The 72,089-nt window shown below is 32.2% G+C and overlaps 4 protein-coding genes and 1 long non-coding RNA gene across 5 annotated transcripts; 4 read left to right on the top strand and 1 right to left on the bottom strand.

The window, feature by feature from the left end:
• Positions 1-1,645: 1,645 nt before the first annotated feature.
• On the top strand, positions 1,646-7,201 carry LOC123657009. Its single transcript, XM_045592611.1, has 4 exons — positions 1,646-1,976; positions 3,657-3,736; positions 5,079-5,241; positions 6,787-7,201. Exons 1-4 carry the CDS (start codon positions 1,646-1,648, stop codon positions 6,945-6,947), a joined length of 735 nt encoding a protein of 244 aa, XP_045448567.1. The 3' UTR covers positions 6,948-7,201.
• Positions 7,202-7,926: 725 nt separating this feature from the next.
• LOC123657008 (neprilysin-4-like) lies at positions 7,927-16,761 on the bottom strand. The gene is made up of 13 exons (XM_045592610.1): positions 16,334-16,761; positions 15,265-15,351; positions 14,911-15,044; positions 14,435-14,603; positions 13,544-14,370; positions 13,323-13,473; positions 12,880-13,066; positions 12,450-12,568; positions 11,579-11,971; positions 10,416-10,588; positions 9,805-9,989; positions 8,799-8,942; positions 7,927-8,103 (listed from the first exon to the last, which is right to left on the bottom strand). The coding sequence occupies exons 1-13, from the start codon at positions 16,759-16,761 to the stop codon at positions 7,927-7,929; spliced, it is 3,174 nt and encodes a 1,057-aa protein (XP_045448566.1).
• Positions 16,762-17,079: 318 nt separating this feature from the next.
• LOC123657173 lies at positions 17,080-22,925 on the top strand. Its single transcript, XM_045592748.1, has 11 exons — positions 17,080-17,152; positions 17,596-17,797; positions 17,972-18,089; positions 18,206-18,388; positions 18,820-18,915; positions 19,049-19,204; positions 19,535-19,702; positions 20,170-20,343; positions 20,992-21,114; positions 21,339-21,454; positions 22,816-22,925. Exons 1-11 carry the CDS (start codon positions 17,080-17,082, stop codon positions 22,820-22,822), a joined length of 1,416 nt encoding a protein of 471 aa, XP_045448704.1. The 3' UTR covers positions 22,823-22,925.
• A 7,634-nt stretch (positions 22,926-30,559) lies between these two features.
• LOC123657026 lies at positions 30,560-30,915 on the top strand. Its single transcript, XR_006743637.1, has 2 exons — positions 30,560-30,693; positions 30,819-30,915. It is a non-coding gene; the product is annotated as an uncharacterized LOC123657026 (long non-coding RNA).
• A 3,647-nt stretch (positions 30,916-34,562) lies between these two features.
• On the top strand, positions 34,563-48,686 carry LOC123656837 (E3 ubiquitin-protein ligase CHIP). The gene is made up of 7 exons (XM_045592455.1): positions 34,563-34,896; positions 35,166-35,364; positions 40,672-40,813; positions 42,647-42,749; positions 44,465-44,521; positions 47,077-47,193; positions 48,413-48,686. Exons 1-7 carry the CDS (start codon positions 34,777-34,779, stop codon positions 48,536-48,538), a joined length of 864 nt encoding a protein of 287 aa, XP_045448411.1. The 5' UTR covers positions 34,563-34,776; the 3' UTR covers positions 48,539-48,686.
• Positions 48,687-72,089: the final 23,403 nt, after the last annotated feature.

Here is a 72,089-nt window from a genome sequence, read left to right as displayed (position 1 = left end):
TTGTTCTGCACATTTTCAGCGTTTATAATATGAGTAAAGAAAAAAGAGCTGCTCTGAGGAAACACAGACTTTTTATATTTCAAAGTAATATAAAACGTTTAAAAAATTAACAAGAATCATCCAATTTTGAACATGATAATAATTAACTAAAACGAAAATTAAAAAAATAATTATTTTACCTTGAAATCACAAGAACTACTTAGTTATTCGTCAAGACACTGACTACGTATGCCGATAAGTAATATATATCAATTTATATCAAGAAATGAGTAATACGTAAAAGCGTCAATTTGATAAATCCATATGTTTTTTGTCGAGTCATTGTTTTTTATTATTACGATTGAATAATAAGTGACGCCGCGTTGGCGCAACGATTACAGCCATGGATTGTATTGTACCTGTTGCGCTGGCGGTTGCGGGTTCGATCCCCACACATGACAAACATTTGTATTGGCAATACAGGTGTTTGCCATGGTCTAGGTGTTTGTGCAGTTCTTGTGGGTCTCCCCACCGTGCCTCGGAGAGCACGTTACGCCGTCGGTCCTGTTGTTATCGTGTACATACACCAGATAGCGATCGCTACTCATAGTAAGGAATATATCCGCCAACCCGCATTGGAGCAGCGTGGTGGATTAAGTTCTGATCCTTCTCCTACATGGGGAAAGAGGCCTATACCCAGTAGTGGGATATTACAGGCTGAAGCGTTATAAGTGATTATTTTTCTCAATGATACTTCGAAAAGATAACATACCTACTATGAGTTAACCTTTCGTTTCATACCTGACAATGTTTCAGTATTTAGCAGCTGTGATATGTGTTTATTTTAAGCTACAGGGAAGGATCGAAAATTAATATCTTCCAATATTTATACAACTAGTAGTTGTATTAATTGCAAGATATTGATTTTCGATCGATTAGTTCTAAGGTAACATACATAAAAAATACAATTGAATTGAGACCTTCCTCCTTTTTTGAAAGTCGGCTAAAAAGGAGAAGGTTCTCAATTCGATTCAATTTTTTTATGTATGTTACCTCAGAAATTTTGATTAGTTGGACTGATTTTGATGACTTTTTTTAATCGGAAGGTGGTGCGTGTTATGTGGGTCTATTTAAATTTAATTGAGATTTAACAAATAATTTTGGAGTTATATCCAATAATGCGATTTACATCATTATTTATTCGTCAACCTACGTGGTATTAAGCCGCATAACTCTTCACTGGGTGTACCGATTTTGATGATTCTTATTTTAATCGAAAGCTGATGTTTGTCTTTTAGCAGTTTAAGTTTTATCGAGATCTGATCACTATGTTTTGATTAATCTTCGATAACGCGTATTTACTTACCTATTTTTTCGTCTACTTACGTTGTATTACTTGTCGATGTAATTGAAGTCGGTGTTTTTTTCGTTTGCGAGCAAACAATTATTGAATTGTTATTCATACTAATTAAGTAGATTTTAAATAAAAAGGTTTTAGTGTCTTTTTAGTCTGTTTTATTTAAGTTTGACTTCATCGTCTATGAAATAAATTATTGCAACCAAATTACAAGAGTGTCAAAGTTTTATTTTTCACTAGATTTATTAAGAAGCATTGATAAAATTATTTAAAATTATTTCAGTGTGAAATCCATGCATCCAAATTAAGATGGCTACCGGGGATTCTCCAAGTATACCAAAATATATGGCATTTTCGAAATCTGGGGTGCCTATTATAGGTGCTCTCATTGATTATATGGATACAAGCTTAGAGTACTTAAGGTTCAAAACATTTTCAAGAGCTGAGAGACTCAATGTGAAAACATCTAGAGCCAAACTTTCAGCTTCGTTTATGGCAGCTTTGTGTCTTTTACTGGGTTTAATTTGCAACGTTAAATTTGAAGTTGTGACATTCGATGAAGTGCCTTTAGCCAATGATTTGCATTTTGTTTTGATGAGTAAAGACGATAAACTTTATATTGATGACATTGATATTTCGAGTGAGTAACTGTTTACAAGTTTCGGTAATTATGTACATCGCCGGCAAAAAATGTATGGGGTTGGGGTAAAAGGGGAGGTGGGGTGGGAGGGAGTGTGGGTTTTTCACTCCCCCGGACAACTGTTGTCATGTAAAACCCGTTGTTACAGAGACATCGTGGTTGAAGTTTTGAGGTTCAATTTTTAAATCGAAAAAAATTGACCTAAGCATAACGTTTGGCTCCGGCGCTGCGGGAAGTGCAGCCCTTCCGCCCTTGCGTGCGAAAGCACGCTCACTCATGCACCGTTCCGGAGTGGGGGCTGCCCTCCCTCCGCCCCTCCAGCTTAAAAAAAATACTCTAGGGGTAGGGCAGACCAAGACCACGTGGACAGTGGGGTGCTCCGATTCGGTTTTGGGTATTTTTCGAATTTCTATACCTATATTCTTGCACGCAATGTTACTAATTTTATTAGAATATTATTTTTGACGCGTTATTTTGTTTAAAAGTGTTTATTTGTCAGTCGTTAAAGGTCAGTTCGTATCGTATTTTGATCTTGCAGTAAAGATCGTTTTTACGTTAATTTGTTCGAAAATAACGCGTGATAGTCGCAGAACGGAGCATGAGTACACTTCCCGCAGCACCGGAATTAAGGTAGAGTCAGAAATAACAAAAATTTAACCTCCCATAAATTAATCTACCTGTGATGTACATAACAGCCAAAGTTTCATATCATGTTCTAATCGCCATGTTTAATCAATGATATCGCGTCTAAAATATGTCATAACCTATTAATTTCCTAAATACCCCTAATAGTTCAAATACAAAAAAGGTGGACGTTATCACCACGGTGCATTTCTGTGAACTGAGAGATAAATGAGGATTTTTATACCATATTATTATCACCTTCATTTAGACAGGACTTGCCACGAATTTTAAATCTGGAGTTGTCCCATAACCATGGCACTTGGCACGCTTTCGTAACAACACAAATGATATAATTAATTAAATTAAAAATTATTTCGAAAAAATAATTGTATGGGTTACTAGTACCCATATAAAACAATAAAGGTATGGAGGTTTTTTTTTTGTCTGGCTAGCTGGATGTTTGTTTTGGCACGACGCGAAACCAGTTGTTTGAAATCGGACGCGGTTTTGATTCTAGATGAGGTCCTCAGATCAATTCAAAATTACACACAAAGGTGTACTTACAATCTAATCTAGATTTCATTATAATACGTCGCGAAAAATTTGAGTTATTATTCTCCATAAACAATTATAGTAAGTTCGGAACAAAAGTCATTTTAGATATTTGAGACTATTGTTATCGGGTACGATCAATATTATGCATTTATTTGCTATGATCGTTTGACTATTCCAATCAATAGATAATTGTAATTTTAAAAAGTTTTAAGACTATAGAGCGGCTCAATTCATTTTAATTTTGGGTTTTAAGCCCAATTGCTTCTACAACTTTTCTAAAGTACCCCACTGAAATGTGTTCAAATATAGAATTTCGAAATCTTTAAATATATTAATCGATTGATCTGGAATTATGTATATATTATTTCTTTTGAGATTAATTCCCTTTTCTGAGAGCAGTATATTGATGGTGGCATTGGTAAATAAAAATAATATCATCTGAGATATTATTTACTTCCTTTAAATCGATGTTAACTAAATACTTAATTTTGTTTATTCAAGGAGTGATGTGGTGTATCGAAGCATCGGATACTCTTGTTATCCTAATCAGTACGCTACTCATTTGGAATTCGTCTAATGTGGTAATTTTACCTGATATTATTTTTATTGTTGAAATAAAATGTTGTTTATATTACTGTACTTTTGTATTGGAATATTCTATATGTATGTAAATATTCTACCGCCAGGCAAACAGTTAGATTGATGCTTATTTACTATTTGTCTATTACCGTATATAAATATATATGTATGTTCGGGGATAACTTCATTGTTTATGAACCGATTTCGATAATTCTTTTTTTGTTGGAAAGGAAACATCCCAGGTGTGGTACCAAGATAAGAAAACCAGGATCTGATGATGGGATCGTAGAGAAATCGTGGGAAACCCTTGAAAATCCGCACAACTTTTTACTGGGAATACCGATTTTGATGATTTTTAATTTAATCGAAAGCCGATGTTTATCATGTAGTCACATTTAAATTTCATCCAAACCCGATTACAACTTTTTGATTGATCTTTGATAATGCGTATTTACTTGACTATTTTTTCGTCTACCTACGTTGTATTACTTGTCGATATAATTGAAGTTAGTTTTTTTCGTTTGCCTGCAAACACAATTATTATCTTATTAGATAATAGTTTATTATTTAAGGTTCATTAGAACAGTATTCCACTGTGCCCCGTTCCATAGTGCCCCATAAGGCCAACGTTTCAAACGAGTTTTATAAAAACTTAGGTTATTTTTGGAACTTTCCACACAATTGTCTCAAATGATTAAAATTAATAAAAAAAATATCACTTACCTGTTCTTTAAACTTTTTTACTAAAAAGAAAGTACTTTGAAAAGAAATCTCAACTTTTGAACAAGAATAATTGTGTTGCCGATGTTTATCATGTGGTCACATTTAAATTTCATCGAGATCTGATTACAAATTTTTGAGTAATCTTTGATAATGCGTATTTTACTTGACTATTTTTTCGTCAACCTACGTTGTATTACTTGTCGATGTAATTGAAGTCGGTTTTTTTCGTTTGCCAGCAAACACAATTATTTAGTAGCCGCTAGACGCTTGTAACATCAGAGGCATCGTAAGCGCGTTGCTGACCCTACCCTGACCCTCCCCAGGAGCTCTGGTCACCTTACTCACCACAGAAACCCAACACTACCTGAGAGCAGTATTGTTAAGCTGTGATCTTCTGTTAGGTGAGAAATATGTATATTTCAGAGTTTTTCAAAGTCATACATATTTTACAATGTTTACTGTAGCCAAAATTTAATAAGTAGGTATATTACTTGAAACCTGAGATTTCTATCTAACAATATCAGTTATGATTCCACACGTTCTACCCATTGGAAAGTTTTTATAGGCACGTTACACATTTTATTTACTATTTTGTTACTTTTTTTTCATAAAAATTTTTAGCGTTCTCCACTAAGTGAGTACCTGTTCTTACCATGGTTGGGAGCATCTCTTCGTGGACTCTTTTTGCGCCAAGCACCTACAGCTGGAGCATTGATATACACTATGACAGTCGTAAACGGAAATGTAAATTGCTTATTCTTAACGACATTTTTCTTTCTTTTTCGTAAGTATATGAAGAAATCTGTCTTAATGTCGTAATAGTAAACTATTGTGTTTTTAATAGTTTGATGCCGATATGTTAACGATATAATTATTATTCTTTTATTAAGTTGTTAACCTTAGAAACAGACTACGTGTATGCATTTTAAACATAACCTACTGAAAAAATCTATAATATAAAAATGAGTCGCTGAATGTGTTGCTAAGCGCAAAACTCGAGAACGGTTGGACCGATTTAGCTAATTCTTTTTTTTAAATTATTCCTTGAAGTACGAGAATGGCTCTTACGGAGAGCAAAATTCTAAAAAAATTAATAAAATTAAAGAATCGACTGTTATGCGATACGAAGTTCGCCGGGTCAGCTAGTTATAAATAAAAAGCGATGATTTGTATGGGAAGTTATTGTAAACTATTGTGTGTTTTAAACAGGGGTTCTCAAATTTCATATCTGGGCTCTTTGGATTCCTTATAGATCTATCTGGGCTAACTGGATCCAGATATAATTGTGTTTGCTCGCAAACGAAAAAAAAACCGACTTCAATTACATCGACAAGTAATACAACGTAGCTCGACGTAAAAATAGTCAAGTAACTACGCGTTATCAAAGATTACTCAAAAAGTAGTTATCAGATCTCAATAAAATTTATATGTGACCACATGATAAACATCAGCTTTCGATTAAATTAAAAATTATCAAAATCAGTACACCCAATAAAAAGTTATTGCGGATTTTCGAGAGTTTCCCTCGATTTCTCTGGGATCCCATCATCAGATCCTGGTTTCCTTATCATGATACCAAACTAGGGATATTTCCTTTCCAACAAAAAAAGAATTATCAAAATCGGTACATCCAGTAGAAAGTTATGCGGTATAATACAACGTAGGTCGACGAAAAAAGCGTCAAGTAAAAACGCATTATTAGATATAACTCGAAAAGTAGTTGTTAGATCTCAAATAAATTTAAATGGGACCAATTGGCACACACCACCTTTCGATTAAAACAAAATTTGTCGAAATCGGTCCACACGGTCAAAAGTTCTGATGTAACATACATAAAAAAAAAAAAAAAAAAAATACAGTCGAATTGAGAACCTCCTCCTTTTTTGGAAGTCGGTTAAAAAACAGATAAAAATGGTATGAAAATTGTATGTAAATTTTGGAATCCCTGTTTCAAACAGACAATAGCTTACAATAACTTCCCATTCATACTATCGTTTTTTATTTGGAGTTTTGAGCAGGGTTATTATTTATTTTAAGAAATTTTTCAGTTTTTATTCCAATATAACAAACATTTCCTTCTGTGGACAACAGTTATCGAAAATATTTTGAAAAGAAGAATTCTTAGTTCAATTGACTTCTTTTACGCATTAATATTTATTACAGTTTTTGGAATACATTTCGATCTAACATTACTGTGTTCCAATGGGAATATTTATTTTTTAAAAGGAAGTCTTATTTTAATTTGTCAATTTACACAAATATCATTCCACTGCGGTCCGTTATGTATGAGATGTTTAATCGTAAATTATTTCGTATTTATTTCTTTTAGTATTTGAAGCACGACTCTGGTTAGAAGTGGCTCGACTTGTGCGCTTGCGGTTTGAGAGGCGCGAACACGTTGGTTTATCACGCAACTCACAGTACGAAGTGGAGACACTATGGAGCAATGATGACATACAAAGTGTGGAAGTTGGGAACTACGTTTACTGAAAATATCGACCATTTTTATCTAAATTTAAAACTGCCTATATCTGTCTTTTCCACTACTTATTTACTATTTAATTTGTAAAATTGTTAGTTTTTATATGAACTGTTTACCTACTCTGTTTTTTTTTTAATGAAGTGTTTGTTTTTTCTTTCACTTAATAGATTGTAAAAATGAGAATGTTAAATTTAGACAAAAACGGTCCTTTTAAAATAAAAAAATAAAATAAAAACAATATTAATCGTATAAAATTATAAAATTATTTTATTAATTAAATATTTTATTATTAACACAGTTATCGTAGGAAACAACATTTAATTACTTGTATATAATATAATAACACAGTCTGTTTTCTAAAATTAAAACTATTACACCTATAAATAATAACAAATTAATATAAAATACCTACGATGGTTCTAAAAATGAGAGCTGCAGTAAAATCTATTTTATGAACAATCAAATTATTTTACATATTTGAGTATTCGCTTAATACTATTTGTAGTAATAAATCCAAGTTTTTAATTTAGCCTATACTGCAATTACATCTCGATCTGTGCGATTGCATAGCAATTTTGAAACATGGAAAAGAGTACAGAAAGAAGTTTGTTTCGATTATTAACATAAAGTCATATTAAATGCAAACATCTACTGTCAATAAGTGCTGTTATTATTTAATGTAGACTAAAAATAGCTGTTCACGAAGGAACGAAGAATACAAGATAAGGTAATGGTATGTTTATGAATACGTATAAATCTTTAACATAGTAAAAAAGATCAAAAAACTGACACCAAAAAGTCGAAACGAAATATTGAATTGAATGATATTTTTGAGTTATGAATTTATTCTATATATCCACACCATACAAGAGTGTTTTAATCGTGATAGTAATTGACAAATATTACGTTTGGCGTAATATTGATAACAATTTTGCGTATTGATATATTATCGCTATGATAATAGGATTTTTGTTTTACTTCTTATGTTTACCAAACACTACACTTGTGTGTCGGATTCATTGGAGAACCAGGTGGACAACGAAATTCTCTGGCGAAATCTAGGGAATTCGACAGAGTCCCTATAACTCGAAATCTGCCCGGTGAATGAACAGCTGTTTTTAATTTATTGCGCATAGCCTCTGGGCGCATAGCTCCACACCATACCTGGATAATTGACAAGAATTAAAAAATATATGAAAATATTGGAATAATGACGCAAAAAGAATTGAGACGAAATAAATTACATTTTATTAGGTTACAATAAGTCTACTATGCTCACACTATTGCTTATTTTTATGAAAAGTATTACGTAACAGTTAGTCTCTAAATAGTACATGTTCGCTACCAATTATCACCGATACTTTTTATAAGATATACTTAAGAAAAAAAATTGTCAAGAAACATGAAAGTCATCTGACATACCGAGTCATTATGAAGGTAATTTGTAGCTAGTAGGTATAGTTTACTTTTCATATTTGTCAATTTCAGGCCAAATAAGATCCTACATATCTATCTAATCCAAGTATTCAAGTGCCTTCATAGGTACACTATTATACAATATTCAGAATTTTCGTGTACATGTTCGTAAAAAACAGCAAAAAAAAAGTACATCTTTATATTTGTACTATCTTGTAAACGTCACCTTGCTTGTGTTTTATTAGTAGTTACTAGTAATTATCCTCATTCTACAACATCAAGCCTTTTAGTCACCATAAAAGGTAGCCTAAGACATTTTCCTAGGTCTACTTCACCATGGTCACTACCTATGTATCAAATTTCATCCAACAAATCCACAGACATACAGAGTTGTTACTTTCGAATTTATAATTAAAATACGAATTATACGTATAACGGATCACCTGTGCGAAGTTGAGGAAGAACAACTGAGTGTGCGTGTGGTTGAGACCCGGCAACGTCTCGTCTTTGGAATCATGGTGACTAAGCCAGTGCTGATATGCGTGGAATGCTTGCTTCACACCGCCGTTGTCTGCAATGTTTTCACCCTGTAAATTATAGATAGTAGTAGATATATCTAATAGTAGAGTTTAATAATTGATCTAATGCCATCAGATTATTATATCTGTTTGAGCTTTAAGATTTTGTAATATTTACTGAATATAATTTATTAAATATCTTTAAAAAAAAGAGTTGTTAAAATCTGCTGCAGCGCTTCATTTTCAGCAGCCAACCTATCCCTAGAATTCTACACTTTTGATTTTGGTAGTCGACACGATTGATATGTAGATTTACTGCTACAATCATCGATGGGAAAGTTGATAACTTTAAAAGTTTAATATTTTTTTTGCCGGAATAAATTGTATGTAACGAATGTGTTCGACCTAAGAACAATTAGATTTTTCACTCCATCTTAATAATATGTAAAAAAATGTACCTCGACCTTACAGAAGATAACAGCTAAATAATACTGTTTTCAAGCAGTGTTGAGTGCCTGTTGGTGCGTAAGGTGACCAGAGCTCCTAGGGGGATGTGGGGACAGGGTCGGCAAGGCGCTTGGGATGTTTCTGGTGTTGCAGACGTCTATAAGCTACGGTAATCGCTTACGACCAGATGACCCGTACGCTTGTTTGCCAACATAATTGTATAAAAAAAGGTATAAACAAAAAAGGTAGTATGTGTTTGTAATTATGTGTAACCACTAAGTTAGCACGGTGGCGGTGAAAAAAACAGGTAAAACCTACATACAGTGTAATACTTGTTTACTTTCGCTAAAATACAAATAAGGAACATAAAAGGCTTAGATCAATTCTTCTCTAAATATAATAAAATATCTTACAAGAGAAAGAGATAATTTAGGCTGTACCGTACAGTGACCATCAACGTCAGTTATATTCAATTGACACTCACTTGTGTATTGACACCGTCCAGTTTCATACTGACTTCAGGCACAACGTACTGTCCGTACTGATCAATGAGGCACTGCGCACGTTGGTGGAAGGCTTCGATTGCGGAATCCGACCACCAGCGATGGAGATTTCCCTCGCAGTCGAACAGACGACCCTTGTCGTCAAAACCGTGCGTGATTTCGTGTCCTGTGTAGATATTATTTAAAAGAATGATTCGATTTGACCTAATTAAAAAGCGATCTTTTAGCATTTTGAAGACTTGAAATAATAAAACAAGTTGAAGTTTTTGTTAAAAAATATAATTCTATACTAACAGTAATAATTCTATACTGACGACGCTTTAGCGCAACGGTCACAAGACTGCCTTGTGGCTGTTGCGCTGACGGTAACGGGTTCGATTCCTGCACATGATATACACTTGTTTTGGCCATACAGATATTTGTCCTGGCCTGGGCGTTTATGTTTGTGTATTATGTGTATTTCCGGACCCCAGAACACCTTAATAAATCCTAGTGAGTTCAATTCCAAGTTTCGTTGTGTTAGGGGTAATTATTATTATTACTATTACTAGTGATACTTATACGAAATAGAATAAAAAAGTAACAAACACACCAATAACCACACCAATGCCACCGAAATTCAGAGATCTTGGGAAGTGCCTGTGGTAAAATGGCGGCTGTAATATACCAGCGGGAAACATAATCTGATTCTTATTGCGACTGTAGTACGCGTTTACAACAGCTGGTGCTGTGTTCCATAGCGTCTTGTTTACTGGTTGACCGATACTGAAATTTGGAAATACGGATTTATTGATATTTACTAAAGTTTCATATACAAAATATTTCCTTGATAATTAGGTTCCAATGTAAAAAAAAAATATTTTTTAGCTTTACTTATAATAAATGTGTTATGAAAACAACCAAAGGCTATTTGTACCTAGTAAGTTATCCACAAGTAACAAGTTAGAAGCGTTAAAGTTACAAAAAATGAATCGCTAAATTTGTTGTTCAGCACAAAAGTCCAAAACGGCTGGAACGATTTTGCTGATGGGCTTTTTTGAATTGAATGAAAAATTAAAAAAAAATGCGAAATAAATAAGAAAATTTCAGAAAACGTAATATCTTTTAATTAAACATCACGAGTTTAACGCCTGCCCAGCGTGGTGACTACGGGCAAAACACATGAGTTCACGTTATTTTTGGCGTAAACTTGTGGAGGCCTATGTCCAGCAGTGGACTGTATAGGCTGTAATGATGATAATGATGACGAGTTTAACAGTTCGCAAGGCAGGATCGATATCTATTGGGTCAGCTATTGATAGTATAAATGTAAAAATCGAAGCTTAGTTTTTATATCCGAAAATAGTTAAGATTATTATTTTAATTATCTAGATAACCTACTGTTGTTGCTGCTGCTGCTGTGTGGTTACTGCATCAAAGAATACGGTCACCCCCTCTCTTTCCGTGGGTGTCGTAAGAGGCGACTAAGGGATAGCATAGTTCAACTACCACCTTGGAACTTATAAAGCCGACCGATGGCGGGATAACCATCTATCTGGTGGCTTTGAAATACACAGGCCGAAGACGGGCAGCAGCGTCTTAGGTGCGACAAAGCCAGCCCTGCGGTCACCAACCCGCCTGGTGACTATGGGCAACACACGCCATATTTGGCGCGAACTTGTGAAGGCCTATGTCCAGCAGTGGATTGCAATAGGCTGAAATGATGATGATGATGATGATAATGATATCTAGATAATCATTCAAAAATAGAAATACCGGGATTGTTCCATTTTAGTTAAATGTTGCAAAATATTCAATATGTTTTCGAAATATTTATTCGGGTGTATTTTAACTTCCTTGTAACGATCATCCAATTCATTTTTATTCAAAATAAAATCTGGATAGCCTATTCTTAGCATCATGGTGTCCACTTTATGCGCTGCAAGTTTTTTTGTCTCATCGTCTATCCAATTTGTCATATGTAGTATTTCTCTGAAAGCCTGCTGTATTTCCCTTGTCATTTTTAGTGTGTCATTTTTGCTCATTTCGTCGAAGTAATTTTTGACAAACATCGATCCTAACGCCATCCCCATGTTTGAGTTTACTTGGGAGATGCAGTTCTTCCATCTCGGCGGGGCTTGCTCTCGGCCGAATAGTATATAATAGAATCTAAAATTATAACAAAAACACCTTTGTATTTATCAAGTAAACCATCAAAAACTAAATTCAAAGTAAATTTTATTTGAGTTTAAGCAGTCCTTTCACAACAAAAATATAAAAAAAAATTGTGGTAGCTAAAAGTCTTATTACATTTTTGTAACCTCCTCTTCCTAATATAGAACTTTTTAAGCTATGGAACGATGTACCCGCTAGAGCAAAATTTTTGATATGATGAGTTTTATTTTCGGTTTAAGCGAACCGTGGCGCCGTCTATAGTGAGTTCTTTACAGAGACCCGTAACTATTCAAAGTTTCATATTACAATGAAAATCTTTGACAGGAGACGACACCATGCTATTCTTAAAATGTACGATTTTATTTTTGTGTTACCCACACATTAGGAATTCTAAACATTTTTGAATATCATATCGCTTACTATACTTTTTTATTCAATTTAAATAAATAAAACAACGGTTAAAAAGTCGTACTGTTGTTTCGCAGACTGAAAGCGATCGTCCAGGTTGTTCACACGGTGCCTCACGAAACGCCACAGCAGGTAATTTGATAAAGTGTCTGGATCCGTTTTCTCTATCAATTGGACTAAGTGCTGATGACGATGAACGAAATATCATTGACGACAATAATTTTATACATTTACTACTAAGTTATTGGGATTAATAAATTTTAAAATTTATATGTCAATTTTAAACAGCAATTAATGTTAGTTACAAATATAAAATATAATTATCTCATGATTTCATTTTTGGATTTTGTCAGTAACAGAACTAGGTATTCCAAATTACATACAAAACACATAAAAAATGTAGGTAACTTCAAGGCTTTTTATTATAAAATAATTAAATGTATTTTAATAAACATTATTTGAAACGTTTTTTTTTCAGAGTTATAGATACTTACTCGAACATAGTTTAATGCAAACAAAACAACAGTCTCTTGCGAATGTACGGTTCTATTCATTACAATACAAAGGTACTTCCTCCATTTCACTTGAGGCACTAAGCTTTCAAGTTTCGCGAGAGTCATTCGTCGGTATAGTTCTGATACGTTGCGTCTGTCTTCTGGCGCTGAAGTTATTTTAGCTAATCTGGAATTTTATCTAATCAACTTTGAGATGTATTAATTTAACTGATAAGCAAAGATTTCAATTAAAAGAAGTTGGGTTGTTTAATTTTTTGTCTGCAAAGTTCTTCTCAATTACTGCATTAGAAATACTAAATCAGTTTATAAATTATCTTAAAAATATCACACTCAAAGCTTCGTTAATCGAAAATTTTACACCGAAATTATAAAATAAAACCGAAATAGAAAATTTATATGTAATAGTAATAACTGTTACTTACTTTATTTCAAAATCAATTAGCTTTTCGGCAGAGACTTTTACGTGTTCAAGCTCTCCACCAAGTAATAATGAAATTTTAATTAAATATTCTTTGTAAGCATCTAAATAAACCTTATTATTTTCTTGTATAAAATAATCTCTTGTGGGCAAGCCTACAAAAATGAACAAATAGTATTTAATACTTATATACGAAATACATTTGAATATTTTCATCGTAAGTACCTAAGCTAGTTTGATCAAATTGAATTACAAACTCATCAGAATTTTTTATATCTGGTCCGACCCATTCTGATATTAATATGTCGTTGTTGTACAATCTTAACTTTGCCATAAGCTCTAACCAGTCAAAGTTTTTTGCATTCCACTTTAGTTTTAATATCGGCCATCCACCCAGAATATCTAATAGATCTAAAAGGGGCTGATGTCCTCTAGCATGCAAGATATCGTGGTTCATACACGATTTAAAAAGAAATCTGGCTTTTAAAGCAGCATCGCCTTTCGCTGGATCGTCGTCAATTTTCATGTGGGTATTACCATGCATTGAAAATAATTCGTCAATTATCTCTTTTCTTTTAACTCTTTTCAATGGTTTATTTGCTTTGTAGTCATTACAAAAAGTACTGAGTCTAGATTTTTTTTCATACATCCTAGTTTTATTGTATTGATTTGGTCTACCTAAATATTTTTTCTTATGAATATTGAGTTTTTCATAAAGCTTTAATTTAACATTTGATAAAGGTTTCTTCATCTGTTTCGATTTTTCATCTAGATATCTACGGATGCGATTAATTATTTCTGCTTTGCTTTCATGTACTTTATTAATTTCTGCCGATTTCATAATTTCCTTTGAATTGGTTACTATAACGTCAATTTGCATATCATCTGATTTACTTGAACAGATTGACGGCTGAGTAATTGTCAGGAAATTATCATTTAAGTCTAAATGTGAACCGGGATAAATAGTTGGTACTTTCTCATTTTTCTTAAATTCCAAAAGTTCTTTTAGAACTGTGTCTAAATTTTCTCTTAACATTTCAAATGTATCATAACTGTAAAAAAATGTTAATAATTATTCTTTTGTAAGGATTGAGCGCTTACGAAAAGTTTACTCACCCAGCTTTATCGGCTGGTATGGCGTTGAGTGCTGGCCAATTTCCACAAGCATATTGATAAAAATCGTGACAAGGATCTGCATCTTTGTCCATATACTGTTTCATAATGTTTGCTTGAGTACGTCGTATTGTTTCCTTGTCTCCTTGACCTTTCCAAAATGCATGGACACCTGTGTAATACACTTAAAATTGTAATTCTTCAGTTATTTCAGAATACATGCACATTTAGTAAATTCAAGTGATTAGAAGTTGTAAAATGAGTTCATTCATGAACTTGACTTAGTTTTATTTAACACTCAATTGAATAATGCTCATTTGTGGGCTATTATTATTATAGTAGGTGTACAGAGAACCGCGAGTGTAATGTTGGCTATGTGACTTTTCTCTTAGCGCGTTTTATATTATTTATTTTGTAGCTCAGCCTTAGACCAATACTAATAAGTAATGGTAGTAAGAACTTCAAAACGTGGAAATTACCTAAGTGAGAGCGAACTGGCTTGTACATGTGAGCAGCAGAACCCATTTCTGCTTCTTCAAGTTCTGGTTGGCGGCGAACTTGCTCTACATCGTCAAGTGGACCACGGTCCACGTACAGTTCGGGGTGAACAACACTTTCATGTTAACAAAAATAAGTAGCACGAGAATTGTCAATTGATGATAAATATTACATATTCGTGTAACTATTTTATTACTGTTGTTAATACTAACTTGTAACACTAAATATATTTTTAAAGGTAGTTATATTTTATATCTATATAAAAAAAATACCTTTGTAAATTTCCATTCTCATCATATTGTTCACTAGAATTAGTTTCATAATCAATTTCAGACTCTTTTACATTTCCATCGACATCATCTTCCTCATTTCCCTCGTCTTTACTTTTTCTATAAATATAATTTTCATCAGTGTGAAATACTCTCATTACTATTTATTTTAGTTATTATGCTTCATACTTTATTTTAAAACAGTATTTCAGTACTTTAAAGTATTTAATGGAGATTTTAAGAATTAGATTTATTGAAGTGAAACTTCTTTAGGTGCATGAGGGTAAAATTTTTACGGATGAAACGGCAGCGTTTAGTTGAAACGGCAACGTTTTGATGAAACGGCAGCGTTTTGATGAAACGGCAGCGTTTTGATGAAACGGCAACGTTTTGATGAAACGGCAGCGTTTTGATGAAACGGCAACGTTTTGATGAAACGGCAACGTTTTGATGAAACAGCAGCGTTTTGATGAAACGGCAACGTTTTGATGAAACGGCAGCATTTAGATGAAACGGCAACGTTTTGATGAAATGAATGAATGATGATTGTCGATGGCGCGGGAACGGAAATCGAAAGCTTCATCTAAATTACTAAAAATATGCTATGTAACTCATTTTGTAGGTGTTTAGGTTTGGAATGAATACTATGATTATAATTGTGTTTGCAGGCAAACGAAGAAAAACCGACTATATCGACAAGTAATAAACGTAGGTAGACGAAAAAATAGCCAAGTAAATACGTATTATCAAAGATTACTCCAAAAGTTGTAATCAGATCTTGATGAAATTTAAATGTGACCACATGGTAAACATCGGCTTTCGATTAAATTAAAAATCATCAGATCCTGGTTTCCTTATCATGGTACCAAACTACGGATATCTTCTTTCCAAAAAAAAAAAGAATTATCAAAATCGGTTTATAAACGACGGAGTTATCCCCGAACATACATAAAAAAAAAATATATATATATATGGTCGAATTGAGTAACCTCCTCCGTTTTTTGAAGTTGGTTAATAAACGGGACTTAAAAATTAGTTTGCCAAAGAAGTTTCACTTCTGAAACGTGAACTTTGTACGCACGCACTTTTTTAAATAGTACTTTATGAACATATACTTATACTATTTTGAATTTACCCGTAATCTTGAGACGTGAATGTGAAATGACTTCTCCGCTTAACCCTGGTAGGAACATGGCGTTTTCTGGCATCGTTATTCCATATAAATATATCACTCGTCACATTTCCTTCATAACTTTCACGATTTGTATGAGCGTCTCTATGCGAAAGTATTATTTCTTCGGGGGGAAGGAAAGATGTCTGAAACCCTTGAAAAACGTCTCTTTCTTCAGGATCTATGCTCTCTAGCTTAGTATATCTCTTAGGAACGCTTTGAACAATAAATTGATCTGAGGGATCATCTAAAATATCTAAAGGGTTTTTAACAATAAAATACGCGATAGAAAAAAAAGTTGTTACAGCTATCAATAGTATAAATTTACAAAAATTAGCACTTTTTGGTTTTAATTGAATTGCGTGGAGGGAATGCGTGTCAACACGCGCCATGACAATTCCTGACTGCCGGTGTCAGAAATATCCTTAGAGATTCGTAACTGGAACATAGTATATAAACTATGTACGTAACGGCCATTGTAATGTTGACCCTGGAAGCGGAGTACCTACGTATCAGGAAAATTGTAAGCAATCATGTATGTCGTTTGGGTTCAATTATATTAAAATATATCAAATTACTATTGCTGGTTTGGTACTGACCGTTTTTCTGCAAACTTAAAAAGTATATTATGACGGTAAGTCTTATTTAACTTTTTTTGTAAATAAAATAAGATGACAAGCCGTATAACGATGAATTGAATTGTAATTAAAATGACATCATTTGACGATATAATAGCAAAGTTTAATACAATTAAAGATTTAATTTCGACAACAATAGTTCGTGGTAAATATTTTATTATTTTATGTGTATTATTATTTTTAGTTGAATATAAATTTTAACTCAAACGTTTTCGTAATTTGAAGTACTGTACTAGTTTTGGTATAATTATGTTATTATATAATAGGAAAAACTTATTATAGAGTACAATTATAACCAAGATACCAATAATAAAATGCCCTCGAATCGAATCCCTGACCATGGTATGTGATCGTGTCATTGCGCTGTTTACCGTGAAACTCGTTATATTTCAAACCCGGAAACAAGTTTAGTCAACCGTAATTATTAACTGGCATTTTTAAAACATATTATTATATGCTTTTTTCTGTATGCAAGTAACATAATCCGTATGTTTAACGATGTAAGATTCCTTTATATTTCATACATTCCAGATAATTCAATATTGTGTGCAAAATAGATATGTACAATTTTTTGTCTTTCTTTTCAAGATCAGGAACATGCTACATATGCTTTGGAGTTTAGTAAGCATTTGTATGAGATTAAATGCTGTTTTGTACGCATTTCTTGGAAGAATAAAATACGATTTCTGAAAGATTTGATAAACGAAGTTCAAGATATTACGGTGCTATCTTTACTACTGAAATCGATATGGAACTGTCGTCTAAAAGATGCTGTTTTATCTGTGTGTCAGTGAGTTTAATAGTTGTACTTATTTATTATTCGCTATCTCTACTAAAGTAATAAAGAGGAATATTCGTTAGTACTTAACTGACGCAAAACATAAAATCGAACGTCGGTAACGATTTGATTAACTCTATCCAATTTTAGTCATCTTAATTTTTTTTTTAAATGTTTTATTTTTAGAGACAAAGCTTGGAGTAGCTATGATCAAGTTCCAATTGATCATAACAGAACAGTTCTTTCATCTGCCATCAAAGATATGATAGCAAATGAACGGAATTGGTTTCGTTCTCTTCGATCGGTTAGTAAAGTAATATAGGTACATATTACTGAAGTTAATTATGAAATGATTATATACATAATTTATTGATACAATACGTATCTTCTGGTAGCGAAGTTTAGTATTTACTATTACAGGAGCAGCAATGTCTATTGTTTGCGGAATTACTTTCAGTTGCCGGTGGTCCAATAATGTGGGAAATGTTAAAGCATTTACAAAAAATTTATGAAAACAATATGGAACAACAGTCAAAAAATATGATAGAATGTGTTGTGGTCAATGAGCTACTACAGGACAGAAAACCCGTTAATACTGAAATAGTAAAAAATCTTATCTTAATCTTATTCATACATACTAATACTACACTCTCTTTTGCTTAGCAGCTACAGGTAAAATTAACTTGAAGTTTCATGCTAATTAAATTTATTTTTATGCACAGTGCACTTCATTTCGTTTCCTATGAACAAAGATTGTCTGGAAGAAATTGTTGTTTTGGCGATAAGAACGCCTTTGACCATATCTTATTGAATAATTACTGTGTTGTTTATAATAATCATAATATTTATTTATTTCAAATATTTGGTACATAACAAAAATAATTTGTAACGATAATGTTTATACTCTGGTGTACAATAAATAATGTTATTTATTCATATTAATAATAATTTGTTTTTACGATACTGCTTAGCAAATTTGAACTCTGCAGAATAATTTACATATTCCTTAATTAAACTAATTTTATTTTGCTCAGACAAAAAAAGAACAAACGCCACGTCGAAAAAGTTCTGCCACACAAATTTTGGAATCTTCGACACAGCCGTTCAGAACTAAACAAGCACAACAAGAGGTAAATGATAAATTTGGTAGATGTAAGTTCATATAGCAAAAATTAACAAAATTTACTTGAGTAACACATAATATAAAAACATTTAATGACTTAAAATATTAATTATATTCATAATTATACTGTGCATACACAGCTGGACAAAAACTTAGCTGTATGGGACTCTACCGTAAAAAGTATAAAAGACAGTTCTAAGTTGGAACAATTGGAATTGACATATAAAGATGGTACAATAAAGAGGATGTGGAAAATAAATCGACCAAAATCAGACGCAGTAGAAACTCTAGATTTTGTAAGGATATGTTTAGTTAACTTAGTTTTTTATACATGTAGAGTAGTAATTTAAAAAAAAAAAAAACAGACGAGCGTTGTGCTATTTCTTATCAAGGCTTATTTATGATTCTAATAACATGTTCATTCTAACGCGTTACCTAACACAAAAAGAGTTTTAGTCAAATTGATTTTTTTAGATTAGCATATGAAACAAACTTTTCAGTTTGTAGTATTGGCGTAGGAATATTTAAAAAATACAACAATCCAGAAATCTGATAACATCATAATTTAAATTACGAAAAAATAATTTTAGTAATTATGTATTTTCATTTATCATTTGTTCTTATAGGTTCAATTGTTACCATCAGCTATAGGTAAGCGCATTTTGTTCCATCTACCTTTGACTCAGCTTAATGATTGCGCTCGAGTAAATAGGTATTGGGCGCACTTAGTCGACGAATTGCGGGCAGAACTAATAGTTCGACAGAAAATTGATGTCGAGTTAGAGAAGCTTCGGGTGAAATAATGTTTTTCTTTATCATTTTCAGCATTTATTATTCTGCATATATTTAATAACACATATAAGTACAAGTATTTGTTTTTTTGTATTATAAGAACAAAAAAAAAAATAACAAATAGGTATACAATGCAGACGTAGCAAATTGATGTTTGTATTGTTTTTATTAAAAAATAGTTTATTTAAATTTTTGGTTGATCGATTCAGCCTGTAATATCCCATTGCTTTCTCTGTGTAGAAGAAAACTTGTCTCCTTTATTTAAATATTACTTAAGTACTTGAAATGGAAGAAATCACATAAACTATTTAAGACAAAAATACTACCCCAAATTTCTTGACTAACAATTATAATATAATTATAAAAAAAGTAAAATTATTAATTGCCTTATTAAACATACATTAAAATTACATATCTAATTTTTTATTATATTTAAATTTAAAATTTTAATTGAATTGGGCGTTTTTAGGAAAATATGTTACGTCACGATACTAGTTTAGGTCTTTTTAATGAGACAGAAGATACGTTACATTTGGAATCACCTGAGATTCAGAAAACCAAAGATAAACCGTTTTGCGACAGGCCTTTCATTTATCCTTTGAGATTGAATGTAAACAAAAATAAAAAACGACTAATGGAAAAAGTAGGTGTCGAATGTGTATTTAATGCTTTTTTGAGGTATAACATAACAGTACAAACTGTTAGAAGTATAGCAAGTAACTGTTAGTAAAGAAGTGTAGTAAGTAAAAATCTATCAGATCTCATAGAATCGCATAACCCTGTATGAGAATTTGGTCTACATTTGTCCATGTTTTATGAGATTTTTTCCATAGGGCTGACTGGGGAAATATTAACACGTTTCTTTTACATAGTTAATCTTTATTAGCAGAGTTACATAGTTGTAGATAGGTGGCACTACTTGTTTCAACTTACAATTTTTTTGTTACCTATATTATAACAGGAAATAGCTCAACCTTATAGAAGAACAGAAATAAATAGTACTGCTCTCAAGCAATGTCGCGTTCCTGTGGCGAGTAACGTAACCAAAGGCCTGGGTCGAGTCATAGGCGTAGTGTCTCTTGTAGGCGACCGCTTACAACTAGAGGAGCAGTATGTTTGTCTGTCACTTCAGTGGCATAAAAAGCCCTTTTTGAATAATTATTTGATTAAAATAATATATTCGAACAATATATGAACTTGTGACTTCATCACATTTACATATTTCTTTATATTAATAAAAACATTTTGCCCTTGTTGTTCCCCTTATATAATTTATATCACTTAATACTAGCCACCATTCCGAAACATAGAAGATATCAACAAGCGTCTAGTCATACGTGGAGCCGCTGATGAAAACATCAGAAAATGGTGCGCGAACACTTGTAAGATAAATATGGATCTTGGAGGACAAGAGGTTTGCTTTATGATAATGCTTATTAGAATACAAATAAACGCTCCAATCAATATATTTTATCGTATCTTTAAAAAATGAATCAAATTAATTTTATGTGCATTTCTTAAATCAATTTTAATTAAAGAATGTAATACGTTAATTTTATCGATAAGCAGGTCTATCGATCTATCGACAAATGATAATTTAAAAATATTAAATGACAAGCTTTTTTTATTATTTCTTAGACTCACATTTTTGGAGTCTTCCAAAAACCAGAAGACCTTGTATTTCCATCTCAATTACTATCAGTGGGTGTAAATATACCATTAAATCCACCTCTCACAAAGGATCCAACAAAAAAGTGAGTAAAAATTTCATCTATAAGTTTAACTGAGGTAGGGCACAGCAGGAATTTCCTGCTCAAAATATGGAGCAGCCCGACTGGGGTAGTAACTCGACCGTACAGAAGATCAAAGCTAAATAATACTGCTTTCAAGCAGTATTGTGTTCCTGTTGGTGAGTAAGGTGACCAGAGCTCCTGCGGGGGATTGGGGATTGGGGATTGGGTCGGCAACGCGCTTACGATGCTTCTGGTGTTGCAAGCGTCTATAAGCTACGGCAATCTCTTACCATCAGGTGAGCCGTACGCTTGTTTGCCGAACTAGTGATATAAAAAATATATATATAAAAACGAGTGTGTTTTAGACCACACGACTGAAGTAAAATTAGGTTTAAACGTAACTCTCTCTCGCTTTCTTTCTTCACTAACTTATGTTCTCCCTCTCAACTTTCGTTCGCCTCACACGATCTCACTTTTCGTAACGCTCTCGTCACGCGTTCTAGCTTACTCCCCAAGCCAAGCGTGCGTAAAGAAGTTTAACTTTAATAAAAATTAATAAAATGTGGGTAGATCGATATTAAAACGATAGTGTAAAAGAGATTAGGTAAGAATTTCGTCAAACTGTTTTTTGTTTGTAATAAGCAAGGTCTAAAGTAAAATCTGGGACTGTTTGTTTTTTGTAATAATTTTAACGTAATTCGTTAATTGGAACTTATTGAACAAATATATAGAATAAAAATGAGTCGCTGAATGTGTTGCTAAGCGCAAAACTCGAGTACGGTTGGACCGATTTCGCTAATTCTTTTTTTAAAATATTCCTTGAAGTACGAGGATGGTTCTTACGGAGAGAAAAATTCTAAAAAAAAATTTAAATTTCCTGAAAAAGTCTAAAAACAACACTTTTCTATACTCCCATACAAAAGATTTGTGATAATACTTAAAAGTCAATTTGAACTTTAATACCATACGATAAAGTTTGTGTTAGGCGATACGAAGTTCGCCGGGTCAGCTAGTAGGTAAATAAAAATTAAATACATTGTAACCACTCTAAATGAAAATACACCTTAAGAAATTACAAAAGCGCTACTAAGCTTATATTACTTCCTGCTATCTTTTGTATTTTTAACTGACTTCAAAATAAGGAAGAGTTTCTCAATTCTGCTGTATTTTTTGTGTGTCATTTAATAACTTTTACTGGGATCAGGTACCTATTTGGATGATCATTTTTTTATATTATATTATATTTCGTCTAAACCCGGGATTGAGCAGCTATCGTAATTGTTTCTTTAAAAAAAGCAAATTTCAACAAAGTAACGAAGAAAAAGAAAATGTGTAACTAGGTATTTCTATTCCTAAGGATAACGACTTATTTGATTTTGCAGAGAGTAGCAGTGATTGACGTAATAAATGATCAATGCTAAACAACGAAGGAAAGAAAAAACAGAAAACATGAAAAGATAAAAATTAACTAAATGTAAAGCTGTTTCTAATTAATTTTAGACATTAAAATGTTATGAAAATTATTTTTGCCATTTTAATATTAAATTTTATAATAATGAATAAATTACTATGTTTAATTTAAACATGACATAACTACTTAAACGTTCGTATGTAGTATATATTAAGTAAGTAGTTCCGACGAAAGTTTTTTTTATCGAAATCTATGTTACTTAAATGAGCCAAAAGCTTTTATCCGGAGCCTTGTTGGGAACCACATCACAATTACCCAGTAGCTACCAGACTACGATAAAAGTTTATGCATCTGTCTAATTTCTTAAAATTCCGTCCGTATAGTTTTAAAAAGTGATGATCAAGGTTTAAAAAACCTCTTACTTAAAAATGTTAAAGGTGAAAAAAAATGAATCCTGGTATAGCGCTTAGAAACCTCTCCTGTGTGTAAATGGTTAAAAGTAATTTATTACTACTGTGTTTATGACTTCGTCCGTGTGGAATAATGATTTTGGATAGCATTTTTTGATATTAGTGAAAACCGCATCTAAATCGAATAAACAGTTTCTGAGATAATTAAATGTTTATTTATTATATGTATTGATTGATTTGTCACGTTATATAAAATAACAAAGAAATTAATAATACATAAAATAAGTTGGAAAGCCTTGCATAGACAGCGTAGACAACAACCGAAAAAAATCGCTTTGAAGAAACAGCCCGTACTTTTTTAAATAAGATTAAAATCGCAACTGAGTGGGTTCATCTATCGACTAATACTTTTAATATAACTTAAAATCGATAATTGTTTATGTAGTATGGTAGATTTAGATTACGTACTTACTTTTTAAAATAAGATTAAAATCGCAACTGAGTGGGTTCATTTATCGACTAATACTTTTAATATAACTTAAAATCGATAATTGTTTATGTTGTATGGTAGATTTAGATACAAATATATTTTTTAAGTTATACGCTTCAGCCTGTAATATCCCACTCCTGGGCATAGGCCTCTTTCCCCATGTAGGAGAAGGATCAGAGCTTAATTCACCACGCTGCTCCAATGCGGGTTGGCGGATATATTCCCTACTATGAATAACGATCGCTATCAGGTGTACATGATAATAACCGGGACCGACGCCTTAACGTGCTCTCCGAGGCACGGTGGGGAGACCCACAAGGACTGCACAAGCACCCAGACCACGGCAAACACCTGTATGGCCAATACAAATGTCTGCCAAGTGCGGGGATCGAACCCGCAACGGCCAGCGCAACAGATTACGTTCCATGGCTGTGACTCTAAGACTATTTAAACTCGTTGGAATTTTTAGTTATTCAACATTTCAACCTATTCAGTTTAAAAATGAATTCATTAATTTTGTAATTTGTAATTAATGTTAATAAAATCGATTGTTTTTGTTTACGGATGTTCGTTATGCACAGATCTTCATTAATTATAAGTAGACGGTATCTGCCAATAAAACAACTTTTTAAAAATGTCTGTAGTATGAATATATTAGATAAAACAAAAACAAATCCTACATAAAAAAATTATATGGTGTCATGGGACACCAGGTATGAACGAAGTTCCTTCGGATAGTATAGAAGCAACACAATTTGAAGAAAAAAAATGTTGAATTTTATATAATTACTAGCTGACCCGGCGAACTTCGTATCGCCTAACAGTCGATTCTTTAATTTTATTATTATTATTTTTTTTAGAATTTTTCTCTCCGTAAGAACCATCCTCGTACTTCAAGGAATATTTTAAAAAAAGAATTAGCGAAATCGGTCCAACCGTTCTCGAGTTTTGCGCTTAGCAACACATTCAGCGACTCATTTTTATATTATAGATGACTGTATATTTTCTAGTTCTTGATTTTTTTTTTAATTTTGTTAATTGGTTTTTAATTAAGTACATAAAAGGGAGGAAATTTAGTGTTTTAGAAAATAACAAATACCGTAAAATAAAATAAATCAAAGAAAGTAATAATAATAATTCAACTATTAAGTGAAATAGAAAAACATATGAATTTATTTATTTTTATCGACAGTATAAAATCACATAAATAATTTAAAAAAGTTTACTAGTAATATTTTAGTTTTACAAACGTCATATTATACAGTCGTGTGACTGATATTACGTCACTTCCGTTATACATTTTTCTTACGGTTTTAGTATCACATTTTTTTCAGTTCGGTCGCCTAGTCAAATGTCAAGCCTGCCGTAAGAAACTTCGTTCCAAATCTTCGTTTCAATTAGCAACCTATGTTAAGAAAAGTTAAATCCTAAATATGGTAATTAGTATAATTCCTGTGTGTATCAATGAAAATGAAATTGTTGTAACGCACAATTTGAGTACTGCACAGTGCTATCACTGTAGAAAAATTCGTTCCGTTATAGACTGTCAGTATAGTGTCGCAGTACCCTAAGGATTCTATATGACTATAGGGATAAATATATGACGTCGTAAATCGTCGCCATATTCTACTGTGAGCACTGGCGTTTTGGAGGTAAGGTACTCGCAGTACTTTGATCACGTGATCAGTCAAAACCCCTCAAGTGCCAACTCCCAAACGTCTTTTAAACAATATCTCCAGTTTAATCACCAAATTATAAAGTTCTGTAATTACTTTAGATTAATAAATAAAACATCGGAAGAATTGCAAAAATTAACCATATTAGACTGTGTTAAAAATGTTCAATACAAGCTGAAAGTTAAGCAGGAAATTTTTGATCGTGCAAATAAAAAAAAAAACACGTAAATTTTCCATTGTATATATTAATTAAAAAAAATATCCTGATTTTCACAAATTTAATATAAGTTGAGCAATGAAAAACATATTCTTTTAATGAAAAACTACATACTTTTATTATATTATAAATTTCTATTTACAATTAATATTAATTAAAATATTTTATATTTGATAGTACTCCAACAACAGTTTTTTTTTAACAAACTATAAAAATGTTTATCTACACTAATGTTGTAACATTCTACTTATGTTTCCAATACTTGACTTATAATTACTACTGTTATAGCGCAGACAACAAAACACTCAATTTAAGCAATTTCACATGATGGTATAATATCCACATCGATATCGTAAAATCTCATTATAACATCGCGCGCATGCGCGCAGCTGCGCTCTCATTGGTTAGATTTTAATGGCGGCAAAATCACTGTGACAATACACGTACGCGTGAATATAATTTAATAAATTAAAAGTTAAAAATGGACAGCGACGATGATATTTGTACGCCTCCGGATATTCTAGAATTGGCAACAAAATTAACTCACAATCTTTTGCCAGAAAAATCTAGAAAATTATATGAAAAAGAATATAATAACTTATTCCGACTCCGTCTACGAGCTCTACTGCTTGCCCCGCGACCGCTACAGCTGCTGGATCAATAATTAACATTAACTTTCAGAATTGTACCATCCAAAATTTGAACAATTATTATAAATAAACTATTGTCAGCTTTTACTCTTGTTGTTTGATTAATTGCATTAGTGATGATAAAGTAGTGTATGCAACTGCATATAACACGGGTATTAAAACACTCGTTACTATTATGAAACGAGCGCACACTCGTGTTTTAATACCCTTCATTATATGACAGTTGCATAAACTACTATTAATACACTCATTTGAAATTTGAATGCTGCCTTAAAAAATGCGGCTGACACTAGGATCAAGTTACTTCATCCTAGGGCTAGGGACACGATATCGCAACCATAAGTATCTATATCGATATAGTATCGGTATCGAAACAAAAGTATCAAATTAGTAATAGCCATAGATTAAGTAAAAAATATAGATAACGCACTTAGAACAAAAAAGTGAAGCCACTTTTTTAAATATGTGTGAGTGAGTGAAGTGTTGACACTTTTTAAAAAAAGTCCCTAAAATTTTTATTAAACAATTAATTTAATATAGGTAAAATGGGTATGTGAAAATAAAAACCTGTTTATAATTTTAAATATATTTACTCCTTTTTTCGCTTCAAATTGTTAAATAAATCGATTGCAGCCATGTTTTGATTTAATGAATTATATAAATCTGTGTCAATGAAAATTGTGTTTTTAAGTAATTGATGATTTCTCTGAAGGGCAAGTCCCTGTTTTAAAGACGTCTAACTCTTTGCTGTAATGATTTAATTTTTTTTTTAAATAAAGTTCCTGTCTTTTTAACTTTTCTCTTAGTTTATGTTTTCTAGATGTATCAAAGATTGAATCTTGGTTATTGACTGATTTTAGACTCATCCGATAGGTCCTAGAACAAAAAATACAACATTAAAATACGTAGTAGTAAGTAGTAGTATATACGTGATGGTACTCTGCCAAGTCCACATTTTGTACCGTACATGTCAGCTTTATCAAAATGGTTTGAACAAACCACATTAGATGAGGATCTCTGTCGTTATAGTTCATTTCGGCTCAGTCGTATAGCATCTACCTATTCTATCTATCTCCTATTAAAATATTCGTTGGAAACCTAAAATCATGATATTTAGTAGTATAATATGAGTAGTTAATTCACAAATTTAAACAGACACAAACGAGTTAAAAATTCATATTGACTTCAATTTAAATAAAACATAAAATCACACAATAAAAAAAAAAACAATAATGATGTCCACTTTCTACTTAATTATTTTTCTATGATTGCCTACAATTTACTTACCCGCATTTTGGGCTAATGGAAATAAGAATTACTGGTAACACTCCCTCGGTACGTCATTTCAGGGCATGGAAATTATAAGTTCCGAATAACCTCAATATTATTTTGGAATAACAAAAAATATAAAGTTTTGTATGTACTTACGTGTGAAACGATATTTCTTGAGACTTTTTATTCACTTTGGTATTGTTTTTGCACCATTTAATTACATAAGAACGGCATTTTGAAGGCAAAGTTACCGTACGAGGCCCCGTGAGATACTAACGAAAATGAGCGTAGTTTGGTGCATATGTGTGCGTGAGCGCGTGTGTTTACTTGAAGGAGCCGAGTTTTGTGGCTTCAGTAACAACATAGGCCGCGCATTATCTACTTTTTTTTACTTCATCTATGGTAATAGCATCGAAACTCAAGTATCGATATGAGGGCAATTTTTTATTTTGTTGTCGATGTTGCAAAAAGGTTAATTTTAAAAAAAGTTCGTATTTGTGAGAATAAAATAACTAAGTTTGATGTGTTAACAAGGAAAGTACGTAAAAAGGCAAGAAAATCTACAAATTAATCAATATTTTATGAAATAACTGAATTTTCCTTTCCTTTATTGGGAGTTATTAATCCATTGAGTTACGAAATGTTAAATATTATAAACCCTATAATATAACTCAGTATGCTTAAATGAAAGGTTTTATTTTAGAAATAATAAAGTACTTTTCAATAATCATCAAAGAAAACCAAGAAAAGAAAGAAAGATAGCTGAGTATTGATATCAGTAATTCCTTTGAGTTACATTACTGATATGGCTTAACTATTATAATTCGCATAGCTCTTAAGTTAAAAAAGCTCAATATCAAATATTATAATTATCTATAAACCAACATCTTCTAATATTAAATAACAATCGTAAAAAAGTCGTACTAAACGTAGGTATAACACAAATTAATATTATTTACTTACTAAAGTAGAGGACAATTTCTCAGTGGAACGTAACAAAATTGTTAGGCAATGTTCACTATGGCTACCAAAATGACTATAGATTTAAAGTTATCAAAAATAAAAGTCAACTTTAAAATTAACAAAAACAATTTATTCTTCTCGTAAAGAAAATTGAGTAGAAAAAAATTAAATAAACAAAATTAACGTAGTTTTTGCCTCATTTTTATCAATAATAATAATAATAATAACTCTTTATTGTACACCAAAAGTGAGCAAAAATACAAAAATAAAAACAGGAGTTAAGTACAAAAGGCGGCCTTATCGCTAATGAGCGATCTCTTCCAGGCAACCTTTAAGATCAATCAATATCAATCAATCAGTTCAATCAGTATCAATGTTCTTAGTCTAACTAACTTCTGAAAAGTAATCAAATTATATTTAAAAAAAATCCGTTACTTACAATAACAAATAAAATATTTTAATTTATTATGGCACAAACAATCTGACAGTTGACTTAGATAAGATGTTACCTACTTATTCTATCAGTCTTCAAATAAGAAAGTTATTTTCAGATCAACTAATACTTATTCTCTAATCCTCGAATCATTACAATTATAATTAATCAGTCTTAGGTTTTAGGCCATACCTACTCATACCTACTCGTGCCAACTCGTCTAGGCATTATAAAAAATATTTTACTCACTTCTGCACACATGTATCACAGACACAAACATCATCAACTTCTAATTTTGAACTTGTGATGCACTTTCCACAGTAAAATAGTTCACATTTAGAACATTTCGTCATGCAATTATAAAAAAGATAAATATTTTTACATTTGTTGCACGACGCAGTACGTTTAATCGTCGTTTTAAGTGCTCTTGAACTTAATAGATTTTGTTCGGTTTTACTTTTGACGATCTTCATTTTATTTGGTGCTAATAATATCCTATTCTTTAATATTTCAATTTTAACTTTTTTTAGAACAGGCTCAGCAGAGGAACATGCTACCGTTCAAACACGCTTATTTCTTGGTCTCGGAGTTTCCTCTATCATTCATCTGGATAAAAGTTTTGTCTGCAACATGGACAGTTTCAAATGGCTTTGAGATTATAGAATTATCAAACAATAGTTGAAATTTACGGTCTGCAGTATTGTCCGTGCTAGATGTCGTAGTCGCATCGTCGTTTGGATCAAAATAGGGGAGGTCGTAAGTAGCATTTATGAGTTTTTTTTCTTCCTCATCCAGCATCAAGTCTATTACAATCCCATCTAAATCTTCTGGTGTAGTGTGTGCCGGGTAGTTATTATCATGAGCATATATGACGTCGTCAACATTTTGCAAATTTGTATCTATGTTCATAATATCAGAATTCACAGAAATTGGTAAGGCAGCTTGATTGATGTCCACATTTTCCTTGTTAGAAGCCAGTACATCAGGAATTCTAGGTTTTGGTAAGCAGTCTAAATTGTCAACATGAATATCAGCTGCAAATGTAATCACCTCAAAATCAGAATTACATTTCTTGGAGACTTTTGGAAAAGATTTTTCTTTCTTTTTAATGTTTAGTGAATACTTGGGACAGTTTTTTCCGTCAGTTTCAGCATCATCAGAGATATCAATAACTACAGACTCGGAATTAGCAACTTCCAGGGAAGATATGTTGTTAAAAGTTTTTTATATATATTTACTAGTTTTGTCAATTTTTGGTTTATTTTTAAAGCAGTCTTATAATTCTTAATCAATTTACTTTCGTTTACTATTTTTTGGTTTCTTAGTACCTTTTTCTTCCTGAACTGGAAGCTGTTTTTTCTTTTGTTTTTGCTTACGTTTCTGATTACTCCAAATTTTTCGTTGCTTTTCCTTTTCCTTTTCCGTCAGATCTTTAACTGTTTTGCTTTTAGATTTTACATATTCAGCGTGTTTCTTTTTAATACTTTCCAATTTTTCTGGATTTAGTTTTAGTCGTTCTCGATACCTCTTCATACGTTCTGCTGGTGTCAAAGCCATTTTTGTAAAACTTTATTGTCTAAAACAAAATTATTAACCCTAGACACCTAACCTTCGTCGAATCGACGAGTACGCCGCACTAATATCGCTATTTCTTTTCGCCACGCGCGCCGATCACAGAATCTTCACTTGTCAATTCAGTATTCGTCGAGCTCTTCCGGGTGACGACCGCGCCTGGCGGGTAAGTACTTCTCTTTTCGAAATATTACGAAAATAGTCGTCATTTTGACGAATGGTTAGGGTTTGTGTATAAAATTTTTATAGTGTTTGCTTTCGTTTGTTTATAGTGTTTGTTCTTTTTTACAGCTTTTACCATGGCTTCCAAGCGATGGCTGACTGAGGATAATATAACACAACTGTTAATGGATGAGGAAGATCCCAGTGCGTTAGAGGAGTCATCGAACAGCGAAACAGAAGATAATTTAGAGGTGGATGATGCAGAAAGTGACGCTCAAGATGAGGTTTCCGACCATGAAAATATTTCTTCGCTTGATCTGAACGACAATGTACCGGAGCCAGAAATTCCTTCAACTCTATCTGAAGAAGGTTCAGGTAATAATTCAGCTATCTTGACCTTACCCCAACAAAATATTCGAAGTCAGTCCCGTCATGTTTGGACTACGAGCAAAGGTCGTACTTCGAGTAGAGCAGCTGCAATAAATATAGTGCGTGTTGCCAGAGGACCTACTTGTGGTCTAAGGGGTATAGAGGATCCTCTGCTGTTATTTGAACATTTTATAACTAATCAGATGCAAGAAGATATTGTAAAATGGACAAACGCTGAAATTACAATAAAAAGGCAAAACTATGAACAAAATACATCAACTCAGAATGAGACAACCAAAGAAGAGATTAGAGCTCTCATAGGTATTCTAGTCTTATCTGCAGCTCTCAAAGACAATCATCTGTCTCTTGATGAATTATTCAACACCGAGTATTCTGGCTCAAGATATGTGTCATGCATGAGTAAAGAAAGATGCGATTTCCTCCTACGATGTCTGCGTTTCGATGACAAGACATTCCGCTTGCAACGACAAAAGGACGATCCCTTTACACCTATACGAGACCTATGGGAGATGCTTATGGTTCAATGCCGCCAAAATTATGTGCCTGGAACAAATGTCACCATTGATGAGCAGCTATTGGCTTTCCGTGGCAGATGTAAGTTTAGAATGTATATTCCGAATAAACCTGCGAAATATGGGGTCAAGTTAGAAATGCTATGTGATAGCGGCACAAGGTATATGATTGATAGTACACCATATCTCGGGAAAGGAACCAATACTAGAGGTGTGCCATTGGGGGAGTATTTTGTAAAAGAACTTACTCGCAGTATTCATGGTACAAACCGGAATGTAACCATGGATAACTGGTTCACATCAGTACCATTGGCGAAGCAGTTACTCCAGCAACCTTATAAAATGACGCTTGTAGGTACTTTACGAGCCAATAAAAAGGAAATCCCTGAAGAAATGAAGAACTATCGATCAAGAGCCGTCAATACGTCGATGTTCTGTTACGATGGTCCCCTAACGCTTCTTTCTTACAAGGTAAAACCATCAAAAATGGTTTACTTACTTTCTTCGTGTGACGAGGACGGCACAGTTGACCCCCACACAAAGAAACCTCACATGGTTCAATTTTATAATAGTACAAAAGGTGGCGTGGATACGTTTGACCAAATGTGTTCAGTAATGTCTTCCAGCAGAAAAACTAGTCGGTGGCCACTCTGTGTTTTCTACGGTATGTTGAACATATCATGTATTAACAGCTATATAATTTACTGCCATAATACTTGTGTAATAGGACAAAAAGTAATGACTCGACGTGATTTTATGAAGAAGCTGCATATGCAACTGGTAGAATCGTGGCTCAAAACCCGTCTGGAAATTCGTACTATGCCAAGACACGTGAAGGATAAGATAAAAAATGTGTTAGGAGTGTCCATCGAGGAAGGTCAAGGTCAGCCATCATCATCTAACAATGATCTTCAGCCACTCGAGGCTGTGAACAGAAAAAGAAAGATTTGTGGCCTATGTTCATACAAAAAAAGGCGCATGACAAAATGTTACTGCTCAAAATGCAATACCGCAATTTGTGGTGAACATAAAGTTGATTTTTGTGTACAGTACGCTTCAAAATAATTAGTTTTTTTTGTGTTTTACCAAGTAACAAGACTATTATAATTTATGTTTGCCAAAGAAAAGAAGGCTATTTTTGTTATGTTTTTTAAATTTTATTTGTAGGTAATTGTCTTCATCATTGATCTCAAAAAGTCTAGTGTTTTGTAACTTTAGTATAAAATAAATATTTTCTTACCAAACTACAAATATTTTGTTTTATTTTACTAAAATAATGTATGTTTTACTTTATTAACTTTTAAAACTACCGAAAAAATACATATTTTTATAAAATTATACGCCGCCAAAAACTGTTCGTCAAATCGACGAATGGTTAGGTTAAAAGGGATATGTTCGAAGGTTAGGTGTCTAGGGTTAAGTAATATAGTAATATTTTTATATTTTTTTTTTTTTTTTTTTTTTTTGTGAAAAATATTAATTTTACGTACATGTATCGCGCCTTTACCATTACATTGAGTTACAATTTGTTCCACTGAGTTACAAAATTTCTCAATGGAACGTAACGTTTTGGGTGAGTATACAAAACTATTACTTAAATATTCAATGTTAAACTTGGAATTAAACTTGTTTAGCGATAATTTAGGAATAAACACAATAAGAAATCAGTTGCTTTCAAGCAAGTACATAAAATCATGCAATTCACCCGAGAAAACTACGTTTTTAAATGGAACAAAATTTTTACACTGCAACACGTCTTCTCGCCCAGCCGTTAGTTTTTGTAATCTAACGCTTTGCTTTCAATATTGCGGACAAATCAGACTGTTTAAGAGTATTTCCATTTAAAAGAAAAGGATATTATTTGGTAGTTTTTGAAGAGAGGTAAGAAAATAACGTAACTCAATAGGAATTTCCACCAAGTTAGATTTTGTGCCCTAGAAATTAATTGTAATTAATTTTGTTTAATATTAAAATAAACGAACGTGTGTTATTAAAATCATTTTAAGATAAATATTCCTTTCTTTGGAGATATAATACTCCATCACATGCTTTTTTAAAAACATTCTTTAAGGTGAAACATTATGGCCAGTGTGTGGTGGGACATAGGTTTTATAACCATTTAGTAATCATAAATAAAGCAATTTTATTTAAAAAATTGAGTAACACTAATAATTTGTATAAATTCCGAAAGCCAATAAAGTCTACTACAAAAACAAAATCAAACGTTTAAGCTAAACACATTAAATGTTTAAGAAATACCCTATGAACTGGGTAGGACATGCATAAAAATCATACTGACAATGAAATAAAAAATTGCCCATGAGTAAGTATTGAATAAATTTTGAGTTTCCTTATTACTTTAAATTAATTCACATCCACAACAGAGGCGCGCAGATCATGAATGAGACCTGTTGTGATTCATTAATGGACCACAATGAAAATAAAAATAAACAACTTAGATACAAAAAAGGTTTTATTTCTACTAAACACATTATGGAGAAGAGATAAACATATTAATTGTGTTTGCAGACAAACGAAAAAAAACCGACTTCAATTACATCGACAAGTAATACAACGTAGATCGACGAACAATTAGTCAAATAACTACGCGTTATCAAAGATTACTCAAAAAGTAGTTATCAGATCTCGATAAAATTTAAATGTTAAATTGGTATTTACGAGTTAGTTGCTCGTTTATTTTTTCTTTTTATGGAATCGATACTTGATGCTAAGTACTGATATTAGTACTAAGTATCGAAAGGAAGTATCGAATTTCTGAATACTAGTATCGAATCAAAAGGTAGCGATATGAGTAAAGTATCGAATTCGATATCGTGTCCCTACCTAGGGCTGACAGTATACAGATTGCGTTCCGTTTTAAATAGTAACCAGTATAACTGGCTATATAGGAACGGTTTTACAGTATACTAAATTGACGTCACACTGTAAAATGGTCGCAACTCGCAGTGCATATCGGAACACAGCCTATGTATGACGTTGTCAGGTGTCAATTTCTCTTGCATTATATTTTATCTGTTCGTTTGTTCGAACGGTTTGCTATCAGAAAAACATTTTCTTATTTTTCTCTCGTGTAAAACTAGAATTTTAAATATTTGCTAAAATCGTATTATGATGACATCTGTGCTATAATTTATGTTTAAAAGTGAATAAAATAAACGATAACAATGAGTAAGCATATGTATTCCACGGCAAACCTAACCGATAAGGAGCTGAAAGAACAAGGAAACAGATTGTTTAGCTTACGTAGATTTGAAGATGCTATGAACTGCTACACGAAGGCTATAGTGAGTATTCAAATTACCTTAACGAAAGTGTATTCTTTTAAAGACAAAATACTCGTTTTTATTCGGTAAACATTTGTATTGAGAATTAGAAGATTTGATACCGATACTGTCAAATTAAATTGAATCGTAAATATTAATTTACTTCAAATGGTAGTATTGCATTGTAATTGTGATTATTGTATAATAAATTGTTTTCTACTTAAATAAATTTATTTACCATCAAATAAGCAATTAAGTGAATTATACTAATAATATTTCACTAATTGTAGATAAAAAATCCATCAGTTTCAACATACTATACGAACAGGGCACTATGTCATCTAAAGATGAAGAGATGGGAGGCCACGTGCCAAGACTGTCGACGAGCTCTTGATATAGACAGTAACCAAGTCAAGGGACACTTTTTCCTAGGACAGGCTTTAGTTGAACTGGAATGCTATGACGAAGCCATTAAACACTTACATAGAGGTAATATATAAAACATATTATATATTTCATTTAATTTACACCTTTTTAGAGCAGTTGACCTTTAAACTGTTTATTAGAGTTTTAGAGCATTTTACCTTTTTAATTGTACTTGTTGATATTCTCTGTTTACTGTTTTAATTTTTTGTTGTCAAAGCTATTTACTGTTTAGAACTTAATTAATAATAATCTTGCTGTGTTCAAATAATATATGAATATTTAAAAGTCAATATCACATAAATATTATACAAAGATGGCAAAAAACTAGAAAAGAATTATATTTCGAAAACAGTTGTAAGTTTTAACAAAATATTCATATAATTTTATTAAATAAAATTTATTGTTGTAAATTGATTGTTATCAAAATATTTATGACTAGTAGCCCGCCCCGGTTTTGCATGGGAATTTAACAAAAATATAAAAATTAAAAGTTATAGTACACACACATAAATCATAAGGTGACGTGTCTCAGGTTACTAAAAAAAGAAAATTAGGTAAGGCTTTAGATTAGGAACTGTCAAATTATCTAAGCTCAAAATTTGACCGTTTGTTGGCATAATTTTGTTGCAAAAAAAAATAACCCTAACCTATCCAACTTCAAAATGACAGTTCTTAATCTAAACCCTAGCCAAAAATTATAAAGAAAGTTTAAATATTATTATTTTAATGATATTTTCATTTGATTTTAATGAATTTTTCATTATTATTTTTCTAAAGAATATTATATTTATTACTTACATTATTGGAGTTTTAATAAAGATCAATATTTTTTTTAAATAGAATATAGCCTATTTCACCTAGAGATAGTGTAGTTTTTCAACAGTGAAACAATTTTTCAAATCAGTTCAGTAGTTTCGAAGCCTATTTAATGCAAACAAACAAACAATCAAATCTTTCCTCTTTATAATATTAGTATGATTATATTAGTGTGACGATTGATTAATATCGAAACCCAATTTAGTTAACACTTATATGACTTGCTTTTTTCTCTTATATTTAATTATTTACACAAAATTATCAGTAGTAAAAGGAAACTACTGAGGTTTGAACAAAGCTACAATATACGATTCACATATTATTATGTATTGTATTACTTAATTACAACTAATTAGAATTTGTATTGATTTCTCAATTGTCTAACCTTATTCATATTTAATTAAATAAAGCATACATTTAAATGAAGAAAAAGAAGAAGAGGAGGAGAAAGAAAGAGGAGATTCTCAATTAAACTATATATTATTTTAATGTTTGATACTTAATAACTTTTTACTGGGTGTATCAATGATTTGTGGGTAGAATGAAAAATAATAGTTTATATAAAAGATGGAGTTATGTTTGAAATGTGCCAGATAACTTTTATTTGCTTAATTAAAAATTACTGGGGATATTCTTTTTTTTTTACAATGCGATATATCGCGCGTTTTGTTCGAGAGTATTAATACGCGCATTAAGATCCCTAACGTTCGACTGCAACACACTATTTTCTTTTTGTAGTTCGACCATGACCTTCTTGGTTTCTTCATGTTCTTTAAGCAGTGATTCAAACTTAGAGCTCATGAAGTCCATAGAGTTTCTCATATCCGACATCTCTTCCTTCACTGACTTAAGTTCGGCGCCAATAGATGTAGACAGTGTGTCGATTTTAGAAGATATTTTTAGTGTGTACTCTTGAAACATGTTTCGGAAATCACTGGCTGATAGTGTTGTTGATGGCGGTGATTGCAGCGCCTGCCTCTTAGAAGCACGTATTGTGACATTAGGATTAAAGCGCACTGGGGTGTTATCATTGTTGTTGCTTTATGGCCGCTGAGTAATGCACAATGGGCACTCCCAATCAGGCGAATCTCTCAAGTTTACATAGACAAGCAATCCAAATGATAAGATTTCGTGCATACCACACAATCAAGATGGTCACCCGAATCGTTATTATCCTCACAGCATCCCCAAATATGCTTAGGTCGCGCGAATAGGTCGACAAACAATGTACGCTCACCTGATGGTAAGCGACTATTGTAGCTTAAAGATGTCTGAAACACCAGAAGCATCGTAAGTGCGTTGCCAACTCTGCCCCCAATCCCCCAGAAGCTCTGGTCACCTTATTCACAACAGGAACACAACACTGCTTGAAAGTAGTATTATTTAGCTGTTATCTTCTGTAATGTCGCGGTACTTCCCTAGTAGTATTATTTAGCTGTTATCTTCTGTAATGTCGAGGTACTTCCCTAGTCGGGCTGCTCCAGATTTTGAGCAGGTTATTTCCTGCCAAGGCGTACCTCAGTTAACTTTATCATTATTATATAATAAAACTAAGTTGATAAAATGTGCGTGCCGATAAAACTTAAAAAGGAGTCCCGGCGCGATAAAGGGATTTATATCGTGTGATAGCCCTTTATCCCCCCTCGAACAAGAAAGTTCCCGTTTTAACCTAAAGGGCGTGTTTTTAAAGATATAAGGGCTTATTCAACCCTTCAACTTGGAAATTAAGTGTAGTGGTGCCATTTGTTGTCGAGTATTTGTACTTCAATATGTACGATTTTATTTTTGTGTTACCCACACATTAGGAACTCTAAACATTTTTGAATATCATATCAAAAATTGACCGCTCCAGCGGGATTCGAACCCGCGTCTCCGACTGACCGTGTCGGCGCTCTAGCTGGCTAGGCTTAGAAGCGGTCAATTTTTGATATGATATTCAAAAAATGTTTAGAATCCCTAATGTGTGGGTAAACACAAAAATAAAATCGTACATATTAAAAATAGCACGGTGTCGTCTCCTGTCAAAGATTTTCATTGTAATATGAAACTTTGAATAGTTACGGGTCTCTGTAAAGAACTCACTATAGACGGCGCCACGGTTCGCTTAAACCGAAAATAAAAATCATATCAAAAGTTTCGCTCTAGTGGGTACATCGTTCCATAGCTTAATTGGCTAGAGCGCCGACACGGTCAGTCGGAGACGCGGGTTCGAATCCCGCTGGAGCGGTCAATTTTTGATATGATATTCAAAAATATTTGTACTTCATTCAAACAACGATTATTTTGGTTGCATTTCAAAAGGCACTGCGAGCAATTGCAGCATGTGTAGTATTGGCGCGAAATTTAAAATTCCAATTTCATTGAAGTCTTAAATTACATTTGTTACTATAATAAAGTTATTAAATTTTATGTATTTATACAGCAGTAGCTAACTTATATTTTGGAGTTAAAGCGACATAATTTTAGTTATTCAAATTAGTTCTGAAAACATTTTAAAATTTAAGTTTTTAAATTTCGCGCCTTTACTACGTATACTACAGTTGCAGAACCTATTGTTACGGTGAACGATAATGTCGAAAACATTCTAGAAGGTGTGAGAAAGGAAATATTCTCGAATATCGTAGAGCCTAGCTCTCTGAATATATGAGCCCGGTGTCGCTCGCCAGAGTTAGTTCGATTTGAACAGCGAAACAAGCGATTTCGAAACGAAAATGAAAGAAGTTATTCTGTGAGCCTTTATTTTGAAGTATCACGTGTGAGTATTTTTAATAATGTGTTTAATTAATTCTCGATTTTGAAGCAAAGAAGAAAAAAGTTGTCTGTGAGCTGTTATTGTGAAAAATCAAATGTGAGTATATTTTTAATAGTGTGTTAAATCAATTCTAATGGTTTTTTTTCTTTTCTTTTAATTGTAATTTCCTTAACCTTCAAGCATTCGCGCAACGTTGAAATGATGCCTTCTATATACTTTTGGCCGTAAACAAAATATCGCGCGACCGCTTGAAGGTTAAATAAATTTTTTTCTTTGTCTCAATGTACACGTAACAATATATTTGTCTATAAAACCACTAACTATTGTCTATAACCCACGTACACGTAACAATATATTTGTCTATAAAACGTTTATTTAATTTATATTTTACAGAATACAATGCTTAGAGTAAAAGAGGAGGATATCTTGCCAGTTCTGCAGCGAAACGGCGGAAACAAAAAGAATATCGAAGAAATGAAACGGAAGAAGAGCACGAAGCACGTTTACAAAATCAACGAACCAGAATGAGCACTCTGAGAAGCAGAAAAAGCGAAGAAAGAAAAGAAAATAAAAGTATTGAAGAATCGAGAATTTAGAAAGATAATCTAACAAAGGAAGCATTCCACTACGAACCGACGAAAAAATATTACAATCATAAATATGTTGTAATCGGAAAAATGAATAACATTTGCCAATTTTGACAAGCGAAAAAATTCAGTAAAGAAACACCAGGTCTCTGTTGCATGAATGGAAAAATTCGATTACCACCACTGGAAGCACCTCCGCAGAAATTTCTACATTACATGACCGGAGAAACACTAGAATCAATACACTTTCTTCAAAATATAAGATCATACAACTCCTGCTTTCTAATGTCTTTTTTCGGTGTTACTTCGACTAACACTAATAGAAATGAATTTGAATATGTATTTTCAATTCCAGGGCAAATTTATCACAAAATAGGATCGTTACTACCAATGCGAACGAAGACTATAAATTTATGCAAGTATATTTCATCGGAAATGAAGAACAAGAAATTGATCAACGATGCACAAATTTTAATGGATTAAGACGCGAAATAATCCAAGACGTACAGAGGATCTCACACAAATACAATCAACTGATTGTAAATAATGAGAATTTTTTTTAAATAAATTTTTTTACTTCTTATGTCATAGTTTATTTTTTTATTTCAACTACACGTAATCTCATATCAACTCCCGAGCGAAGCCGGGTATCATAGCTATGTATAGTGTATACATATATCAAATACTTTGAAGCAACCGAAAGCAAGAATCTAGTCTTATATTATAATTGTATGTTGAAAAAATTTAAAAAATACTACTAATTTGAGATATTTGTTTTGTTTTGTCTTACTATTGTAGTCTAGAAAAAAGATACTAATAATATGTATGGAAAACTCTTAAGAATGCCCTAAGTTTGATCGGTGCAATGCTCACCCATTTCATTCATTCATTCATTACAGCCTATACAGTCCACTGCTGGACATAGGCCTCCACAAGTTTACGCCAAAAATAACGTGAACTCATGTGTTTTGCCCATAGTCACGGATGGTTATCCCGCCATCGGTCGGCTTCTTAAGTCCCAAGGTGGTTGTGGAACCTTGTTATCCTTTAGTCGCCTCTTACGACACCCACGGGAAGAGAGGGGGTGGCTAAATTCTTTAGTGCCGTAGCCACACAGCACCCGTAGCCACACAGCACTCATTCACCTCAGCTCACCCATTAATAAAGCTATATGTATATATATGTATATGTATATATGTTGGGGAATATTTTCAGCTAACGATCTAGCTCGTGAACAGAAGCTGAACTTTGGAGATGATATTGCAGCACAGATCCGTGTTGCCAGGAAGAAAAGATGGAATGTCCAAGAGGAAAAGAGGATATCTCAAGAAATTGAACTACAGACTTATTTAAATAGGTAAGATATTAAATGATAGTACATATGTTGCTAATTGTCTATCTGCTTGGAATTTTTATTTTTGTCTTGTACTACTTAATTCATTGTTTAAAAAAGTTGCCAGAGTGAAAATTTTAGAAAAAAAATCGGCTAGAATTGTTCAAAGTATTTATAGATAAACAATCAAAGAAACTTATCATAGTTATACATTATGGTAGTGAAAAAATTCCAAATAATATATTCTGTATATAAAATGTTCTGTTATCACTTTTGATTTTTGAGCTATGTTAGCTGTGCTTCGCGGTTTTTCTTGCGTAATTTTCGACCTCCTTGTTATGTCGGAATAAAAAGTAGCCTATATATCCTCACAAACTTTTGCATTTGTACTATAATTAAATCTTATTTTAAACTATTATATATATTTTGATTATATTCAATCGAAAGGTATAAGGTTTCAATTAGAACGTGTCAAACACTAGCTGAACAATTGTTTCAAATGCTGCAGTGTATTGAGCGGAATAATCGATGCTTTTATAGTCGAATTGCTTTGAGTTCTACTTTCGACTTTGTATATCTGATTAGTTGTGTCTGATTGTTATATACGACTAGTTCAGCCCCGTGGCTTTACCCGCGTTAATTTAAGTATTTCATACAAAAAAAAATTGTTTTCATTTAACATGGGTATTTTCTATTTTTGTTTTTTTGTACGTTACCTCATAACTTTTTACTGGGTGTACCGATTTTGATGATTCATTTTTCTTACGAGTACTTTTTGAGTTATTTTTTTTTTTTTTTTTTTTTTTTTATTATTATTAGGGTTCTAATAATTCGTATTTTATTGATAATTTTTTTTACTATCTATTTGTTTAGTGTTTTTTTTTGTTAGTTTTATTACTTTAAAGTCGTTTTTTTTTGGTTTGCGAGCAAATCCAATTATTGAACAAAAAAATTTTTAAATATCGGTGATACATTCATGAAAATGCAAATGAACATCGTAACTACTACCTTTTAGGATTTAATTAAAACGATGAATCTGAGACAAACCATATATGTTAAGGATTTTTGGCTGTATAAGGCAATAATTAAACATTATTAGGAATATACTCGACCTGTTCTAAATATGCAGTGTACTACAAAGAATATTAAGCTGTTTTCATTTTATTAGCATACTAGCTGACCTGGCGAACTTCGTATCACCTTATTTTTTTCTGAAATATAATAATAACATAATATATCAAAATAAAATATAGCCTATCTTTTAAGTTGGATCAAACTGCACACGGTGTGCAAATTTGACTAAAATCGGTTAAGTAGTTTAGGAGTCCATTGAGGACAAACATTGTGACACGAGATTTATATATATTAAGATTACAAAATCTTTTAAAAATATTTTTCTTATGTTTACACAGGCCTCTAGGGTTATTAACCGACTTCCAAAAAGGAGGAGGTTTTCAATTCGATTGTATTTTTTTAATGTATGTTACTTCAGAATTTTGTACTGGGTGGGCCGATTTCGATGAAAAATTTTGTAATCGAAAGGTGGTGCGTCATTTGTTTCCATTTAAATGTATTTGAGATCTAACAACTACTTTTCGTGTTATATCTAACAATGCGTTTTTACTTGACTATTTTTTCATTGTATTACTTGTCGATGTAATTGAAATCGGTTTTTCTTTTTCGTTTGCGAGCAAACACAATTATAATTGTAATATTTGTTCTAAACCTCAACATGTACAGTATGATTTTCATAGCATATTTTTAGTTATTTTACAGTGAAATACTATAAAAACTCTGTCCACACGAACTTCAAGTTTATCTTGTTTATACAGTTGTTTATTTTGTCCCTATTTTCAGGTTAATAAATGAAGATATGCAACGTCGAATAGAATCGATAAAGTTAGAGAACATTAACGAAGAAGAAACGAATAGCAAAATCGCTAAGGTTGAAGAGGAATGTGTAAGTATACATTCTATAAATAACTTCGTACAATTATAATTTATTTTCGTTTATCTGTATTTTTTAAATTTTCTTTTCACTGTCTTTGTCCTGACAATAACGAAAACAAAAGAAAAAAAAAAGAATGATTGAATTTGGTGAAGTTGTTCGGAATTTATACGCGTACATAAATCTTGGTGATTCATTTATATATATAAAGAAGAAGATATTAGATATAGAAGATTCTAAGACGTCAAGTTAACTTACGCTGACTTTAAATGTCCCATTTTTTGACATAGGATCCTATTTGTTGATTCTTAGGATTTGTAAATATGATCCTAGCCTGCTTCTTTATATTACCTACATAATATTTTCAGAACTTGTTTGGCTAGGCTTTAGATTAAAAACCGCATTTTGAAGTTAGATAGGTTAGGGTTTTTTTTTTTTTTTTTGTAACCAAATTATGTCGATAATCAATCTAATTTGGTAGTTAGATAAGTTAGGGTTATTTTTTTTGTAACAAAATTATGCCGATAAACGGTCAAATTTTGAGCTTAGATAATTCGACGGTTCTTAATCTAAAGCCTTACCACTTGTTTTTGTATTCAGCTGTTTTGTAAGAAAAGTTGAGATGTATTGCAATCTTGTCAGAGTTGTCGGTCATCGATATAGTACTTAGTTTTCATAGTTTTATTTATTTTTCTTTAGGAAAACAAACAGTATTTATAATACAACGGTTTTCGTACACGTCAACATATTCTGATCAACACTGACCAGTAAAGGTTTCACACTTAAATAAATATTCTAGAGCAGGTACATACCTAATGTACATGCACACACACACGTACACAACAAAATCACTCGGTAATATTTAGGTTCGTTAGTGTTATTAAGTCCCTTTTGACCTAACTGTAATTGTGACCTATCTGTAGTTTGACCTAACTGTAATGATTGACAGACTGATAATTATTTTATGGTATTCTATTTATGTGTTTAGACTTAAATATACTATTAATAAAAAAAAAAAAAAATAGTTAAAATTTCAATCGTTTTAATAGTCGATTTTTTTTAAACACGTAACCTCGTTTTTATTTTGTTGAGTACTAAAACAAATTGATAAATAATTATTAATATGCAGTAATTTTGGTCATGGCCAATTGCATTGAACGTCTATCTTGTAACGTCTTATTTTAGTATAAATTTTATTTTAATGTCTTATATTGAGTTATCACTTTACCACATCTTCTTTTCATTATGTGTGTAAGAAATGTATAAGAAAGTGTTATGCACTTAATATGAAATGATGAATTTCATTTAACTGAATATATATTCAGACTATTTATAATAAGCAGGCAGGTTTGGTTTTAAGACATAAGTAAATAAGGATTTTGTGCTAGTTACCATACATTTTAAAGGAAGATATTAGTTATACCAGTAATATAACTGACTTTTGATTTGATTTATATTAAGGAATGCTAAAAACTACGGTCCATTTAAACTGACAATTACTTCGTAGTATTTATAATTAACTAAGTGAATCATCGAACTTCGCATCTCGTTTGTAGTTTTTTGTGAATATATCGTTTTTATTTTTAATTTAAACGTAATAAAAGGAATGTTTAAATTAAGTTATAAATTATACGCGTATAAAAAGGCGATGCTATTTTAATTATGTTAAAGTTAGGGATTCACTATGCGAATGAAAAGTGAACGCTAGTTTTTTTTTTTTATTACAGAATAACTATGGCAGTGAGCTCAATAATCTGTTTTCGAAAATGGACGAACGAAGGAGGGTAAGTTTCTATATTTTTTCTTTTTATAGTGAACTCTATATTTTTATATTGTGCAAAAGAACAAAATGTTACCTAAATAGGATAGCGAAAAATTTGCGTAAAGCAACAAAAAAATGTCGAAAAAACAATATTTAATGTATGTAAATTATAAAAAAAAATACTTTTTTAATATCATAAGTAGATAAATAACATATTTTTCTGACGTAAAGTATACGTTAGGTAAGAAAAATATTAATATAGTACATAATATACATAAGTTTTAAGTACATTGCCGTCACATGTTATGAAATAAAGAACTATTTTAGTACTGTCACACGAGTCCTAATAGGATGATTTTAGCCCACGCATTCACACCCCTCAACGTTAAATGGATTATACTTGAATGAAGTTGTAAAGACACATTCATAAATCTTGGTGGATCGCACGTGATAATGTCGGGAAACCGTACATTTTAAATACATTTTTTTTTGTCTACAATTTATATAATTGAATGGTAGGAACTTCTAGAGCATGAAAGTATATGAGTAGGAGTCATAAGTTATCAAGCTCGTTGAGATAGGTCATAGCAGGAAATAACCTCCTCAGAATATGGGGCAGTCCGATTGGGGAAGTTATTACTTCCAGAAGTAGTATTAATTTACAGAAGATCACAGTGTGGTGAGTAAAATGGCCAAAGCTCTTCGGGAGGTTTACGGTTAAGGTCGATAACACTCTGGAGTTGCAGGCGTCCATAGGTTACGGTAAAAGATTACCATCATTAGTGCCTTACGCTTGTCTGCCGCTTTTGCCATATGTATAAAAAATAAAGAAGAAATAAACCTAAGAAAAGCTAAAATAGAATGGAGCTTTATTGTTTGTGGGGATTTTTTTTTATTTCTTGGCTTGGAAGTAACAAAAATTGTCTGTATGTAGAATAACGATTAAAACGATGAAACTCAAAGTTTTTGCAAGAAAATGTCATTTGGGGATAATATTGGGACGAAAGTTAGTGTAGGAAAGTTAACATTTTAAAGTTTTTAATATTGGGCTTATTTTGGAATGGGCTTAAAGCAATTGTATAAAATTAAAGGTATTTTTAGACAATTTATACCAAATTATCACCTATGGTAGTGGATGACACCGTGGAGAAATTGTTTAAAATATATGTTTCCTATTTCTTGAAAACGTCGATAAAATACATTTTATACAACAATCTTCTATTTATTTACTAAACAGGATTTGAATTTTGATACTATTTACGTTAACATAATCAGAACTCACGAGAAAGTTATACTGAAAACAAGAAAAATAGTATAAAATCCTTTAAACCTATTACATTGCAGCACAGAGTAATGTTGCGTTTACTTTTTATATAATCAAATTCTAGACTACTAATCAAATTCTAGACTCCTTGTATCAAGTATTCGACTATGTACGATTTTATTTTTGTGTTACCCACACATTAGGAATTCTAAATATTTTTGAATATCATATCAAAAATTGACCGCTCCAGCGGTTCGCTTAAACCGAATATAAAAATCATCATGTCAAAAATTTCGATCTAGCGGGTACATCATTCCATAGCTTAATTGGCTAGAGCGCCGACACGGTCAGTCGAAGACGCGGGTTCGATCCCCGCTGAAGCGGTCAATTTTTGATATGATATTCAAAAATGTTTACTCCACTATTGGTTAATATATACAAATAAATAAAATTGGTGTCTGTTTGTAATATTAAAATAATCGCTTTTTATTAAATGCGTATGGGATATATGTATGCACATACAATTTTTGTCTGTCTGTTTTTTCCGGCTAATCTCTGAAACAGCTGAACCGATTTTGACGAGACTTTCATTGGTAGATAGCTGATGTAATAAGGAGTAACTAAGGCTACTTTTATTTTACAAATTTATTAATTTTATAACTGCGAACTGAACAATAACTTTTTTGTTAATTCCACGCGGACGTAGTTGCGGGCACAGCTAGTTTATTATAAATAATAAAGATGACGTAAAACATTAATTTAGGCTTTGTATTTGTAACATTTCTAATTGATAACTTTATTTTTCATGAAGGTAGTTGAAAAAAATATGGTGCCATAATGCAACAATTTATTATCTCAGATTTTGCCTATAGTTACAAGGAGTTGAGTTGTACGTTGGTTAAATCCTGTTAGTGTTTAGTGCTATTAGATCGTTTACGTCAGCACAATAAACGTGATTTACGTTTTCTATGGACTACTAAGATATTTAATAATCTCAGGGCTTAAGAAACAACCATATGCTTATAATATTGAGAAAACAAATCTTATTTTTGCTAACAATCTGTACTTTTAAATTGAATGTTATTTCTTTATATATATATGTTTTTCAAATTAGTTCTTTTTCCAGCGAAAGCATTCATATTTTGCTTTTTATCAAGTGTAGTCATGTGTGTAGCAGTCCTTTCACTATTTTACTACTACCAATAAAGTACTTTTTTTTTGTATTCGTGATTTATTCTACTATTTCTATACGATCGCTGATTTAACTTTATAAAGTATTTAAATTTGTAATTGATGATAATATTTCCTTGCAGAAACGTGATGTACCAGATTATTTATGCGGTAAAATCAGCTTTGAAATTCTGAATGAACCGGTGATAACTCCAAGCGGCATTACATATGAAAAGAAGGATATTGAGGAACACCTAGAGGTATTTACTATTTTCAATTATTAGATACTATTTAATGTGTTCACTTACTTTTATCCGTCGCAACTTTTTTATTAATTTTTCTGGACAGTGGTCACAGCATTGTTTGGGGGAGTCAAATATTTGTATGGGTCACACAAATTCTCTCTCTTGATACAGGATTTTGCTACTACGTAAAGTGTACCAAATGAGAAAGGGATAAATATATTTTTAATTCTCACCGTAATAGTCTCAGAGCTGACTTACACTTTTTAACAGAGTAGAGAAAATGCTTTAACAATATTATTCAAAAGATATACAAAAATTAAACTCCAGCCCGGCACAATATATTTTCCTGCAGACTTCAGAATAACAGTAACGTTACAAAAAAAAAAAATACAAAAGATTAGTACTGTTGACAGTTTGTATTGGTCATATAGATGTCTGTCGTCGTCTAGGCGTTTGTGCTTGTGTACTGTGGTTTTTGGATCCCCGGACACAGGAAAAAAATCCTACTGGGGGTCGCTGAGTGTGAAGCATTAAATAAATAATAATAATAATATCTGAATCTTGGCCTGTATTAAGACATTTGTCTATGTAAAATGTGAAATTTAAAAGTTTTACTATGTCCGAAAAATAAAGAAAAATTAAAAGAAATCCTACGAGAGCCTTTACTGTAGCGAAAGTTATCGAACTAATGCATTGTGTTCAAACGCTGCACTTTTTATCCGGATCCTGTCATTTTGAATACGTTTAATTATAAATTAAAGGATACGTATATGTCCTGTCACAGTCACAAACATAGAAGGGTGACACTACAGAGCAAATATAAAATTTAAGAATCTAATGTAGAAATTCATTAACAAATGTATAAATGAATCGCTGAAATGTATGAACGCGCGTAACTTTCAAATGGGTAAACCAAATTGGATATTTTTTCGCTTCGTTTTTATTTCACGTTTGATAGGATATGTTATGATAGAAAAAAATCTACATATTCACAAAATAAAATATATATTATCAACAATATTCAATTATATTGAAACAACTTCGGATTTTATCGCGGTTTATTAAGTTTTTTTGATGCCCAACGTTTTGGATACTATACAGCAACCATGATCACGGGTGGTCTCCTAGTCTTCATCCGAAAAAGTTGTTTCATTATAATGAGTAAATTCACGTAAACATTAGAAAACAATATATATCAACAGCTTAAGTTTGTAATACATTTATAAATTTCCAGAGGGTTGGACATTTCGATCCAGTGACACGCGTCAAGTTAACAGCGGATCAACTCATACCGAACTTTACAATGAAAGAGGTGGTCGACGCTTTTCTGCAGGATAACGAGTGGGCTCTCGATTATTAGACGTTTTAATATGAATAAAGCTCATTTTAATCGTATGATTACGTCACTAGTGCACAGATTAAATTTACGATTGTTTATAATTAAAAAAAAAAGAAACAAATCGTAACTTTGATGTAATTGTATTTTAAATTTTTTATTTGTTTGGGTATTTGAAAATAAATTATCGTCTCGTCGTCGTCGTATCTGAATAATATTTATAAAATAGCTATTTGGTTTTAAGATTTCTATAAAATTAAACACTATCTCACTACCTAGTTTGTTATATGGGAAAATATTAATAGTTTTGTATAAAAAAAAATCTCATTGAAACAGGCAATAGAGATAAAATAGAGAAAGGTGATAGATTATTAAAATTTTAAACCAAACGGGATCCATATAATTGATTATTTAATTAAGGAAGTAAGATAAGGACTGAAAAGAACTTTAGTCCATAGTCATTAAAAATGTTCGTTTTCAACACGTAACTTTCAACACCAACCTGACAGTGACACAAATATCAAAATTGGTGTTGCTAGTGACGTAACTACAATTTCACATAACGAATTATATTTATCTATTATCAAAATATTAAACGTTATATAAATACAAGGTTAGAGAAAAAAAAAATGCAGACATGTTATTTTGTCTTCATAGATTTTTTAAGCATGGCACTTGTTTTTGTTCTTACTTTAGTTCCTTATAACTGACAATTGTATATATTTTTTCATCCATCAATAAAATTTACATATAGACACTAAAAGTGTTGCCATAGAGAAAAAAAAAACTTGTGTGTACTATTTCTGTGATAAATAATAGTTTGGTTAATTTCTAACATATAAAAAAATGTATTTAACTTTATGCTTAGACTAATAATTTTTTTAAATATAAATTATGCATTATCATAGTTAAGTACTATTTGAATTGTCCTTTCTGTCGTCCTCAATAGTTCTTTTAGGTGTATTGTTGTGATAGAAATATTGTTTTCTATATTTAATCATAGTATCACCCTTATTTATTATATCTATGAAAATCTGTTAATGGTGTAAAATATAAAGAAAAAAAAAAAAACTTAAATTTCTCAACATTATTTAGTTAGTTTTAACATTTGTAGGTGTAAAGTATGCTACTATGAATATTTGCTTCTTCTGTATGTTGTCTTCTAATATGTTATGTCTATTACTATTCTATATATCTATCTTTTGAAAGGACACATCAGTCAACGAATAATATTGTCACAACTTGAAACACAGATTTTCTTAAATCAGTAAAACATAAGTCTATGACACTTTTTATACCATTTACTTTATAATATACTTTTACGTAAACATTGCATTTTCGATTTTCCCATAAGATTAAAAACAAATTTGTCTAGTTTTTAATTTGTAAAAAAATAAAATAAAATGCTGTTTATGTGTTCGAGTCAAGTCATAAATCGCTCATGTAGTTAGTGATTCATGTTTCTGAATAGAAATAAGAAAAATGTTCTGATTACTTAGAACTACAAACGTAAAACTTACGCCATTTTGGAATTTAATGTTCTTGGTGTTAACCCACCATTTAATTTCGAATGTCGTGTTGTAATTTGAATGATTTGTGATTAAAAAGATTCGTTATTTGAATAGATAACCCGGAATTAAGTTTTAAAATAACGCATTGTAAATGTTGCCAACTCTTGGAATAAAAAGATAATACTTCCTAAACGTTTTTTTTTTTTTAAGAACTAAAAATATTTTGATATATATTTTAAATACAGTACCCTAAACGAGTTTTATATTTTCCGTCATGAATATCTATCGTACAGCGGTTAATGACTATTAATATTTTGAAAAACGTATGCCCTAAATGTGTTATTTCTAAATATTTATTTACCTTAACTACGTTGAAGTTACAGTAATTTAGTTTAATTTACGTTCAGAAACCATGGAATGTTTTTATTTTTCGACAATCTAATAATATTGATTTCTTTCATGACATAGCCTCGTTTTTCTTTTGGAAGGAATAATTTTTACTATACATTAATAGCCAACATAATTATATCTCCATAACTTAACCAAAGTTACTTCTAATATCTCAAAAATTATCTGTTATATATTTTAAGGTATCCTAATGTATTAATGAATGTTACATGGATACTAAATAATGAAGTATATTAATGTGATAAGACTCACTATTCATAAAATTCTTCTGTCTATGAATTTTGTCACTCATATTTCATGCAACAGTTGCTGATGCTGATGATAATTTACGTTTTATCTATCGTCTACGTTAGTAAATTGAGTGTTAAGTGTTCAATGTTTAGACATAATTAAAGTAACTATTATGGATTACGTAAACTGGTTAAAACTAGTAATATAAATAGTAATAGTTGATTTAATATGAATGTTTTGATATCATACAAAAATAAAGTGATTTCGCTCATATTTTTAAAGTTTTAAATACACTTAATTACGCGTGACTTGAAGATTTTTCTGCCTGTAAGCCATTACTTGAACTTAATCTATGCTAAATAAATGAGTTGCTAAACTCGACATCGGCGAATTTTAATACTTTGTACATGATTCTTATGGAATGAAAAACGAAGAAAATTGTTATATTCCTGAAAATGGTTACGAATATTCCAACTTTATGCGTTTGACAGTTCTCAAGACAAGACATCTGCCAGGTCAGCTCTTAGAGTAAGAAAATACCATAATTTTATTGATATAATTTTTATTTCTTTTAATAGTGGTTTCGTATGACTTTGAACCACGGCCTTATTACACAAGACCGTGCTTTGAACAATTGGTAAACCATAGATATTTGATGATTGATCGTACATGATTAGTCGTACGTTATTTACTTATAAATGGTAGGTAATTTTCGTCAAGGTCGTTAAGGTATATATACTAGGTTATATATATATATATATATATATATATATATATATATATACTAGGTTTTATGCATAGTAAAGTATTTAAAACTGCTTACGTATTGTGTGTAAATTTTTTAATAAGTAATATATGTAACTATGTGTCTATATGTTTCTGTCAGTATAAATTAGTTTTGCGGATCTTACACTACAATTTGCTTAGAAAATACTTCATTTTTTTCATATCCTTTCATAATTTATAAGAAATACATTAAAATAGTTGAAATATATAATACCTAATTACTCTCAAATTCACCGCCACTTCTCTAGAAACTAGATGCTGGCCTTAACAAAGATTATTTAAGTGCTATTAAAAATTCAGTAGAGTGAAATTTGTTCCTTACTAATCAGTTTCCTTACTCTTCTTCTGTTATGCCTATTATTGTACATAGTAAATTGGACCACTTGGAGGACCAGTAGATTTATACTGGTGGGTTTTAACCAACTTGGTATTCTATTAATTTAATGGTGTCACATAAATATTAAATGTACCAGTGCCAAACCAACCCATATTGGGAGACTAATGATCTGCTATTGTGACAATTACTATAGCAGACTTAGGCGATGATCAGCGATGTACCAGCTTCATTAAAGTTCTGTATTCTGACAATTCAATGTTTGCAATTAGTAAATGCTTCTTATTATTTCTTACAACAGTGTCTGTAAAAAAACTGACTCTGCTTAATGTGGTTGCTAAATTAAATTGTTTACATGATTACATGAAAAATAATGTGAAAATGTGGTCGTGATTACAATAAAATACTGTAATTTTAAGTAAATGTTATTTTATAATAATTAGTTTTATTTCATTTCTTAGAGTTGATTCCTTGTAGTGTGTTAAAAAAAGAAATTTTCTTACATTGTTGTATACATAAGTTGATTGTTGATTGGATTGTCCATAAAAGACGTCCGCGAATATCAGGTATGAGGATCGAGATATGACAAGGGGAAGATTTTTTTTTGTAAATTTTCAAAATGAAGCAAATCTAATAATTTGTTATTCTGTATGCCGTTTTTAATTACAAAGTCATTTATTGTAATAGGATCTAGCTTTTGTTACGCAATATTTATTAGGGGGACACTGAAAGTGAAAAAAAGAAGCGTGACGAGAGGGGAGGCTCCTCCTCCCCTCTCGTCTCGTCTTAAACGGTAAAATTAAGTCTCACGTATTTTATGCAAGGCCCCCATACATTCAGATCGTATAAGTCACTTAGCTAAGTTGAGCTCTTTTCTTTAAGTTAAAATAGTTCTGTTAATGTTGTAGATCTGCCGAAAGGCTTAAATGTCAGAATAATAGCCAACGAGCTTACTGCAAATTACAAAATGTTTTAACAATAGCACTCTGTAAGTTATAGCTTCATTAATTGTCGATTATTTCACCAATCGTCTACATTTTGAGACTCATTCTCACTGACTCAAGTTTTTTTCCAGTAACATAGTTGACTAACTTGAGGGCAAGATTGTATTGATCTCGGTTAGGCATTTTGAATTGTCTTCATTATTGAAAGTGAGAGAATGAGAATAAAGTTGTTAATGATAAAACCATAGCCGAAACGCGTTTTAAAAATACTACCGATCTCATCACAGCAGTCTTTCGCAGTCCACTATTGGACATAGGCCTCCACAAGTTCACGCCAAAAATGGCGTGAACTCCTGTGTTTTGCCCATAGTCACCACGCTGGGCAGGCGGGTTGGTGACCGCAGGGCTGGCTTTGTCGCACCGAAGACGCTGCTGCCCGTCTTCAGTCTGTGTATTTCAAAGCCAGCAGTTGGATGGTTATCCCGCCGTCGGTCGGCTTCTTATTTTATTTATTTTACTTTATTTTGATTTATTTGGAAAACAACAACATAAATAATTGTGTTTGCTCGCAAACGAAAAAAAAACCGACTTCAATTACATCGACGAGTAATACAACGTAGATCGACGAAAAAATACTCAAGTAACTGCGCGTTATCAAAGATTACTCAAAAAGTAGTTATCAGATCTCAATGAAATTTATATGTGACCACATGACAAACATCAGCTTTCGATTAAATTAAAAATTATTAAAATCGGTACACCCAGTAAAAAGTTATTGCGGATTTTCAAGAAGTTCCCTCGATTTCTCTGGGATCCCATTATCAGATCCTGGTTTCCGTATCATGGTACTAAACTAAGGATATCTTCTTTTCAACAAAAAAAAGAATTATCAAAATCGGTACACCCAGTAAAAAGTTATTACGGATTTTCAAGAGTTTCCCTCGATTTCTCTAGATCCCATCATCAGATCCTGGTTTCCTTATCATGATACCAAACTAGGAATATCGCCTTTCCAATAAAAAAAGAATTATCAAAATCGGTACATCCAGTAGAAAGTTATGCGGTATAATACAACGTAGGTCGACGAAAAAAGCGTCAAGTAAAAACGCATTATTAGATATAGCTCGAAAAGTAGTTGTTAGATCTCAAATAAATTTAAATGGGACCAATTGGCACACACCACCTTTCGATTAAAGTTCTGATGTAACATACATAAAAAAAAAAAAAAAAATACAGTCGAATTGAGAACCTCCTCCTCTTTTGGAAGTCGGTTAAAAAGAAAATAAAAATACACCATTTAAAAGTTTTCACATACGGTTACTACATAAAAAAACTAGAGCTTGTACAGTAAGCAGTGACTAATATAAAACCATTGCACAGCGTTCAATTAAACATATTTACAAGTTATACAGAATTACGTTAATCCAGTGCTTTGTCAACACAAAACCTAACTTTAAAGCTATTACACAAAAGATTCACACGTTTATACATACAGTTGCTAAATAAAGACCAAAGCTTAAACTGCAGGTAATGATTAATATAATAATAAATTGCTTAATACACACAACAGCTTTAAGAAATCACATCAAACCAGTGCCTTGTCATAGTTCTTTTAGAACATCGACTGATGTATTGAATAAATCAAAATCAAGTTCTGGAATGTCATTCAAAGTATTAATTTCTTTAGAGGTTCTAATTAAGAACGCATTTTTGCGGTAATTAGTGCTACTAAATGGAGTATACAAGAGAGATGGAATTCTTGTGGACCTTGTAGGGACTTTCAGATATATTTTCGATAAAAGTAGGGGAGAATCTGTTTTGTTTTGAGAATTTATTAGTAAGGTAACAATATCAGCTATACGACGTCTTTCAAAAAGAGGGAGAAGATGGAATCTCCTAGCTCTAGACTCATAACTAGAATCGTATGTTTTGCATTTAGATTGTATGCGTCTAATGAATCTTTTTTGGATTGACTCTAGCCTATTAATATAAATAAGGTATTGCGGATTCCAAACCTGAAAACAATACTCCAGGGAGCTACGAACATAGGAGCAGTAGAGAATTTTTAAGGTTTTAATATTCCTGAATTCCGAACTCACTCTACAGATAAATCCTAACGATCTATTAGCCTTATTGATAATATAGTCCAAACGCTTGTTGTATGTAAGTTTTGAATCATGAATGACACCGAGATCACGAACTTTTGACACCTTTACTAATACTTGTGCTTTCAATTTATAAGGGAACTGTATTGCTTTAGAAGAGCGGCTGAAAGTTATGGAAGAGTATTTAGATACGTTGAGGTCTAACTTATTATTATGGCAATACTCCGCGAGTCTGTTCAGGTCTTCCTGCAGCAAGTTACAGTCAGTCAAATTTTTTATAGTTCATGTACCTTCATGTCGTCTGAATACAAAATAAATAGTGAATGTTAAAAACATGAGCTTATATCATTTATAAAAATGTTAAAGAGAAGGGGTCTTAGCAACGATCCCTGGGGAACACCTGATGGTACATGACACCATGCAGAAGAGAAACCATTAAGAACTACAGCCTGAGATCTATTTTCGATATAAAAAGAAAACCACCTGAAGAAACTGCCATGGATTCCCGCCAAGTAGAGCTTTTCGAGAAGTAAAGAGTGGTCTACACGGTCGAAAGCTTTGTTGTAATCGGTAAATATGGTGTCCACTTGTCATCCCGAGTTCATACCTTCAGATACATAATCAACGAATGTCAACAAGTTAGATGCAGTTGACTTGTGCCTTAAAAATCCATGCTGCTCATCAATAAAGAAGTTTGAAAAAAATCCGTATACTTGTCTGTACACAATGCGCTCAAATAGTTTAGCGAATGTACATAATTTGGAAATGGGCCTGTAATTTTTAACTTTACATTTACTATCACTTTTGAAAATCGGGGATATGAAAGCGGACTTCCAAATTTTTGGAACTACGCCTTCTGAAATGGAACGCCCAAAAAAAGTGTAAGAGGCTCGGTTAAGGAAGCGGAGCATCGTGAAATGAATAAGGTAGTAGTGGAAATGTAGTGGAATGTATCTTAAGTTCAAAGGTAGTAGTGGAAATGTGTTATCCGTTAGTCGCCTCTTACGACACCCACGGAAAGAGAGGGGGTGGCTATATTCTTTGATGCCGTAACCACAAAGCATACCGATTTTCAATTCAATAAATACATTGATGGTCAATCTTTTGTAATAATCGATTTTAAATGATTTGCTATGAAGGGATTATAAAAAAGTGTAACATATTAAATAAAGAAACTAAAAGAACTAGTCTGATCAGAAATTTAAGGAAAAGTAGATTTAGGTAAGCTAACGAAAACAAATGGTATAGCTAACGAGAACAATGGTTTCATTATGCCAACACTAGATGGCGCTTACAGTCGGAAAGCTTCAGCTATTTTACATAATCCTTGCATACACAGGGACGTACTTGTAATAAAGTTTTAGTAGTCGTCGAAATGATAAGCGAAAATGTAATTGAGCAATGTACTGATAGGTAAATGCTTAATGTGATTTCATTATTTCCAATTTCATCTAACGTTAATTATGCAGATTCTGGCTATTAACGACTATGAATATTTATTAAGAAGTAAAGTTCTCATGTAGGTACATGTCTGAGGAAAAGTCTACTACTGCTAATTTGGTACTTAGGTAACGTTGGCGGATAGAACGTTGTCTTTATTCGATTATGAAATCGAGTACCGACACTTATTTATCAAACTGGTTCACTGCGTGTTGACGAAAATATTTATACAAAATAATGTGTTTTCTTTCTTCATTCTGTACAAATTTAGTATAATTATCCATTTACTAGCTATGCCCTGTAGTTTTGCCTACCTTACTTTGATTAATTGATTAATTCTCTTTTGCCGTGTAGGAGTAGAAGGATTGAGCTTAGTTCTCCACGCTACTCCATTGCGGGTTGGTGGATATATTATTAGATACCTACTATAAATAATGATTGCTGTCAGGTGTCTTAAATAACAATCAAGACCGACATTATAAGCATAACGTGTTCTCCGAGACACAATGAGGAGATTCACAAACACAGTCAGATTGGAAACAGATGTTTGCAAAAATAGCTAGGTGTAATTAATATTCACAGCGTTTTCTGTGACTGAACTTGAACTGGTGACCGCTGGTATTTAGGCGCCTATACGCACGACTACACCTTAGTGGTTGTCTGCTTCCTTCACAACTAATCTTTTGGAAAATTTTACAGAGACGTCTTATTAAAGCATTTCGAAATGATTAATTGTCGCAAAATTATTCATAGTTAAATAGATAATAAATAGATATCTACACAATAGACATACAGTCGTCTGTTTCTAAAGTAAGCAACTTCATGCTTGTGTTATTGGTAACAAGCGACTGGTATAGGCTACATATATTTTTTTTTTGATACACATACTTATAAATAATACATGTATAAATATTTATATAACAACCAGACTCGGGGTGGGAAACGAACCCACAACCCTCGGAGCAGAAAGCAGAGTCACTACAAACTGCGCCAACGAACTATTCAAAAAGTTACAAACAATGTTTAATAGACTAATCTAATAAAAATATCCTTTTTAAAAATGTATTTCAGGTAATTGTTTATTTGATATAGGTCTTACCGATGCGGAAATATTTTTTTTATCGATAATAATTGGAAAGTGGGTTTTATTGTTTCAATTTCAAAGATAATTAAGTAAGTTTGTAATAAACTTTAATATAATTGTGTTTGCAGGCAAACGAAAATAAAATTGACTTCAAAAGTTGTAATCAGATATCAATGAAATTTAAATGTGGCCACATGATAAACACCAGCTTTCGATTAACTTAAAAATCATCAAAATCGATACACCCAGTAAAAAGTAATGCGGATTTCTGAGAGTTTTCCTCGATTTCTCTGGGATCCCATCATCAGATCCTGGTTTTCATATCATGGTACATATGGTGTGTGGAGGCGGGCGGCTCCAGCTTTTTGCTGCTCAAAATCTGGAGCAGCCCGACTGGGAAAGTACCTTTTTTGATGTTACTTATAGTAATAAATAAAACGGTCTTGTCGATTTATTCAAAATACTTTATAGCCGCTTGAATAAACGGAATATCTGAATTAAAAATTAGGAAATAATTTTCTTAAAACAGTGAAACTGATTAAAATTTAAAATATTTAAATGTACAAATGTATCAATTTTGTCGTATTGTAACAATTCTCATACCCGTGGAAGTTGTGAAATACAACCTATATATAATTATAGAGATATTAAAATTTAAAAATTTATACTAGATCTGATAACTAAACTAGACTACTTCTGCTTTGCTGAAATTTTTTTTTATACCAACATAATACTAAAATCAACTGAACAAAACTTGCACGATCTAAAATGCTTACAAACATACGAACAAATTAACAAAACCCATTTCTCTATGAAGTCCTGGCTGTTATTAAGCTATAAAATGCCGAGCTAACAATAAAGCGGTTTTAAAGCCAGGCTCTTGCCAAAGAATGTTAACACATGGAGTATTGTGCTCCCAGTGCATTGATATCAGTAACAACTGTTGCGTTTGGCTTGAATCCAGCCAAAGAAGTATCTTTATTCAATTACATATGTAATAAAAATAAAATTGTTGTTGTTCATTTGCTGAATGAGTTGGCTGGTCCCCAGTGGTCACCGGAAAGAGCACGTAAGCCAAAAACGTTATGTGATTTAATTTAAAATACGTTTTTTTTTTTATAGAAATTCGTGTTTTGTCATTCTGCCTAACTAAGAGATTAAACACTAAAAATATGAATGTGGGTTGCAGCGAGCTAAGACGTTGTTAATTAACGAGATATTCACTCTATAGAGAAATCTACACAAACTACAGACCTGTATGAAATCTAAAAAATCTACACATCTTTATGAAATTAGTGAATATTAATATCTACCTATTATAGGAAATATTTTTCGTGTACATAAATCCATAATGTGTTGTATTCAATCGACTTTTTTTTACAATCTTTCAAATGTACCATACTTAAAAATTAACGGAAACGTAGAGAGAGAGAGAGAGAAAACAGACACAAGAATTCTTCAATGCATATATATCGAGCTCTGCTTTTTTCCAAGTAGAGTTTACTTATAAAAACCAAAAACTATCAATGCAATGTAAATTTATATAATTTTAATTGTGCATATAAAAGTCTACTGATTAATTATTTATTAGCATAGTCATTCTCTTTGTACGACAGCTCATAGAATATGTCTTTTTTAACCGACTTCAAAAAAAGGAGGAGGTTACTCAATTCGACCGTATATATTTTTTTTTTTTTTTTTTTTTTTTATGTATGTTCGGAGATAACTTCTTCGTTTATGAACCGATTTTGATAATTCTTTTTTTGTTGGAAAGGAGATATTCATAGTTTGGTACCATGATAAGGAAACCAGGATCTGATGATGGGATCCCAGAGAAATCGAGGGAAACTTTCAAAAATCGTAAGGGTGACTAGTAAATTTAATCATGTTTTCATTAAGTACTATAAAGCACTACTATTTAATAAAGGTCTGGAGTCGATCTGATGATGGGGAAGAAAGATAGTCGAAGGAACTCTTCAACAATTTATAGTAATTACCTGCTGTCTGAACTTAATTCGTTTCTATTGATGAGAACTTTGCACCTGTATGAGTTATAAGTGCCATTACAATCTGATGATGGAGACAAAAGATAGTCGAGGGAACTCTTTAACGATTTATAGCAATTACCTGCTGTTTGAACTTAATTCGTTTCTATTGATGAGAACTTTGCATATATATGAGTTATAAGTGCCATTTCAGTCTGATGATGGAGACGAAAGATAGTCGAGGGTACTCTTCAACAACTTATAGCAATTACCTGCTGTTTGAACTTAATTTGTTTCTATTGATGAGAACTTTGCACCTATATGAGTTACAAGTGCCATTAAAGTCTGATGACGGAGACGAAAGATAGTCGAGGGAACTTTTCAACGATTTATAGCAATTACCTGCTGTGTGATCATCTGTGTGCAGGGCCAGGTTTGATGATGGAGCCCATAAACACTCAGGGAATTTTTGAACAATTTACAGCAGTTACCTTTTGCTGTTTGACGACCGCTTTGATATAATGGTGCATGTGCCGTGTCGGCGGCGCCTAAATAACGACGGTCGCGGGTTCTATTCCCGCTCGGAGTGGATATTTATGTTTATACAAATATTTATTTTCGGTCTAGTTGTTAATCCTTGTGGTTCTCCCAACCTAGCCTCGGAGAACACGCTAGGCTGTCAGTCCCGGTTATTATTACGTACACCTGATAGCGAACTTTACTCATAGTATGTCGACGCGTTAGCGCAGCGGTCACAGCACCGGCTGTTGCGCTGGTGTTAGTGGGTTCAATCCCCGCGCACGACAGACATTTGTATTGGCCATATAGATGTTTGTCATGATCTGGGTGTTTGTGCTTGTGTATTGTGTATGTTTCCGAACCCCCGACATAAGAGAAAAAGCATCCTTGTTAGGTCTACCCATCACTAAAAATTGTAAAATAAAATAATTTTTAACAAAAAAAAAACCGACTTCAAAAAGGAAACTAAAAAGTGAAAAATAAATTTACTTAGTACAAAGTAATTCGTATTTTGATTTAGTTAATCAGAAATGATTAAATAAATATTTTATAATTTTGAAGTTGGTGCCAAGTAAATACTACAACCTGGCGACAATAACAAATATATTATTAGATATGTCAAAACAATAACAGAATGATAACGGTATTCAACCTAATAGTCAATGAAACAAATTATGAAAGAAAACAGAATACAACTTACGAGTAGATACTAGAGTAGTTATTGTTTTACTTGGCACCGACTACAAAATTATAAAATATTTATTTAATCATTTCTGATTAACTAAATCAAAATACGAATTACTTTGTACTAAGTAAATTTATTTTTCACTTTTTAGTTTCCTTTTTGAAGTCGGTTTTTTTTTTGTTAAAAATTATTTTATTATGAATGTTAACGTTATTATCTATACAAATAAATAAAATTGGAGTGTCTGTTAGAAATAATCGCTTTTTACTAAATGGATATGGATGTATACACGGTACTTATACTGAACTAACATTTTTTACAATTTTTGTCTGTCTGTCTGTCTGTTTGTATGTCTGTCTGTTTGTCTGTCTGTCTGTCTGTCTGTCTATCTGTTTGTCTGTCTATCTGTTTGTCTGTCTATCTGTTTGTCTGTCTGTCTGTTTGTCTGTTTGTCTGTCTGTCTGTTTGTCTGTCTGTCTGTTTGTTTGTCTGTCTGTCTGTTTGTCTGTCTGTCTGTCTGTCTGTCTGTCTATCAGTTTGTCTGTCTGTCTGTTTGTCTGTCTGTCTGTCTATCTGTTTGTCTGTCTGTCTATCTGTTTGTCTGTGTCTGTCTGTCTGTCTGTTTGTTCCGTCTAATCTCTGAAACGGCTGGACCGATTTTGACGGGACTTTCACTGGCAGATAGCTGATGTAATAAGTAGTAACTTCGGCTACTTTTATTTTAGAAATTTATTTATTTTGTAACTCTGCGAACTATATATTTTTTTAATTCTAATACTATTTAAATAATTTCTTTGATTAGCTGTCAGATACTGCAAAGGATTTTCATTGGCATAACACTAATGTAACCGTCGTTTTTATATGGCGGTTGGCAGCAAATGCGTTTCTATCTCAAGAAATGAATGATAGTAGGAAAAAGTTAAAAGTGATTATAGCGAACGAGGAATCCCTTATACATATATTGTATGAAATGCAGAAGAGTCTTAATATACATTATTTATTTATTTATTAAGTGACTTAATGTCAATTTTCAATTTAAGAAGTGTATTATCCTGGCAGTATCAGAAACACACGAGCGTGGTCAATTATACCTTTAATTTTTAATACCAGAAAGCAGAGATAGAATTCGATCTCAATAAAAATATTGTATAATTTTATCTCACGTTTAATTAGATATCAAACATTAAAAAATTACTTTGAATATTCCTAATACTTATCCTATAAGTTATACTTTCCTTATTTTATTGCTAATTAACAGTGAAGGATATATTCGAAGAAATCCGTTTCAAAAGGTAAGTTAATTTGGGTCACATGCAACTATCGACCTAAAGGAGCGAATGCAGATGCTAGGAAGTGGGTCAAGGTAAGGCGATAAATTGTAGCGGGAAAAACAATCCTTGATCGCATTTGTAGGATATAGGATATGTATCAAAGTTAATAACTTATGTATGGTATTGTTTATACTTGTAAGTAACTTATACAGGTCAATCATAGTTTAAGTTTCGATTTTTAACTACTTAAAAATTTTGTGTAGGACTGGTTTGATGAAATGTTAAAATAATACTAAAAGACAGTCACGAGTTACACACTTCTAAATTAAAAATATTTTTCGCATAAATTAGTAAAATCAGAAGAATCTGTTTGTTATTTTAAAGCACTTAATTACTAAAAATGTGACTGTTCAATTACAAAAAAAGTTTGTGTGTATGTGTATATGTGTGTGTGCGCGTGTGTGTGCGTGCGTACGTGCTGGCGTGCTTGCGTGCGTGCATACGTGCGTATGTGTGTTTGTGTGTGTGTGTCTGTGTGTGTGTGTGTTATCCCCAACACACTAATCTACTTCGTTGACAGTGAATCTTTACAGCGCTTTTAGTTGTTTATGAAGGATATAGGTATATGTAATATTATACCAGCATTTACTGTATGGACACGAATAGCAAGCGTTCATTTATGTTATTCTTTTAGTGTTGTTTTATTTATTATTATTTGATAGATTTAATAGATTTTTTTTTTAATTTTTAAATATCACGGTAATCGTTCTTAGAGTGAAAACTCCAGTCGCGTATCGGAGCTCACATTTACACTTTTTCTTTGTAATGAGGAGTCACAATCGAGGCGTAAATTTGTATCTTTAAAATGAAATGAAAGCTTTAATTACTATTACGGTCGCGTATTTGTGATTAGCGTGTATTTAGTTCTTCAAAAGGCTCTTCATCGTTAAACAAGTTTAAGTAAAATTAACGAGCGTATATAAATTTAAATTAAAGTTGTCAAAAAGAATATAGTTAAACGAAGTACTATAGTATATTCGCGTTAAGAACTCAGTGAGTCAGTCATTGTCTTTACCTAAGAGTCGCTTCTTAATGAAATAAATCGTAGTACATAAAAATGCTGTGTTGAAAGTAACTAGTTGAAGCAAGCCATTCAGACAGACCTCGCGTTGAAATCAGTGTATCACAAAGTTTTCCCGGCAAACTTCTAGTGAAATTCACATCAAAATCGGCTTAGCCGTTCCGTAAACCTTCCTCTTGAAGCCCTCTCTCCATTAGTGAAACCGCATGAAAATGCGTTCAGTATATTTTGAGGGAATCGATCACATACACTTTTGGGGACTTTGTTTTATAATACACAAACTGGTGCCCGCGACTACGTCCGCGTGAAGCGCGCGTCGCGTCAAACAAAATGGTTCGTTAAATTCGTCAGAATTGTCGTATAAAATAATGTAGTAATAATATAGTATTGTAGTGTAAATATGTTTAAAATATACTGCATGCAATTTAGTTTTTAATATGGTTCTACGTAAATATGCGTGGTGCTACGGAATAGCGTTACGCACGCGCCTCTGTGACTCCGTGACGACAGGAGTAAATAAAAAAGTATTCTAGTAACGTAAAGGTTAGATATTGTAAAAAAAAATTTTTGTGCTACTTATAAGTGATCAATTTAAATGTTTCTTGAACACATAGGGTTGCAAACGCGGTTATTTTGCCTTAAACCGATCCTGCTGTATATGTTTCATACAAACTATCAATCCCAATTAAACCCCATTAGCGGTGGAATATCGCAAAATCCGTTCTTAGCGGACGTCTACTATAATCTACCTCCCTGCCAAATTTCATCTTTGTCCATCCTGGATGGATCCAGCGGTTTTTGAGTTCTCGTGATAAGTGAGTCAGTGACCTTTCTCTTTTATATACGAACTATTGGGGAGAACCCAAAAAGTACACGCAGATCTCTATAAAATTCAAATTAAACCACACGACAAGCACCAACTTTATGATTATTATTATAACTAACAATCAATAAAAGAATCATCAAAATCAGTACATCCAGAAAAACTTCCTCTCTTTTTTGTAGTCGGCAAAATATTCTTCTTCTCATTGTCAGTATTTCTTTGCCGGCTTAGGTATTTAATTTGGTCAAATAAAATCGTAATTGCCAGCTGAGATTAAATATTGCCTTCTTTTGTCGGTGTTTTTTTTACTTATTTTTCGTAATTTATTATAATCACTCGTAAATAAATTTTTCGCACACGCAAATTAATGGTTTAGTATTAAAGTATCCCATTAACTGTCGCCAATTATCTTTTTATGAGCACTATTAACAATTTCCTTTGTAAAAATATTTCAAGGTTGTCAGGACCTATATTTTTTTTAAAAAATCCTTGCTCCGGCGTGGTTAAACACAGATTAAAATTTTAACTTTTTTTTTAATTTTTGAAATATTCGAATAATAAAAACAATAAATACTCTTTATTGTACATCATTAAAAAAACAAAATAGATAATAAATTAATGTAAAAAGAAAAATGTAGAAAAGCGGTTTTATCACTGAAAGAGCGATCTCTACCAGATAATCTTCAGGTATGCGGTATTAATTAGTAAGAAATAGTATGCCACAGGACATAATAATCTATATATCTATACATATAAATAAAATTTAAGTGTCTGTCTGTGATTTCAACATAACTGTGTTTTTAAGTGCATATTGTTATCTACATGATACTAAAATACAAACGAACGATTATCGATTTTCTGTCTCTGATATTAATAGGCGAGCAACGAAATAATTTTGAAAATCTGTCAGCAAGAAATATTTATTATTTTCTATCAAGATATATCAAGAAACATTTATTTATCTAGCTGCCTGAAACCCTGAGAACGATTTGAAAACAGTTTTAAAATTTTTAAGAACAACCAATATGCAGTAAATCCTTTATTTAATAGACAAACAAAGATTAGGTAATATTGTTTGATTTTGAAAGGCTTGCAAATCGATCGAGCGAAGCAAGCTTGCCACGCGAAAGGACGTGGGGAGTAAAAGTATACTCACAGCATGATTGTTATGAAATAATAATCATGATATACCTTTTTAAAATCCTTGTATTGTGCCCTTCAATTTGATACCCATATTGTAGTATTCGAGAAAAAAAATTTTTTTTCATTAACTACAATGGCTTCGCGCAGCCGCCATGTTTAATTTTTTTTTTAATGTCACCTATCTAAGAACACTTGGGCAGCTAAGACAAACCTAACGATACCTCAATTATGTAAATCCGTTCAGTGGCTCTGGAAATATGAGGTAGTAAAGAATACTACATACAAATATACATAAATACATACAAGATACGCGCGAAAAACATAACCCTTCCTTGGCAGTCGGGTAATAAAAAAATAGAAAAAACTGAATCTAACGAAAACTACAGACGTAGCCGTGACACAAAAACTAATAAAATATTGATATCAAAATCTACGGATTTTTAAACAAAATATTTTAGTATTTTTAAAATCAATTTTCTGACATTACAAAAATTTTAAAAGTTACAAAAAGCTAAATTGTTATTCTTTTTTCTTGTTAAATATATAATTAAAAACAATCTAATGCATAAAAATAATTTTCTAAGATGCTCAACGTTCACTATGACGGTATTCTTTTTTTACTGAAATACATTTATAAACGATAAAAATAAACCCTTTATAAAATATTAGAAATGACATTTCAAGATCTCCATTTACAAACAAAGCGATCCTAAAACAATAACATTAGTAATTTAAATTCATTTAGTCGACGTTTCATTCAATTTATCGTACATTCATGTACCGTCAACCAAATTAAATATTTATCCTTTAAAATTGTAATGATGTTGCCAGGATTTGGCACCTGTGTACAGCATCCTTGTTGTCTGATGTCGGAGGATCACGCACGCGCCCAACGCAGCTACGCCCACCATTTAGATTTATTCTTCGTTCGACTGACTAGAATGCGATCTTTTTAGATATCAATATTTAATCGGTTTTGTGTTTTGCTGCTGAAATTTTCTTTCGAAATGATGGATACACGAGAACGAAATAGATAGCGTAAAAATAAATAGTAAATCAACATAACAATTTGATACCACTTAAACCAAGACATGGTAAGAGATACGACATTATTATTATATGGATACATCTTAATGTTGCCTAAACCTTAGCTTGTGCTTTCTTAATTCAGAAGCATATTTTATTTTAAACTTTCTCTCACGTTTGATACTATAACTATATTAATTTTTTTTCATGTAAATTACTGTATTGTACCTTAAGAATTAAATCTGTTATCCGTGGTTAGTGATCTGACAGGTGGTTACGGAGGTGTCGGCCGGCGCACCGTGTGCTACCGTACGACTGTAACTCTCGAGGAGCGCTGCGCAGTGTAGAGGCGGGGGCGGCGGCCGATTCATGTTTACGGGCTCGCCCGTCAGCTGTTCGCCGCATGAATGTGCCGCGCTCGCGCTGGCGCATCGATTGATTGATACCAGCCACGTGCCTCAGTCCTGCCGCGATCGCCGGCTCGTCCGCGCGCACCCGCCCCTCGCGAGTACACCGTCGCTCATCAATGGATTGCCCGAGGTGACCGGTGTCCGACTCAACAACGCCTCGCCTCGTAAGTGACACAATTACCCCTATATATACGTAGAGTAAGGCGCTTGTTGGATAACACTATCGTCAGGACTCCCAAAATTTCGAAAAGACAATTTTTATTTAAGCTATCGATCGTCTTTCGCACGTTAGACTGAATATTTATAAAATTCTCGACGGGTTTACGTAATCGAAGGACAGTAGATTGTTATTGGAAGGTGGTTTAGGTGTGTTCGCCCAAAAGCACGCCGAGACAAACATTATATAAAACGTCCGAAAGGATCACCCCCTCACCGCATTGAAGAGAACACCAGCCGTATTTCACTCATTCGTTAACATTTTTGGCTAATAAGCATTTTTTCTAATATTAAACGGGAATGTAAATACAGTATTAGTTAAGGTATGTGGGTGTAATCTTATTTTACTAAATATAATTGAAGATTTTTCTCTTAGAAATACACAAATTTTTCCTTGAAGGTTTTCTAAAGATATTGAGTAATTTTGGGAATACATAATTAAATTATGTTTATTGACATTTACGTCGAATATAAATAACGTGACTAAAGATCTTTGTTTTTCTTGTTAAATTAATTCTACTATTAATAATTAAAGGTGGCATTGCATTAAACTTTATTATATACTTATAAGTGTGTTTTCACTTCATATTTTTACAATAACATTACTTTTAAAATTTAAAATGGTCCGCATGTGCATTACTTTTCTTTGTAATATCTATAATGAAGTAGATATAACAAACTGTTATATATTAATATTATTATATTGTTTTACAAAATAATCTCTTTGAACATTAACTTGGTTTTCAAACTTTAAAAATAGCGTCGTTTTTAACTTTATCTCAGAATTAAGTACATTTGAGATATAAAGGATCTGAAATCCATTTGTTCGGAAAGCGAGTTTGTGAACCAAACAAAATAATAAATATGCCACGATTTGTTGCCCCAACTTGACGTTCTCTTAAATGCATTATTGTTATGCTGTTTTCGCCGACTTTTCTCTATGTAATGTTTTTTACGAGAATAAATTTAAAGTGTGTTATGTTAAGTTAGCGGTTTTGTGTTGAAACGATTTTGTTATTTTCAAACTCGTTTGCCATTACTACATTATGTATTGAATGAAGTAAATTTTTAATAAAAAATACCTTTTAAAATAATGCAAACTTAAACAAACCTCTTTTCAATTTAATTAAAATAAACAAGCGCTCAACAGCGTTCTTACGATGTACCTACTTTTTTACATTTTTTAGGGTTTTCGAAGAATAAAGAAAGAGAATAAAGAAGAGAGTATGCCCAGCTGTGGGATGTTATAGGCGGAATCAATTAAAAAGTCGATATGTTTATTTAAGTTGTTAATTTTAAAAGTCGATATGTTAAATTTTACAATGAGGCACATTCGACACCAACAATTTATACTACGCCAACTCGAATTTTCGATAAGTTGGTTTTCTTAATGCAACTTGAATAAATGTGTTTTTTTTTGTAATAATAAAAATTGTGAAATTGCAATGAATAAATTAACTATTAAAGATACCAAATTTCAAATAAGTTTCTTAATTAATATAAAAGGTATCACGTTTTTCCCTTTTATAAGCCTCTATTGTAAAGTTCACTTTTATGAGTTAGCTTAGTATAAATTGCTGGTGTCGATTTGTTCAGAACGATACTAGGTACAAAAAATCTGTTGTAATCCTTTAACTAATTACCCAACAATGTCAAACTGAAGAACATTCAACGTTGTAAAACTTGAAGTGACGTAGGGCCTGACGATCTAAAATATCGGCGTCTGTTTAAGATTAGTCTTTGAAATAATAAAAATAACATTAAGGAATAAAAATGAAAAGTTACACATGAACGTTTCAAGATCTGTTAATCGATAAAAATATTTTTGCCCTAGAAATATATTTTTGGCTCCGAAAGCCTGTTAAGAAAAAATATTTGCTGCGTTACAAATCGTAAGACAGGGAAAACGCTTTACGTGTAAACGCGGGTAAAATTATGCGAATGATTTAGCTTTATTTTATTTTGTTGTTTTTTCAAAATGTGACATTAAAAATTAGTTTTGGTTTTATACATAGTTGGACAAAGAAATATCTCAAGATTACGAGTATTTAAAACTGTTTGGTAAGATCAGAGGTCAGACATACAACATACTATGGTAGTTTAAGAAATAAACAAAAAAATAATAACACAACAACACCGTTTTTATTTTAATCACATCATCATCACGCCATCCTATCGCAGTCCACTACTGGACTTAGGCCTCCACAAGTTCGAGCCAAAAATGGCGTGAACTCATGTGTTTTGTCCATAGTCACCACGCTGGGCAGGCGGGTTGGTGACCGCAGTGCTGGCTTTATCGCACCGAAAACGCTGCTGCCCGTCTTCGGCCTGTGTGTTTCAAAGCCAGCGGTTAGATGGTTATCTCGTCATCGGTCGGCTTCTTAAGTTCCAAGGTGGTAGTGGAACTGTGTTATCCCTTAGTCGCCTCTAACGACACCCACGGGAAGAGAGGGGGTGGCTATATTCTTTATTTCCGTAACCATTTATTTCAATAGTAAAATGTAAAAATTATTTCTTTTATTAACCCACTTCAAAAAAGGAGGAGGTTACTCAATTCGACCGCATATAAATATTTTTTATTTTGATGTATGTTCGGGAATAACTTCGTCGCTTATGAACCGATTTTGATAATTCTTTTTTTGTTGGAAAGAAGAAATCCTAAGTGTGGTACCATGTTAAGGAAACCAGGATCTGACGATGGGATCCCAGCGAAATCGAGGGAAAACCTCGAAAATCCGCATAACTTTTTACTAGGTGTACCGATTTTGATGATTTTTAATTTAATCGAAAGCATTTAAATTTCATCGAGATCTGATTACAACTTTTCGAAGTAATCTTTGATAATGTGTATTTACTGGACTATTTTTTAGTCTACATACGTTGTATTACTTGTTGATGTAATTTAAGTCTGTTTTTTTTTCGTTTTCCAGCAAACACAATTATTTATTAGAATTTTCATAAAATAAAAATCTCTATAGCGTCTTAATGTTTTCAAATTTCTGTAATAAGACGTGGCTTGAGAGAATTAATTATGTGCTAATATTATTTATTTCGCTGAGGGTAAACAGTAATTAGTGTAATAATTTCACATCGTTACTTTCATAACAACATTTATCACGCATATTTCAGTCCTTCGACCTCTTGTTTTAAGTATGTTAATTTAATGCCATCACTACCGACGTGCCCTGTTTTCGTTTGAATGATTTAGCATGTACAGTTTTCGTTTATGTTAGAAAAAGTCTCTTTTTCTCTTTTATTAATAGCAGTGATTTAGACTCTCAACAATTCGTAAAAATAATTGTTCCCCTTTGGACCGACGATCTACGTAAGATTGCCGGTGTAGGCTGGATGAGGATTGCGGAAAACCGGGATGTCTGGCGCGAACTTGGGGAGGCCTATGTCCAGCAGTGGACTGCCATAGGCTGAAGTGATGATGATGTTGATGAATTGTTCCACTTCAGCCTGTAATCCCACTGGTGGATATAGGCCTCTTTCCCCATGTAGGAGAAGGATCAGAGCTCAATCCAGCACGCTGCTCTAAGGCTGGTTGGCGGATATATTCCCTACTATGAGTAACGATCGCTATCTTAACGTGTGGCTTAACGTGCTATCCGAGGCACGGTGGGGAGACCCACAAAAACTGCACAATAAAATAAAAATAATTGTAAAAAATGCTTTTTGTACGTACTCACCACTAGCATAAGGCAAATATGTTTACGTATTCGCCTTTATCTATTTTCTATCTTCTTATATATATTTAAAATCATTAGGCCATTGATTCATAACGAAATCTCGAAAACCGCTAGACGCATGTAGATGAAATTTGACAGGGGGGTAGTTTATAGTTAGTAGACTTCCGCTAAGAACTGATATTTTGATAGGACCGGATTAAATGGGTCTAGGGGTCTTATGAGTTTGCATGAAAATGTCCTTAATTTTTTATGCTACAAGCTTGAAATTTGGCAGGGAGATAATTAATACTTGTTAAATGTTCGCTAATGGACGGATTTTGTGACAGAAATGGATTACGGTGGTCTAAGGCCTCGAACCTTCCTTTTACTAAATGGGGAAAGAGGCTTATGCCCAGAAGTAAGATGTGAAAGGCTGAACAGTAATCGTAACTGTATAGCCTGGAACAAGTTTGTATGAACGTCTTTCATTTTGGGTGCTACAAATACTACAAATTTATTGTAATAAGCGTCCTATAAGAACAGATTTTGAAAAATTATAAACCTCTTAGAGCTCCCCGGTTAGTCAAATAGAATTTCAAAAGATCTTTAAGACAACCCTTGCAACTATTTACATGTGCCTAGCTGCTTAACCAACTATAGGCAAAACTCCTTTCTTTTAAGGTGCACAGACCAAATCTGTAAGCTGAATGACTTCCGTGACTTTGACCTATTTAACATTTCTGTCAAAACGATTAGGGCGAAACTGGCAAGACACTGGATCAATATGTCATCTTGATATCATAAACTTCTTTTCCTTATTGTCAGTTCAGATATTATGTATATAGTTAATTTCATGATGGATTTATTGTGATTGTCTTAAAGCATTAAAACCTAATAGATTTGTACTTGAGAAAGCAACTAAATGGTGCTTAGATATTTCCTTTTTTAAGCAATTGTTAAAATATATCACTTTATGCTTTCCTAATAAAGTAAAATAAATAAAAGTCCGTCAATTTTTTAAAATGATAAGCATTAAACTTATTGTATGCATAATCGTTTAAAAATGAAGAAATATGCATTTCAGCATTAGTGGACCAACAACCAACCATTCCAACCAATCAACCATTACAGGGACGAAATAGGGATTGAAAGTTTAAATGAGAAATTCGTCATTTTTAAAGCTAAAAAAAATAGGTAAAAAAACTTTTTAAGTTAAACGGTTTTATGTTAAACATACATTGCAATGTTTAAGATAAATGTACTAAAAACCAAAAAATAATAAAATAGATACAGTCGTGGGAATTATAAACATATGCATAGACTAGACTAAAATAAAACCGTGGGGCACGTCAATTGTCTACAAATTATCGACTTAATGTGCGATAGAAGAATCGTTTAATTCGTCGTTAAAATAGGCAGTTGGCCCGCAGACGTGAGGAAATTACTTACTATTTTCTTGCTCATGGAAATTCCAATAGTTATACACTCCATGTAAATAAAAGAGATGAAAAAGTACCAACTCAGTTGCCCAATGTGAGATGGCAGTGCTATAAAAACTATAGAAATAATCAAATCTAACGGGAAGAAGAAGAAGAAAGAAGAAGAAGGGGAATTATTTATTGAGATAGAGCACAGTAGGATATATCCTGCTCAAAATCTGAACCAGTCCGTCAGGGGCATACTGCCCGTAATTTGGGTTGTGTTCCTGTGGTGAGTAAATTAGTCAGAGCTCCTGGTGAGGGTTGGAGGTAGGGTCAGCAACGCATAGTGTGTATTAGGTGTTTATCAGATTGTTCTAAAGCGATATGGCACTATTCATAACGTCGGGGCAATATGATAAATAAAAAATTCATATTATAATATTCATAATGCGCGGTCATCATAAAAATCACCTTAATTTAT

The sequence above is a fragment of the Melitaea cinxia genome, chromosome 10 (genome assembly GCF_905220565.1).
Source record: "Melitaea cinxia chromosome 10, ilMelCinx1.1, whole genome shotgun sequence".
Classification (NCBI taxonomy): domain Eukaryota; kingdom Metazoa; phylum Arthropoda; class Insecta; order Lepidoptera; family Nymphalidae; genus Melitaea; species Melitaea cinxia.
This window is presented reverse-complemented; position numbering and strand designations above follow the sequence as displayed.

Excerpts from the sequence above, each read along its gene's own strand:
- LOC123657009 (XM_045592611.1), top strand. The coding sequence starts at position 1,646 with ATGGCTACCGGGGATTCTCCAAGTATACCAAAATATATGGCATTTTCG. Across the intron at positions 3,737-5,078 it reads TTTGGAATTCGTCTAATGTG|CGTTCTCCACTAAGTGAGTA; the intron begins GTAATTTTACCT and ends AAAAATTTTTAG. Across the intron at positions 5,242-6,786 it reads GACATTTTTCTTTCTTTTTC|TATTTGAAGCACGACTCTGG; the intron begins GTAAGTATATGA and ends TATTTCTTTTAG.
- LOC123656837 (XM_045592455.1), top strand. The coding sequence starts at position 34,777 with ATGAGTAAGCATATGTATTCCACGGCAAACCTAACCGATAAGGAGCTG. Across the intron at positions 34,897-35,165 it reads ACTGCTACACGAAGGCTATA|ATAAAAAATCCATCAGTTTC; the intron begins GTGAGTATTCAA and ends CACTAATTGTAG. Across the intron at positions 40,814-42,646 it reads CTACAGACTTATTTAAATAG|GTTAATAAATGAAGATATGC; the intron begins GTAAGATATTAA and ends CCCTATTTTCAG.
- LOC123657173 (XM_045592748.1), top strand. The coding sequence starts at position 17,080 with ATGACATCATTTGACGATATAATAGCAAAGTTTAATACAATTAAAGAT. Across the intron at positions 18,389-18,819 it reads AACCCGTTAATACTGAAATA|ACAAAAAAAGAACAAACGCC; the intron begins GTAAAAAATCTT and ends TATTTTGCTCAG. Across the intron at positions 20,344-20,991 it reads AAAAACGACTAATGGAAAAA|CCACCATTCCGAAACATAGA; the intron begins GTAGGTGTCGAA and ends ACTTAATACTAG.
- LOC123657008 (XM_045592610.1), bottom strand. The coding sequence starts at position 16,761 with ATGGCGCGTGTTGACACGCATTCCCTCCACGCAATTCAATTAAAACCA. Across the intron at positions 13,067-13,322 it reads CTAATTGATTTTGAAATAAA|ATTAGCTAAAATAACTTCAG; the intron begins GTAAGTAACAGT and ends ATAAAATTCCAG. Across the intron at positions 12,569-12,879 it reads TTGCATTAAACTATGTTCGA|CACTTAGTCCAATTGATAGA; the intron begins GTAAGTATCTAT and ends CATCGTCATCAG.